The 72,089-nt window shown below is 39.8% G+C and overlaps 2 protein-coding genes and 1 pseudogene across 2 annotated transcripts; 2 read left to right on the top strand and 1 right to left on the bottom strand.

Annotated features, from left to right (window-relative positions):
• The first annotated feature begins 23,577 nt into the window (after nt 1–23,577).
• Nucleotides 23,578–26,063, top strand: LOC148021075 (uncharacterized). Its single transcript, XM_087698926.1, has 2 exons — nt 23,578–24,043; nt 25,314–26,063. The coding sequence occupies exons 1-2, from the start codon at nt 23,870–23,872 to the stop codon at nt 25,887–25,889; spliced, it is 750 nt and encodes a 249-aa protein (XP_087555052.1). The 5' UTR covers nt 23,578–23,869; the 3' UTR covers nt 25,890–26,063.
• Nucleotides 26,064–37,389: 11,326 nt separating this feature from the next.
• Nucleotides 37,390–53,147, top strand: LOC148021074 (uncharacterized; annotated as a pseudogene).
• A 4,685-nt stretch (nt 53,148–57,832) lies between these two features.
• On the bottom strand, nt 57,833–61,644 carry LOC148021073 (Regulator of chromosome condensation (RCC1) family protein). The gene is made up of 6 exons (XM_087698925.1): nt 61,026–61,644; nt 60,055–60,270; nt 59,858–59,968; nt 59,242–59,610; nt 58,476–58,583; nt 57,833–58,405 (listed from the first exon to the last, which is right to left on the bottom strand). Exons 1-6 carry the CDS (start codon nt 61,377–61,379, stop codon nt 58,091–58,093), a joined length of 1,473 nt encoding a protein of 490 aa, XP_087555051.1. The 5' UTR covers nt 61,380–61,644; the 3' UTR covers nt 57,833–58,090.
• Between the last annotated feature and the right edge of the window lie 10,445 nt (nt 61,645–72,089).

Here is a 72,089-nt window from a genome sequence, read left to right as displayed (position 1 = left end):
AGTAGAGGGGAGAGAAAGTGTTTGTAAAAAGTTCACTCAAAACATCAATAGTATTACTGTCAAAATAATGTTAGCATTGAAGCTCTTGTGTTGTCAATTGAAAGACTATATAGAGGTCACATAGTTGACCCATTAGACAACTATGTATGTAAAAGGGAAATTTTTCCTATAGGAAAAAGTATATGCATCGCTCTTTGTTGATTATTGCAACAACAATTGATTCTAATGTTTGAGTAGAAGATGGAATCTTTGCTCTACTATGTGTTGATTGTTGCAACAATAGCCATTCTAAAGTTAGAATAGACATAACATCCTATTGTAAAAATAGCAGAAAAGTGAAAATAGAGACATATGTATATATATATATATATATATTTGTATATGTATATGTGTGTGTGTGTGTGTGTGTATAGAGAGAGAGAGAGAGAGAGAGAGAGAGAGAGAGAGAGAGAGAGAGAGAGAGAGAGAGAGAGAGAGAGAGAGAGACCCTATGCAATCTTACCCAAAATTATCTTCGCAAGAAGAAAATAGAAATAGTTAGAGATAACATCAAGCTCTAAACCCTAAATAGTAGAAAAGAAAAACTATATATATATATATATATATATATATATATATATATATATATAGAGAGAGAGAGAGAGAGAGAGGATCACTTATGTCTCTTGCCCAAACTGGTCTCTATAAAAAGACAACAATAAAAGTTAGAATCAATATCAAGTTCTAAATGCTAAATAGTAAAAAAGAGAAATGGATGTGTGTGTGTGTGTGTGTGAGTGAGAGAGAGAGAGAGAGAGAGAGAGAGAGAGAGAGAGAGAGAGAGAGAGAGAGAGAGAGAGAGAGATGAGCACCTATGCCTCTTCGAAAAAATGATCTTTGCAAGAAGACATCAGAAAGAGTTAGAATCAACATCAAAACCTACTAAAAAAAAGCATAAAAGAGAAAATATACAGGGAGATGGGCACCTATATTTTTTTCAAATTCTGTAGTTGTATTTTAAAAAGATTATAGAGGTAAGTGGAAGGATCAAAACCTTGATTACCCTCATTATAGAGCTTTAATGGCCACAAAAATTAACCACAATGGAGAAGAGAGGGAAAGGAGTTTGACGCTCAATTTTTGGGTTAAAGTGATTTCATGGAAGAGAAAAAAAAAGAAAAGTGGCCAAAAAAGAGGGGGGGAGTATGAGAATACAGATACTCAAAATTTGTGCACTATTCATTCTCCATTTTTTCAATCCTCCACTACCCTTTTTTTAAATAAAAGACCCAAGATTTGGAGAGAGGATTCACTTTCATCGATGTCAACATCCTGCCTTCATATTGGACAATCCAAAAGGCCCACCTCATAAAGTATATAATTTTTAAGAGCCCATGTTTGAGTCTATTTTTTTCCTATTATGTTAGTGGTTACAGCCCCCTCAAGATTTGTGTCTAGTGGATGACACACTCCAACTGCTTCCATTGCTTTGCCTTTGATAATCTTATACTCCTTTTTATTCATTTACAATATTCATTCATTTTAGAGTTCTCTTTCTTCTCTTATTTCTATTTTTTGTTTTTGTGTTTTTTACTATATTCTCATGTAAGTTATTATGTTTTAGTCATGTTTGTACATTTATGTTTTCTTAGCACAAACCTTAGCATCACTTTACATCTCTCCCTCAACTTGCAAGTTCTCTCCCTCAAGCTTCCTCTCCCTCTAGCCTCTCTCTCTCAAGCTTCCCTCTCCCTTGACTTTCATTGATCAATTCAACTCAAGGATCCAAACTTATATGAATGTGAACATATTGTGCATGACCCCATTTGTGTTGCATTAGGAGAGCCATGACACACAAGGCTTGATTAATGTTCTAGGTAGTCCAAAACTCTTGCTCCAAGTGTGCAATGAAAAACTTAATTTCCATTGTATCTTGATCTCTATATTTCATTGCAAGTGTACAAATAGAGTTAGCATAATAATTAGATACATATAATATAAATAAGCTTAGATGCATGCTTATGTAAAATGTAAATGAACATATTGTAGAAATTACATAGTGTACCAGATAGAAACTAAGCAAGGATTAGAGAATACATAGAAAATATGAGAAGAATAGAAACTACTTTAATTTCAAACAAATTGATACAAAGATAGCTCTATCCACCTGTGTACTTCCATTGTGAAGCTTAGATGGCGATGTTATAATATCAAGCTCCCGTTACTCTTTAGTCAATCTATCTTTATGTGTGTCACTGACATTAGCTGGATACAGCTGTACATGTGTGTGACATTCAATAAGTCGGTGTAGTTAGTGACTTAACCATAGTTAGCCTTGGTCATACCTATGTGTGTAAGTCTCTTTCAGTTACTATGATGGAAGAATAATGGAAAAAGAACAACAATGAGCTGAGGCTCATCTTCTGCTCCACTCTGTCTCTCTCCCTCTCTTCCAACATGGTATCAGGGCTTGAACACTTGAAGCCTGAAGGCTTGGCAGTGTGGCCATTTGACATGAAGACATTAGATCTGAAGAAAACGTCATCAAAGGAGACTGTGCATGTAGCCTATTTTTTTGCAGAAGCTATATCTTGCTACATAAATGGTTTTTGGAGAAACAACCCCCTAATCCTGGCTATTTTGACATGGTCTACAACTTTACATAAGAAAGTGTTTTCAAATTTATCACAGATTTTAAGATATTTAGCATAGACCTGTGCAGACTGGCTGTTTATTGTAGTAAATAGTAGGTGATTCCAAGGCACTGGTGGCTTTCATCCTAACAATGTATATGCCCTTATTATCATGCATTTGAGCATGATAGTGGAGTGTTAAATGCTCACTTTTGGAGCTTATTTGTAGGATGGAAGTAGTGAACTAGTTGCTGTCCTGAATTTGGAAACAATATACCTATAGGGTTGAAGTATCTGTTACGCTTATTTGCTACTGACAAATGCTTGGATCATACCACTTGAGTGGTAGATGCTTTTTGGGATATTGTGAGTGCTGAAAGTCCAAAGTTTGGACTAATTTGTTACTGGTTATGCCAGGGTATTGACTGGTTATTGTCTGCAGGAAGGATACCTATCATCTTCACTTGACATACATGTAATATATGCTGACCGGTTGGACATGTATCAACTCCTACATAGAGTGGCAACAACTGAATGAGATGTTTTGGGGATATTTTGAGGTCTAAATACTCTTGTTTAAATAGAGAAAATACTATTGGTTATAGTAGTGGGCTGCCTATATTTGGTACTGCTACTTGCATACAATACAAACATTGATACTTGTATGGATATAGTTTGTTGTTGGGATGTTTTGCCACTACCATAGAATGTTTTGAACTGATTTGAGCTTGGTTTATGCTCAATTGACTGTGTTTTTTCATTGTTGGAATATAGTTTATTGCAAGTAGGTTGTCAAGAAAACTGTCATGAATAGTAGGAAACTGGTCCTAAATTGTAGGAAAATGAGTCAGATACTTACAGGTTCTATACATCACTGAATATCTAAGCTCCAACTATGGAAAATACTCAAGGCATTGACAATATCACTCAAATTGTGGGAGAAAAGCTGGACAACAAAAGTTTTGCTTTATGGAAGTTATGTATGAAGAATTTTTTGGTTGGCAGAGGTTATTAGGACTTATATATAGGTGATGAGGCTGAACCTAAAATGTATGAAAGGAATCCAACAAATGATCAGAAAAGGGCTCATAAGCTATGGATTGAGAGAGCATGCAAGGTGTTATAGTGGTTTTCCTTATGTATATCAGATGCTGTGGTTATATAGATTACTAGTTGCAGTTCCCCAAAGGATGCATGGGACATACTCATGAAGAATTATGGAAATGTAACACATACAGGAAAGATTCAGCTAAAGCAATAGTTCATTAACATGTCTAGGAATGGCAGAAGCATTCAGGCCTACACTATAGAGATCAAGAACATAGCGGATCAACTAGCCACCATTGGATCTTTAGTGTCTGAGGATGATATGATTGGAGTGACATTGAATGGACTTAGCAAAGAGTATAAAGCATTTGATACGTCTATTTCTGTGAGAGCTGAATCCCCTAATTGAGATGAGCTAATTGCTTTGCTGCTGCATGAGGAAGTTAAGCTTGGGCTGAATACAGGTTCTAGTATGTCTCAAAGCAAAAATATTGTTCTTTACTCTAGCTAGCGTGGTAGAGGCGGCAGAGGCCATGGCTCTTTTTGAGGGTCGAGAAGACACTCAAAATGCTTATGGATAGCATCAACAGAATGTCTGGCATGGCACAAATACACATGGCCAGCGTGGATCTAGCGGCTTTAGAGGTAGGGGGAGATCACCCCATGGTAGGGGTGGTGGTTCTAGTTCATGGCAATCAAATGATCAGTCAAATAGAGATAAGGACTGTCATTACTACAACAGATATGGACAAATTGGAAAGGATTGTTACAAGAGCAGGGAGATATGAAGGTAAAGGGCAAACAGCATGGGTACTATGCATCTTCTAGCGGTGCTCATGATGAGCAGGTTAACAAATTGTTTGCCATGCAGCATGTGTCTAAGAATGCATCTAGGCAGAACATAGATGAGAGATGGTACATTGATTCAGAGGCTTCAAATCATATGACACCTCATGGAGAATGGTTTGATGAGATGGTTGCAAGTTCACATGGTTATGTGTGTACTGGGGATGACACCCAACATGACATTCAACACACAGGAGTTATTCTGTTGTTGATGCCTGATGGCAAGAAAAAGATCCTGGATGATATACTACATGTACCTACAATAATCAAGAATATTTTGTCAGTTGGACAGAACAAAATCTACAAGTGAGATTTAATAGAGATGGATGCTTTGTTGAAGAATATGGTAGCGGCTGCAAATTGATTGCTAGAGGCTGAAGAGATGGCAGAAATTTTACTCTTGATGCGTCAATTCTAGAATTGAAAGCAGCCATGTTTGCACATGATGATGGTGCTATACGGGATGTTGAGATATGTTATAAGCGGATTGGCCATGTGAATGTACAAAAGTTGAAATCTATGCAATAGAAGGAGATTGTGTTTGGATTGCCTAAGTTCAAGTATCACAACTTTGGACATGTATGTGATGCATGTTAGTTTGGAAAGCAAGCACGGTTTCCATTTATGAGACATGTATGGAATAGCTCACGACCCTTGCAGTTGGTACATTCAGATGTATGGGGTCTGTCTCATAATGCTTTGTTTGGTGGTACTTGTTATTATGTATCCTTCATTGATGATTTCAGCAGGTATACTTGGCTTTACATACTGAAACATAAGGATGATGTGTTTGATGCATTCAAGGATTTCAAGAAGCATGCTGAAAATGAGTTGAGCTATAGAATTTCATGTCTTAGATCAGATGGAGGTGGAGAATATGTCTCTAATTACTTTGATAGGTACCTTGCTAAAAATGGGATCAAAAGACAGTTAACTTGCAGCTATACACCACAGCAAAATGGTAAAGCAGAAAGGAAAAATAGGGTTTTGATGGAATCGGCAAGAGCTATGCTAAATGAGAAGAGTTTTCCAAATGGTTATTAGACTAAAGCAGTAGTGATTGTTGTCTATGTGCTGAATAGAACCTCTACAACAGGGATTCATGATGTAATTCCATATGAGAGGTTGTATGGTCATAAGCCTGACATTTCACACTTGAAAGTATTTGGCAGCATTGTATATGTGCATGCTCCTAATGAAAAGAGGAAGAAATTGGATCCTAAAGCTGTCAAGAATGTGTTCCTTGGTTATGCACAAGACCGGAAAGCTTACAAGTGTTATGTACCATCTGCACATGAGATATTGATTAGTAGAGATGTTTTTGATGAGCTGGCATCGTGGTATGGTAATCCTGTTGTAGTGGCTACTAATGGATTAGCCATCACTAGACATGCTAAAAATACACCTACAATGAGTACATCTATGAGTGGTCATATAGGTGATGGGTCACCTACAATAAGCCCTTGGTCAAGACGCTTGCGGAGTCGTACTCCTACATCCACTGACATGGATATGTCAGTGAGTGGGAGATTGGATCAGGGAAAAGAAAAGATGCTTGAGGATGTGACAATTCCACTTACAGTAGGTTATGAGTCATCTAACAACAATAGTTTAGATTGTGAGTTGGGCATTCCGCCTATTATGACGCTTGGAGCAAGGCAGTCATTATGTACCGCCTCATGAGAGGCAAGCTTAGAGTGAGCCATAGTTATGGAGATCTGAGAGAGTCAGAAAACCAATTGACAAGTTTACATACACTGGTTATTTAGCCCACCATTATGCATATATGGCTAGTGTGACATATTACAAAGAACCTACAAGGTTTGATGATGCAGTTACAGATGATAACTGGTGTACTGCCATGGATGAGGAGTATGCAGCCCTGGCTAAAAATGAGACATGGGATTTGGTTGAGGAAGTATATATGGAGGAGCCTGAAGGCTGTGTTCACCCAGACTTTCCTACACATGTATGTAAGCTGAAAAAAGCTTTATATGGACTAAAATAGGCACTTAGAGCATGGAATGCTCCAATCAACAATTATTTACAGCAACATGGATTTAGATTGGGTGATGCAGATCATAGTCTGTTCACGAAGAAGACAAATCATGGATATGTGTTTCTAGTGGTTTATGTAGATGATCTTATCATCATTGGAGATGATGAAGAGGGCATGCTGAAATTAAATCATGTGTACAGACTAAATTTAGGGTCAAAGACCTTGGTGAACTAAAGTATTTTCTTGGGATTGAGGTAGTCTCTACGCCTTAAGGTATATGGCTGCTATAGAAGTAGTATGCTCATGACATGCTACAGAACTATGGTATGGCTGAATGCAAGCCCATGGAAACACCTCTTGATCAGAATGTCAAGCTGTAGATTGATGTTGGGAATGACATAGAGAATGTGACCATGTATCGACAGATGGTGGGCAGCTTGATATACTTGACTATTACCTAACCTAACTTATGTTATGCAGTGGGGTTGATTAGTCAGTTTATGCAAAAACCTCGCAAACCACATTTAGATGCAATCAGGAGGATCATGAGATATGTAAAGGGTACTACAGATCATGGGTTGTTTTATGCATATGGAAAATCCCTTGACTTAATAGGGTTTACTGAATTGGGCTAGATGTGCCTCTGACAGGAGGTCAACCAGTGGTTATGCATTTGGATTGGGCAATAGTATGACTAGTTGGCAGAGTAAGAAACAGCCTATTGTTGCATTGTTAAGTACAAAAGCTGAGTATAGAGGAGCTGCCTTAGCAGCTTGAGAAGCAATTTGGTTGATGAAATTGGTGAAAGACTTGGGAATACAATTGGAAAGAAGAGTGAGATTGCATTGTGAGAACCTCAGCAGTGTTATGTTGGCTAGCAATCCTGTCTACCATGCTAGGTCTAGACATATTGAGGTTCATTACCATTTCATGAGAGAAATGGTTCTTATAGGGCAGATTGACTTGATTCATGTGAAGATTGAAGACCAGGTAGGAGACATATTTACCAAGTCACTTGGTAAAGAAACGTTCATATACTTCAGATAGCTACTTCAAGTTTATCAGATGATTTGAGCTTGAGAGGGAGTGTTAGAATATCAAGCTCCCATTACTCTTCAGTCAGTCTATCTTTATGTGTGTGATCAACATTAGCTGGATATAGTGTACATGTGTGTGATATTCAATAAGTCAGTGTAGTCAATGACTTAACCATAGTTAGTCTTGGTTAGTTATACCTATGTGTGTAAGTCTCTTTCAGTTAGTATGATGGAAGAATAATGGAAAAAGAACAACAATGAGTTGAGGCTCATCTTCTGCTCCACTCTGTCTCTCTCCCTCTCTTCCAATAGGTGATCCAGATAGATGATAGGCAAAGAGCTTAAGGCTAGCTGAAAGAATTCTGACTTGGTGAAAGATAGATTGGCGATAGCTTTGGAGGGATCTTCCTTTTATAGCCCATGAAGGTAGTCTAGTAGTCGGCCTATCCAAGACCATATTATGAATCTTTCCTAGTCGGCCAAGGAATATTCCATGGATTATTTAACTTCCACATCCTGGAACTCGATGCATTGGGCCTTGAGTTGCTACCGGCATAACAACTCTATCTTACCCAAAGGATAGATCCTTAAAGATCACCTTTTTGCCATCCGGTCACATAGACCTTATCTGAAATACAAGTTAGGAGACCCAACTAATGCCCATGCTCACACATGGCTTCTCCTCATAATGGGGGACTTACAACTTAGAGCACCATGGATTGGAGGGTGGAGCATTGAGCATATCTAACACCCCCCCTTTGCAGGTGAACTACATCCTCAGCCCAACATTGAGTATTTGAAGATAAACTCAAGGTAGATCCTTCATGTGAGATTTGATGAAGATATATGATCCACTTTCCTATATTGGACATCAACTATCCCATCCTCGATCAAGTCATGTATAGTGGTACTAGATTTGAATGTGTTTGGTGCATACATGAAAATTTGGATTTTCAGAAATCGCAATGCAACTTTGATTGCCACATCATAGCACTATTGGATCTTCATCATGTACTCCCATATGCTATAGGACGTCCTTAACCATACTACTTCACATACAATAAAAACAAGTTGCCTTGTACTGTGCTTTGGTAGAAGACAATGCCACAATTGGTTGCTTCTTACTAATCCAAGAGAAGATTCTTGAGTCTAAAGAGGAATAGTATCTATAAAACAACTTCCTAGAATCACTCACTTGTGCAATCTAAGTTACAATTCCCCATAAGAGAACTTTTAGAATTGTATGTGATACCACAGTCAAGAGTTCCCTTCAAGTATTTTAGCATCTATATTCTAGCTTTCCAATGACTTTCTCATGTTTTATTTGAGAATTTGCTCAAAATACCAACAACAAAATTGATATATGACATAGTGTTATACAATTAGATGAGCCTGCCAACCAATCAAATGTACCTCTCAATGTTTGCTAGTGCTAATGTATCCTCAATAGATAATTTCACATTGACCTCCATAGGTGTAGCTATCTTTGTACACTCAGTCATGCCAAATGCTTTTAAGATTTTCCATGCATACTTCATTTGAGAGATGAAGATTTTGCCAAAGACTTCAATCCCCAAACAATAGTGCAACAAGTCCAAGTTTGTCATTTCAAATTTAGAGCTCAAAGCCTTTCGAGTCTAATGAATCATAACTTCATAGTCACATGTAATAAGAAGATCATCCACAAATAGGACAATCACTACAGAGTTTTCACCATTATCTTAAACATACAAGTTAATATCATAGGCACATCTTTGAAATTCAATGTTGAAAAGAATTTATCTATCCATTGGTACCATGCTCTAGGGGCTTATTTCATCCAGTACAAAGCCTTCTTCATCATACAAACTTTTTCTCAAAATGGGGGACCTCAAACTTCAGTGCATGAGTCACATACACCTCCTCCTTGACATGTTCATTCAAGAACATTGATTTAACATCGATTTGGTAAATTAGTCACTTCTTATGAGTGGCCGCTACAAGACTTGTGTGAATAATGGTCATTCTAGTAGTTGGAGCAAATGATTCTTAAAAATCAAATCCTTCAACCCATGAAAATCCATGTGTAACTAATCTGGCTTTGTGCTTTTATAAGTTATCCATTAGCCTTGTACTTTACCTTCCAAACCTACTTGGTGTCAATAATCTTCCTCTTTTATGGCCAATCCACTAGCTCCCAAGTATAATTCTTCATATGTTATCATAGTTACCTTGCATAGCTGCTCTCCATGCTAGATTGGTAAGTGTTTCTTTCAAGTCTATTAGCTCCTTTACTTCTCTCATAATCTTAGCCATCAAGGCCATATTGATTATATGAGCAAAAGCCTCCCTTCGCCTCTCTATTCTCAGACCTCCTTGGTCGATCTGCCTTTTCCTCAATTGTGGTAGATATAGGATTACTGTGCTCATAGAGCTTCTTTACCCATGGCATGATTGCAAATTGGTAAAAAAATTTCTCATCATTCGAATATGATGCTCCCTTCTCCTTGAGGGTAGGGACAACTCTTGGGATAAGTTCATAGTGTACTACTTTGTTGGATGATAACTTGTGGAAGAAATTATATTCTCCTTCTCCACTATATGTGGGTGCTCCTTGAATACCATATCATGGCTCACTATGATATTCTTTGCCTATTGGTCATACAATTTGTAAGCCTTTTGCTCATCACTATAACCTAAAAGGATAAGTTTTATGCTTTTTGGATTTAACTTGTTTCTCTTATCCTTTGGAACATGTACATAACATTCATATCCAAAATTCTTAAATGTGAGACAAATGGTTTCTCAATTAGAGTTACACAAAGCCTCATAAGGAGTTTTTCCCTTTAGAGCCTTTATGTAACTCCAATTGAGATCCAGGCAATGCACCTTATAGAGCATGCAAGATATCACATGAGTTCAAAAGAAATGGTATTTTATTGAGTAAAATTTACATTATTATATTTAGAAAATCATTTTTTATTACAATTTTAAAAAATTTGTAAGTCTAGCAAAGTAAAAGGGATCATTTTATGGCCTTATAGCATGCAATAAAATGGCATTTCTTAATATCATTATATAGATGAGTTCTAAATCTACCCCTCAAGGATTGAGAATGTAGGCTACAATATTAACAACTTCTATCCAAAATTGGTTATGCAATTCCTTGCCCTTAAGTATGTACCTTGTCATTTCCACAATGGTGTAATTCAATGTTCAACAACACCATTTTGTTGAGGTGTCATCAATTGATGCTTAATTTCTTTACTCTTGCAAAACTCTTCAAACTCCTTTGATTTGAACTCACCACCACCACCATCTGCTCTAAAATTCTTCACACTTTTCCATGTTTTATTCTCAACAAATATAACCATGCTTCAAACTTACCAAAATCTTGAGCCTTATCATGAAGGAAGTACACCCATATCTTCCTAATGTAGTCATTGACAATTGATATAAAATAAGAAGATCCTCCCAAGGATTGTATATGCATTTTATTATACAAGTTAGCATGCACTAACTCTAGAGGAGCCTTCACTCTATTCTTTCTTTTTTGTGGAAATGCATTTCTCTAGAGGAGCCTTCACTCTATTCTTTCTTTTTTGTGGAAATGCCTTTCTCTATTGCTTGCCCATCATACAAGCTTCACATGGTTCCTTTATTTCAAATTTTAGTATAGGTATGTGAGCAACCATAGCTTCCTTATGCATCTCATTGAACAATGCAAAACCAATGTGAGAAAATCTTCATGCCAAAGTTCACTTGGGTCCACACTAGTGGTGGCTGTATAATAGCACCTAGCTCATACAGGTTGCTCCTTCTTTCTGCTTTACTGACAACTTTGCCAGCACTGTCGATAATTTTTGCACTTGTCTTGGTGAGCCTCACTTTCATGACCAATATCAATTTTATAGAAGTAATTGATAGAAGATTTCTCTTAATCTCTAGAACATACAAAACATTTGAAATATTTTTGAGTTCACCACAGCAACAAAGGAAATAAAACCTATGCTCTCAATTGAACATGTTGCATCATTCCCAACTATCACAATGATGGATTCTTACAAAGGCTTCATAGAACTATATTGACCTTTTTTATTGATAATGTGATGGGAGGCGCCACTATCTAATACCCATGAGTCAATGCTAGATATATTGCACCAAGAAACAAACTTTCTCAATGGTCACCAGGAAAAACTTCAACTCTACATTACTCGTATTGGTTGTCTTCTTCCCTTTAGTTAACAGTGCCATTTTTATAATCTACCTTCTTGACACAATAGTCTACAATTACATGCCCTTTTTTCTTGCAATAGAAGCACTCTTCTTGAAACTTTTTCTTACCACCTTTCTTCTTTTTATCACGGATGGTAGAGGAACCACCTTTGCCTTTCACATTGGTAGAGAATGCAACATCTCCATAGTTACTACCTTCTCGGTCTTTATTTTGCAACTATTTCTTTCTTAGTAGTACACAAAATTCATCAAACATCAAAGCTTGGGGGTCTCACCTAAATGTTTAGGGTAGTTACCAATCCATCAAAATTTAGTGAACAAATCTAAACACCTCCAAGCTAGCTTATTACTTGTCTTTAATATCCTATCACCAACCATTTGATCACACAGATTCTTGATTTGAGTGATGAATGCTTTAGTTGTCTCTCCTTTAGCAAACTTCTCTATTGCTAGTTGATTCTCCAACTTTTGAATTCTTATTTGATTTCACATTTTGTATCGACTTCTAAGTATGTTCTTAGCCTCTAATGCCTTAGTTGTATGCTTAATCAAGGTCCAAACATCAACTTGTAATTAAGACACAAATGCATCTGTATTCCTTTGTTTTCAAGCTCATAGAAGAATTGCATTTGGAGAAATTATAACACTCAAATTTGATGGGTCAAGGATGGGTTGTGGTTTTGGTTCAGTCCCTAGCATTGTCTCTATAAGCTCATAAGAATCAAGAATAGTTGTAAGTTTAAACTTCCACAAAGTGTAGTTTGTACCATCTAACTTGCCTTTGTTAAAGGTTGGTGGATGAATCCTTAGTGTTTGAATTGTCGGTATAGTAGCAACACCACCTAATGTGCCAACACTACTACATGATGTAGCAGATGACATTTCTCCTTTTTGCTATTGAAGCCCTTGCCTCTTGCGTACTCTTCACTCCTTAGAGCCCCTTGGGTTCTAATACCATACAGAAATTACATGATGTAGCTAATAGAATTTGAGCAAAGAATACAAAAATATAGCAAATATGAGAAGAATAGAAAATTCTTTAATTTTAAATGAATTTCTACAAAGATAGCTCTATCCACCTATGTTGCTTCGACTATAAAGCTTAGATTGTGATCTAGATAGATGATATGAGAAGAGCTTAAGGCAAGTTGGAAGAACTCTGACTGGGTAAAAGATAGATTGATGATAGCTTTGGAGGATTCTTCCTTTTATAGCCAAGGAAGGTAGTTTAGTTGGCATGTCTGACCATATTATGAACCATCCCTAGTCGCGGGCTAAGGAATATTCTAGGAAATATTTCTTTTATCATCAGGCCGAAGGCTCTACCCTCAAACTTCTCTCAAGGGGGGTTGTTAGCCCCTATGGAATCCCTTGCCAAGGGCTACTTCTATGGACCTTGGAACATAAAATAGGGGTGGCCCTAATAATTCCCACAACCCACAACTTGATACATTGTTCCTCAAGTTGCTACAAACATTACAACTCTATCTAACCCAAAGGCTAGATCCACAAAGGTCACCTTTTTGCCATTCAATCACCTAGACCTCATCTACATATGAGTCAGGGCCCACCAACCAATGTTCGTGCTCACATATGGCTTCTTCTCCAAATGGGGGATTACAACTTAGAGCACAATGGCTCATTGGGGGCACCTTACAAGGTGGGGCATTGAGAATATCTAATACATGTGGAATGTATAAGTTGAGAATGCTGTGCATCCATCAAAATAATCAAACCTCCTTTGAGTAGGATTATGTGGCCATCATGATCAATATGATATGTGACACCATATGTGCTCATATAGATGTGACAACCTAAAGAATAAAGAAACCAAATATGTAAAGAAAAAAGAGAAACCATTTCAAAACACATGCATAATTAAAATGAAATATACTTAACGAGCTAGAAGAGTGTACTTGGAAGGGTAGAGACTCCTACACCTTGGGATGGTGTTAGACACTAGTGGAGTAGACCGAGGAGGTCTAGTACAAGTGCTAGGAAAGAGTTGCATAGTCTCTACAACAACTTGTTTGTCAAAGACTAAGAAGTGTCACTCATCCCCCTATGCATGGGATATTATTCCATACAGATAAGAGAAAAAGTAATGTAAAGAGTACCTTTAAGTATAATGTACAATTTAGTTTGCATTTAAAAAAATCCAATATATTTTGAGAATTCATACCTCGGTCACTTAGTCCAAATGACATGACCCAGATTCTATGTGGCCTAAGTCGATGGAAGTAGGGTCCTATCACCATAGATAATAAGCGAGAAATGTTAATGCAACATATTTTTAAGCCCATACCCAATGTTGCTTTACAAAAAAAACCATTATATCCATGGATACATCTCTCAAGGTGCCCTCTCTTAGACAATCTGGCAATATCAAGGTAGATAGCCTCTAGTGCCTCATTCAAGAGCTCCATATAGCTCTATATGGGGGAGGCATAGCACTGATCTAGAAAAATGCCCCACATGAAGCATTTAAATAAGAAATATTAGGACTTTTATAATGTTTGATTCCAATTATACATGAATATTTTTAATTAAGGAGTATTAGGCCCTTCACACATTGTGCTTTTAGTTAAATTGTCTTTAAAAAAGAAGGGAAGAGGATTGAGTGAAGGAAAGGAAGAAAGCAAGTGGGGAGTAATTAATCTTTAAGGCATACATGTGGAATTGAATATACTAGGTTACTCACCACATGTTGAGGAGGAGTCCATGCAACATTATGCATGGAGTCTTGGATGTGAGATTTTGAGGAGATAAAGCTAAGTGAATGGGAAGGATGTCAAGATGTTTGATAATAGCATTGGTGAGAATGAAGCATTGAGTTCCATAGAAGATGAAGTGATAGGATCATTGATGAAGAAGCATAGTGAAGAGGACTTGAATAAGAATAACAAGGAATCCAAAGATGAATGTCCTCAGGAGGAGATGACTATAAAGAAATTTGTTCATTCACAAGAGGACTACAAACTTAGGATTGGGGCCAATCCTTAGGTGGTTTTGGAGTGTCTAATGGAGTGTATACTAGGGAATATGGAGGGTAAGATTAAGGGATCATTGAAAGAAATTCATTCGTTCACAATGGGACTACAAACTTTAGGATGAAGGCAAATCCTCGGGTGCTTTTGGAGCTTCTATTGGAGTATAGGTCTTCCTTCTCACCCCTTAGTATCACAATGATTTTTAATAAAGGATCCCTCCTTTACAAGCCATAGATCGAGCTTAGAGAAGTTTCTTAGCTACTTGATAACTTTGCAATAGTAGTTATGGCATCAAAATGATAGAAGGATTACCTCATAGATTTTTTGACATAGGTACTTTATGGTGACACTCTACTGGCCCACTTACCCTAGTAGTGAAGTTCTACATCATGGCTACTTCATGTGTGCGTAATATTCTTAAAATTTTAATATTTCGGATGCTAGGGTCTTATCTACCCATCATCTATTGAAATCAAACATTATAAAAGGCCTAATAGAGCCTTACTTAGAAGTTTCTTGTGGGGCAAGTAGGGGAAGATAATATAGATGTCTCCAACAATTAACATTACAAAAGGCTTAATAGGGTCTTAATTGTTGGAAGTTTCAAGTGGGACAAGTAGGGGAAGGTAAGTTAGATGTCTCCAATTAGCATGGATTTCTTGTCAAGATTGTGGGAGAGAAGGAAGGAGTCTCACTTGTAGCTTTCTTGCTTGCACAATGGGGGAATACACACAAGAGTGGAGGCTGAAAACAGTTTTCCTCTTCTTAGTTGTGTAAGCCAAAAAAAGAACTCTAGTACAAAGAAATAGAAGAACCCTAGATATGGGTCTCAAACCAAACTCAACTAACTAAGGTGGCATACTAACTGAGCCACGAACTAGAGTAGATAAGGATAGCTATCATGTAGCTATTATTCAGGGGCGGTGTACCAACCGCATCTGCAACTGACAAGTCGGTGACATAAATACACAACGGTCACCCTGGCGTATCACGAGTGGAGCTCGATATCTCAACACTCCCCCTCGAGCTCAATCCCAACTCCTGCACACCAAGCAGGTCTCTGAACTTGCACAGCTTCTCTGCGCCCAATGCTTTCGTGAATATGTCAGCTACCTGATCCTCTGTGCTGACATAAACTAGATCAATAAGACCTAGTAAAACCCTCTCTCGCACATAGTGATAATGCACCTCAATGTGCTTTGTTCTAGCATGATAGACAGGGTTATTTGCCAAGTGTATACTACTCATGTTGTCACAATAAATGACAACTGGCCCATCTGTAGACTGATGCATATCATAAAGTAGCTTATGCAACCAAGCTACCTCACATGCAGCCATTGCTGCACCCCTGTACTCAGCCTCTGTGTTGGATAAGGCAACTGTAGGCTGTTTCTTGCTGCTCCAAGTGACTGCAGCACTCCCAAAAGAGAACACATATCCACTGGTAGATCGTATATCAGAAATACTACCAGCCCAATCAGCATCAGTGTATCCATGCAACTGTATCTGAACCCTAGTCTCATAAAATAGTCCATACTGCAATGTGGACTTCACATACCTGAGTATGCGTCTAGCCGCATCCAAATGTGGTTTCCTTGGAGCCTGCATAAACTGACTTACCAATCCAACAGCATAGCTCAAATCTGGCCTGGTAATAGTCATATAAATCAAACTTCCTACTATGCGTCTGTACATAGTAGGGTCTTCTAGAAGCTCACCTACATCTGTGCTCAGCTTCACATTCTGCTCCAAAGGAACTGAAATAGGCTTACAGCCTGTCATCCCATATTTGGACAGCATGTCCAATCCATACTGCCTCTGCAAGAGCTGTATCCCACTTGGTGATCTAATCACCTCAATGCCCAAGAAATAACGCAGCTCTCCCAAATCCTTCATCTCAAACTTCTGCTTCAATAGCATTTTCACATGAAGGATATCTTCATCACTGTCACCTGTCATAATCAAATCATCAACATAAATGACAAGTAGCATAATACCTTTCTCTGTTTTTCTCACATAAAGTGAGAAATCTGCCTTGGAAATCTGAAAGCCAATAGTGACAAGATACTGTCCTATCTTGTCAGACCATGCTCTAGGTGCTTGCTTCAAGCCATACAAGGCTTTCTTCAACCTACAAACCAACTCAGGATGAACAGCATGCACATAACCTGGTGGCTGCTCCATATAGACCTCTTCTTGCAAATCACCATGCAAGAAGGCATTATTTACATCCATCTGATGTAAAGACCATCCCTTTGATGCAGCCATAGCAATGACTGCTCTTACAGTTGCCATCCTTGCAACTGGACTGAATGTTTCTTCATAGTCAATGCCATATGTTTGTGCATACCCCTTGACTACTAATCTTGCCTTGTATCTGTTCACAAAACCATCTGCATTGTGCTTCACCTTATAAACCCACTTACAGCCAATTGCATTCTTACCTTTAGGCAAAGGTACTAACTCCCATGTAGCATTTTCTTCCAAGGCATCCATTTCTTCATCCATGGCTTTCTCCCATTTTTCTTTTCCCATGGCTTGCTCAAAAGAAGTGGGTTCTGGTTCCTGTATCACCTTGACCATATATGCATAGTGAATGGCTGTAAATCCATCGTATTTCAGCCTATCCACAGGATACCTAACTCTGGTAGACCTGCGCAAAGTGGGTTCACTCCCAGGTGCTCTCAAAACATCCATGGTCTTCCTTACTCCAGGTGTAACAATAGAAGGAATACCCAACTCATCATCAATGCTCTGTTCTGAGCCACTGGATTCACCATCCACATAAGAGTGACCTGCATTCACATCAAACATGGACTGATCAACCTTCTCTTTTCCTTTTCGTGATACCTGCATACCACTATCTGCATTGCTTTGAGAAGATTCTCCTGATCTCAATCTGCCTGTCCATGGCGAAGAATGTGAACCACTGCTAGAGGACGCTCCAAGTCCACTAATATTTTGTGACTTCTGCTGTGAATTCTGTGCAGCATTACCATTTTGTGCATCTACATCATCAATCACATTTACTGGTTTATACCAGCTACTCATCTCATCAAAAACAACATCTCTGCTCACTGTAAACTTACGAGTAGAAGGGTTATAGCATCTATACCCTTTTTGCTGCAGAGAGTAACCAATAAAGATGCACTTCTCAGCTTTTGGATCCAACTTGGATCTCAACTCATCTGGCACATGTACATAGGCAATGCAACCAAAAATTTTCAAATGAGAAATATCTGGTTTCCTACCAGTATACCTCTCCTCTGGAGTCATTCCATGTATTGCTGCAGTGGGAGTCCTGTTCATTATGTAGACTGCTGTAGCAACTGCTTCAGCCCAATAAAAATCTGGCAGGTCTTTTTCATTGAGCATGGCACGAGATACCTCTCCAATATGCCTGTTTTTCCTTTCTGCAATTCCATTTTGTTGTGGGGTATGACTGCATGAATATTGCTGCTTTATGCCATGCTCCTGCAAGAACCTTGCAAACTCATTTAAGAGGTACTCTCCCCCTCATCTGACCTTAGGCATTTTATTTGCAGGCCTGTTTCTTTTTCAACCATAGCTTTAAGAGTTTTGAAATGCCCAAAAACTTCACTTTTCTTTTTCATAAAATACATCCAAACTTTTCTGCTATAGTCATCAATAAAACTGACAAAATAATGACAGCCTCCAAGAGATGCAGCTTTAGTAGTCCACACATCAGAGTGGATTAATTCCAATGGCTTTTTACTCTCTTGAACATGTCTAGGAAATGGTTTCCTTGCCTGTTTTCCAAACTGACAGGCTTCACATACCTTATGCATTTCTGCAACCTTGAATGTTGGCAATCCTGCAACAATATTTTGGGCCTGCATTGATTTAAGTCGCTGTATATTAACATGACCAATGCGTTTATGCCAGATATCAATATCTGCAACTACACCGGTCCCATGTGCAAACATTGCTGCACTCAATTCAGACATGTCTGCATCCAATGTAAACATTCTGCCCTTCTTCTTTCCTTTTGCTGTCAAGCGACCTTTATTTTTCATATCCTCAACAAAGCATCCATGAGGATTAAATCTGACCTGCAAGCCCTGCTCAACCATTTGACCAACAGAAACCAGATTCTTGGTGATATTTGGGACATGAAATACATCGGACAGGTATTTCTTTTTCCCATCCTGCATAGACAAGGGAATTTTCCAATCTGCACAATAGGATGTGCAGTATCATCACCAGTCTTCACAAATCTTGGTTTTTCCATTTTTCTTGCATCCTCCATCCATTCTGCATGACCTGTCATGTAGTTTGATGCACCTGAGTCAACATACCATACATCATTGCTTTCTTCTGCACTTGTCACAAAATTGTTCATGTGCTGCACCATAAACAAGTGCTCATTTCTGTCATCACCCTGTCTACTAGAAGATGCATAATTCCCTTGTTGCAGTTTTCTATTCATGATGTCATTCTGCTTTTTATAGCAGTCTTTAGCCATATGACCCATTTTACCATAGTAGTAGCATTCAACATTACTGTTTGCATTTTGGCCTCTTTGCCATCCACCACGACCTCTTTGGCTCCCCCTGCCTCTAGAGTTACCACGTCCTCCTCCATAGGACTGGTTTTCTTGAGTTTGCTGCATATTCTGATTTCTACCACGGCCTCCAAATCGGCCTCCTCTACCTCTGCCTCTACCTCTTCCAGCATTTGAGTAGAAGACAACTTCTTTTGAAGTTCCTCCTGAAGAAGATGCACCACCATTTCTCTGCTCCTCAAAAATTAGAAGAGCAATCAACTCCTCAAAATCAGGAAATCTTTCATGAACTGAAATGGATGTCCGAAACTGTGCATAATCCTTTCCTAGACCATTCAAGGTCACAGAAACTAAATCATCATCTTCCACTGGCGAGCCAATGGAAGCAAGTGCATCTGCAATCTTCTTAACCTTCATGTGGTAGTCATTGATGCTCATATTTTCTCTTTGCACATTATGCAACTCTTGCTTGAGCTGCATTTTCCTGGCTTGCGTATTTGTGCTATACATTTTTGATAAAGTATCCCACGCCTCCTTTGGCGTACTTGCATCCTGAATATGCACAATCATAGAGTCTGAAATACTGATAGACAGCCAGTACATAACTTTCCTGGCTCTCTCATGCCATGCTTTGAATGCCTGCATTTGCTGTTGATTGGGAACATCAGGAAGAACTGGTTCTTCTTCATTTCCTGCAACAAATTCCCAATATCCTTTTCCCATAAGGAAATTCGTCATTCTAAACTTCCATGCCTGGAAGTTGTTCTTGTCAAGCTTTTCAGTGACAATCTGTGAAAGAGAATCAGACGCCATTACAGAATACTGCAAAAAATTCTGTCACTGCAAAAAACACAGCTTCACCCTCACAAGGGCAAATCTGCAAAACTGGCGAAAGTGGTATTTGACCACATAGTCACTTCCTAGTGACGATTTTGCATAAACAGGAATCAAGGAGGATTCTGTAACTCCCAATGTCTCTGCACATAAGCATACGATGCAATTTCTGTGGTAACTTTTCACCGACCTGTAGAACAGTGGTCGCACAGCATAAAACTGGGCCTTTTCCTGACTGCGTGCGGAAAACTTCCGCCTCCAAAACAGGCCCCGAAATGGCCTCAAATAAAAAAAAAAGGTCACCAAGGGCTAAAGCCATCTCCCGCAGCATATACTGCCCTCTTGCTTCACCGCGAAGGGCGTCTCAACCTGAGACAATGCACTCTTGCAATTTCCGGCTGTGCTACCTGCAGAGATCTGCTCCCAAAACAGAAAATGAAAGCAACACTGCTCCTCTTACCAGAACACCGCGAGCTTGGCTTGCTTTCTTGAGCTCCTTACCACGAACAAGGCTCTGATACCATGTCAAGATTGTGGGAGAGAAGGAAGGAGTCTCACTTGTAGCTTTCTTGCTTGCACAATGGGGGAATACACACAAGAGTGGAGGCTGAAAATAGTTTTCCTCTTCTTAGTTGTGTAAGCCAAAAAAAGAACTCTAGTACAAAGAAATAGAAGAACCCTAGATATGGGTCTCAAACCAAACTCAACTAACTAAGGTGGCATACTAACTGAGCCACGAACTAGAGTAGATAAGGATAGCTATCATGTAGCTATTATTCAGGGGCGGTGTACCAACCGCATCTGCAACTGACAAGTCGGTGACATAAATACACAACGGTCACCCTGGCGTATCACGAGTGGAGCTCAATATCTCAACATTTCTTGGAAATGCTTGAGTGATGGGCTACAACTAATAATGGTTAGCTAGCATGTAGTACCATACAAGAGGCATGGACTAATGAGTTTCCACACAAACCAATAACCACCGTCTTTTCTATACATTTCAATATGACAAATGCATATAGGTACACAAGTATGATTGGAATATGGCTCAGCCCTTGGGGTCAAATCATATGTGGTCCTAATCTTACAAGAAAATATAAATTGCATACTTTTAAATTACAATAAAAATGCATCATATATTGAGCTTCAAAGTAATATTAATGGCAAACTTCAAAGTGAAGATCCATGAATCATAAAAGAGTTCAGACTCTAAATTCCAAGTCTAATTTGTAAGCTAAATTTTAAAACATTGGAAACAATTCTAATACATATATGAATTGTGATAGATCAAAGTGGCATGAATCTACTACTAAACCAAGGTCTAAGACATCAAGATATACAAATATCAAATTAAATTGTGTAGGAAAAGAGAAAGGCATGCAGCAAAAGCCAAAGCAATAGTTTTATTAAGTTGAAACAAGTGGTTCACTTCTAGGGATATTTTGGAGGAAAAGTTTGGCGATGAATGGATTTTGAAGACTCTTGAGTAGGACCACATGCACTAGCTAAACAATGCCTTGTTCGAGTAAAACAAGATGCAATATGGCTCACTTTGATTATTTGTGGATGTTAAGTGTTGAAACTTACATGAGGTGATTCACCTCTTAAAGAAATAATAAAATTTTGGGGGTTATTCTCAAGAACAAACCCAAGACTAGAGTTCAACACAATCTAGAGGATCAAATAGCACCCTAACTAGGTGATGAGACATGTACTCGTAAGCTCAAGTTATCATTTCTATGACTATTCCACTTGTATGAAGGTCCAAAAAACCTCTTCCAAGGGCCAACATTTAAAATTCACCAACTTAAATCTAAAGCAAGCAAAGCATAATATGATCAAATAGACTGTAACACTATACTAGATGCTTGATGTAAGCTCCGAAACACTATGTAAGAGGTGAAATTTGGGCAGAAAGAGTTGATCACACATGATTTTACCTTATGGATGTGCATGTAAGCCTGTCTACGTCTCAAGAATCAAAATCTATGTGCTAGAATGCCTTTGGAATACAATATAAATTCTAACACTATCCTTTACTTTTCAGAGTAAGACAATAACATCAAATACATTGGAAATTAAGATTCACGATTAGAAGTCTTTGCCATTTGTACTCAAGAAAACCTTTTACATAATGTTTAACTTCAAGCAATGCTTATATATATATTTCACAATCATTAGTGGTGTATGTAGGTCTAACAAGCATTCCCAAGTATATCCAACCAACCAATAACAATAGCATATGAGAAAAATCCATAAAAAGTATGCAACCAAATCACTCATATTATTTCTTTTATAAGCATATGATAAGATTTCAAGCTAGGGAGTGGATATAATTTTGATCCAATTACTCAATATCCTATTAAGAGAACCAACTCCAGCACATGCCTACTTGATGAATAAGCAGTTTATGAAGGCTGTATATTTAAAAGTTGTAGCCTTTTGGTTTGTCTTTTATATATTCAATCTGGAATGCATTTTATACATGTGAATGTATTGGTAGAGCTCAAGTAAATGATTTTACATGCATAGAATGAGAACATTTCTTTCCTTATATTTTTGGGTTTTTCTATTCTATGTATACAATCACCCAAATGCATGTAGGGCGACTAACCTTTGCTTTCTTGTTGCTTGTTGCAATTTGGATGAATCTTGATGTGTAGTAATGATCCAAGGATCTTGCAAGCTTACTCTTGATGCTCTAGTCACCCTATAGCTCCTTCCTCAATTTTGCTAACAAAGATGATGATGACGACAATGACGATGATGATGATGAAATGCACCGTATGTAGCTCACAATAAAATGTTATAACTGAAAGCTTTGCTTATGGGAAAACTTAAAAAAGGTTGCATAAGCAACATTTTCTAGTTTGTATACACTGTTATATATGTCACAAAAGCCAGCATTTATGTGTGATTACTTTTGCATCATCTATGTGAATTTGTTTAATTGTGTCGCTTATGCAGTACTTTTGATTTTGATTGCAATGCAAAAGCCCCTAATCTCTTGTAGTGAAACACGTCCAAAATGTCACAAACTCGAAATGCATCCAATTCTTGCAAAACTCAAAAAGAACCTTTGCATGCCCTACATGTCTCTTGCACATATCTTCCACAGAGGAACAAGTTGCATATGATTAACAACCCATGAAGCACACATGTTCGAAATCCATGAAAGTGATTGCACAAGTACTTGAATATCTTGAACTTGTCAATGATGATATCTTCTTGGATAACCCAGCCCATATTTGTTAGATTAAAAAGTTATATAGCTTATCCATTTGAATAATCCAAAGCAATCTCAGCCAATGAATAGCTGCAAACAAATTGAATGGTTGCTTTCTTGATAGTTATGACTTGCTCACTTAAGGGTAAGAACGCCTTTAGGCTGGGGGTCATGTCACTCATAATAAAACAAAAGAAAAAAGATGGTAATAAAGAAAGAGGGGGTGGCCGACAGTGTCTATACCAACTCAGGGCTAAAGGCGTGACTTTGCAGCATATCGCCATTGCCATCTCGATTACTCACTGTCAGTGTGCACTCCCTCGATAGAACTGCTGTAAAACACACACACACTGTCTCTCTCTCTCAGTAGTAGACGCTAGCTATGGCCGTCTCGATTACTCACTGTCAGTGTGCACTCCCTCGATAGAACTGCTGTAAAACACACACACACACACACACACTCTCTCTCTCTCTCTCTCTCTCTCTCTCTCTCTCTCTCTCTCTCTCAGCCTCAGCTCAGTAGTAGACGCTAGCTATGGCCGAGGCCGTGCCTGCAGCTGCCATCGACGCCATCCTAGTCCCCTCTGCCGTCCTCATGCTGCTCGGCTACCATGCTTTCCTCTTCTTCAAGGTCAAGCGCTCGCCCTGCCAGACAGCCATGGGTGTGAACCACAAGGCCAGAAGGCTATGGGTGAAAGAGATGCTCCGTGTAAGCCATCCATCCTATCATCATACACTCTTTCACTACTACACGAGCCTTGAGCACTAAATCTTATCTCTCCTATCCATCATAGAGTTATCATTCTTGTCATACGGTTAATTACGATCACCATTAGCGCTTAGTTTACTTGACTACTTTGTAATATGTTATTGTTATCATTATTATTATTATTATTAAAGCATGATCAATTCAATTGTGATATTTGTGATTGGGCTTCATCCCATCTCTCCACCTCTACTAGATGAAGACACTATAGAGTTGCTTAATCACACATTTTTGAACTTGAGACCTGCCATTACTTGTACACCCATGCTATTGACTAGACTATCACTAGTCGGTTATTTTGTAAGATGTTAGCCCTCAATTGGGGTACATAGGTGGTTGTTTCATGTGTGCTTTGCAAAAAGGGATTCCTAAACTAACATTTACATGAAGCCTTCATATAGGATAAGGGCCAACTTTAAATTGGGTGCCAAACAATAAACACCTTGGAGCTAGTCATGTGACCCCAAAACAAAAAGGAATATGCTAAGAATCTTGCTTTGGTGTCACTCATTGATTTGTTAAAATGTATCATATTATTGGCTCACAAGTGTACCGATGTCTTGAGAAACCCCCTAAAATTGTGTTTTTAAAACTATATATAAGGTTTTAAAAGTTATTAAATTTGATGTCAAACTCGTCAATTTCTCTTGATGTCCTCTATATGTTTATGTGTTTAGACTTTTTATAAAAAAAGCAAAAGGTGAAATCCCCCCAAAAATACATCTCTCCATTAGGTGTTCTATAGTTGACCCCCTTGTCTTATAAAGGGACTTATGAAGTCAGAGATTTCTATACACAAAGGGTCCATGTGTCATGTTTCCTTACTCTTTCCCCCTTCCCAAACCTCTAAACGAGTATTACTATGCAATACTATGTCAATTGATAATAAGATTGATAGATCAAGATTGCCCAATATTACAATACTTTGGATTCTAATGATTGCCGTGAACAATGGTTATTTCAAATATATGGTAGGTAGTGTTATTTTCCTTCTTACTATTAATGATAATTTGCCTTTGAAATAGGGGATAACTAGTGATACTTACTTCTCTCTAGTACTTGTGAAATAATATGATAAACTCTTTTTCCAATAAGGATTTCTCACCAAATGAGGATTTTCAAGGGGTGACCTATTTGCACTTATATTTACATATTATTTATAAGTTTATGGCATTCATCACACTCGCTTACTGATGCCTTGGTTTTGGTGCAGGACGATTGTAATAATAGTGTCTTGGCTATCCAAACTATACGTAATAGCATCATGGAGTCCACCTTGATGGCCACCACAAGTGTGCTCTTAATAGCAGGGTTGGCTAGCTACTTCACCTTGGCTAACACTCTGAACCAGCAACCCTTAGTGGTGGTTGGTGTTGGAAACACGAGTGTATTAGGGATTGTTAAATCCCTTTCTGTTCTAATATGCTTCTTATTTGCATTTCTATGCCATATCCAAAGCATAAGGTTCCTCAACCATGTGAATTACATGTTCAACATCCCCCTCAACACCCCTCTAGATACCACCAATCATTTCATCACCGAAGGCTATATTGTTAATTTGCTAGAGCATGGAACCATCCTTAAATCAGTTGGCTCACGTACCTTGTATGTGGGTTTTCCTTTATTACTTTGGCTTTTGGGCTCCATAGCCATGTTCTTATGCTCACTCATACTACTACAATGTCTTTGTTATGTTGACTTTGTGGAAGTAGATGCTAGTGCAGGAGACCACATGAATGGAAGAAAGAAGGTTGATGACAACATTGAGCACATAGATGATCGTTCATAGAAATGGAATTATCTAAATCACAATCCACTTCATATATAGAGAAAACTACATGGAATTCTCTCTTTATGTTGGATGTCTATTTGAGTGTAAACATCTGTGACCGATATAAGTGTTGTTTGTGTCATAAACGAAAGCTATGTACATGAATACATGCTCATCCTTTGTTTATGTCTACTAGCATGAAAATATAATAACTTTTGAGGAGAATAAGTATCACATCAAGGTTGAATTGATTCACTAAGGTTTCCATTGAGAAGGGAAATAAAATTTTATGTATAAAATAGATAGCATGACCGAACCTTCTTAGCACATATATAGCATGTGTTAACAAAATTGCTTTGTCACTCTCTTTTAAGGACATGACGTGGTAGATATACACATGAAAAATAAACTATATTCATATCATGGACATTATAAACTACAAAACTCAGTAGTTACAGTCATTCAATTAGAGGCAATGGTATATGATTGACTACATGTGTGTGTGTACATGAACAATGTGCATTTGTATATAGGCACACACACACATGCACGCATGCACGCACGCATGCATGCATACATGGACACATACGGTCACCCCCCTCTCTCTGTCATAGTGTTAGGTGGTATGTTTCATGGATACACATTGATTTATGTGCATGTGTGTGTGTGGGTGAGTGTGTTGTGTGCATGGGTGATGTATTAGGGGTAGTATGATAACTATGTTCCTTTTGACATTTCTTGCCTAACTATTAGATACTAATCTCTTGACCCAAGACCCCAAAGTAGAACTCAATCAAATAGTTTTTTGATTTGTAAGTAGAGTGCATATGTGTGTAATCTAAAAGGAAAATGGCGATTACACTTCTCTCTCACCTCTTATAGTCATCAATGAGTGCCCTTGATTGGTGTTTGCAAATTTCATTTGTTACACGATCATGGGTAAAGAGCACAAAATAGAGACATGGAATCAATACAACTAGTGTCAACATTGGTGGTGTAGTCATTCCATTATGTTGCAAAAATTACACAACACAACATATAGAACTTGAACAAGGAATAGACAATAACATAGAAAAATAGGAAATTTTCTAAAATTGCAAATAGACGTATAAAAATATGGCTCTATTCAATCATGCGAATTATTTTGTTACATGATCATAGGTAAAGACCATAAAATAGAAACATGGAATCAATACAACAAGTTCTTTTGTACTCTTTGCCAACCTTGGTGGTATAGTCATTCCATTATGTTGTAGAGATTACACAACACAACATATAAAACCTGAGCAAGGAATAAAGTGTACATAGAAAAATATGAAATAATTGAGATTTCTATAATTGCAAATAGACATATACAAATATGGCTCTATTTAGTCATACTTCCACTATGAAGCTTAGATGGAAATATAAAAAATCTAGGTGGAGAATTTAAGGATAGTTAAAAGAACTCTAACTAGATAAAAGATAGATGATCATGGTTTTGAGGGGGTCTTCCTTTTATAACCCACAAAGGTAGTCAAGTTGGCCTAATCCACATACCTATTAACCTTCATTGTTGGTCACGAAATATTCCAAGGGATATTCCTTTTACCATTGGGTGAGAGGTGCTCTTCTGAAACCCCTTTATCATTGGGTGAGGGGTGTTTCTTTGAGACCCCTCCTAGGGGAGGCACTACCCCTATTCAGCACTAGCCTCAATGGGTGCACCTCCAAAAATCTAAGCATACCATGTGTTTGAAGAGTACATAATTCTTGCTACATAGCCATTGATTTATGTATATGAATTGAAAAATACATGTATAGAAATGATTCGTACAATGACATGACTTATGATGGTTAAGAACTGAATAATTAGAAAAGATACATATGCATTGTAAAATGATTTGACATATATAGTAGTATGACCTATAACGTAGATCCTTATGATTAATACAACAACACTTTCTGGTTAATTTCAAAGAACAGCCTTTTAAAAATCAAACTAAAGCTCTTTTAGAAGGTAAACTCAATGAAATGTATTTGAACTGGAAACACAATGACATGACTTATGATGGTTAAGAAATGAATAATTAGCAAATAAACATATGCGCTATAAAATGACTTGACATATATAGGATTATGACCTACTATTGAATTGAAAATACAGCTAATGCATATGAGCTAAAAATACTAAACATATAGAATATTCATACAATTGACATGATTTATGATGGTTAAGAGCTTCAATCATCATGAGATACATATGAATTACTAAAGGACTTGATTTAATATAGATACATGAACTACTATTTGACATGTATGTGACCTAACAGGTAAAATTATATGTATTGTATATAATTGTATGAATTGACATAAATAGCCATATGAAATTATACAAAAATATACTAATTTCTATAAGACTTGTTGCATGCACTTGCTATTTACATTTGCTATATGACTTGGCATATGTAGCCATATGCAATGCTATACAAGCTATAGTTTGAAGAAATATTCCTAGTTTATAGATAGGAGATGATACCTACGATACATGAGCACTGACATACATAGCTACATGACTAGTACAAACAGAAATATGACCATGTATATGCAATGCTATATGGATTACTATATAAATCAACCACTATTCTAAGCCATGACTTACACATATATAATAATTATTGAAAAATACATTTCTTCTTGATACACAACTCATGATAACTATATTGCATATGAGTTAGAGGCCACTTGTGCTTAGCCGTCTACATTTACTTGTACTTACCCACTTGCATACATGTATGTTGTAGGTGAAGGCCACTTGTCATTATCACTTTAATATTTATTCAAGACAATAGAATAAGGGAAGACAACACACCACACATTGTGACTATTAGAGTTCCCACATTCTCTCTCTCTCTCTCTCTCTCTCCATATCTCTTGCTTCTTTTTGTGCTTCCACTCTTGCTCCACCTTTTGATGGTATCAAAGTAGGCATTCAAGGAGCTTCATTGATATTGCATTCAACTTGAGAAGAGAGCTTGACTTATAACTTTCATGGCAACCCCATATCAGCCTATTTGAGGTATACATTGGCTTTCCTACCTTCAATACATGTTCCAGTTGGTTAAGGATCTTTCCAAGGCTTAGCTAAGCCTTGTTGAGTGCTTATTAAGTTGAGAAGTAGCCATAGCTATAGAAGTCATGGACAATTATGGTAGCTTGACAACACTTTTGGATTTTGGCCATAACAAAAGGCAAGAAGAGAATGACAAATCTAAGTAATCACATAGGTGATTCCACACAATATTTAGTTCTATATTTCACATAACTTAATGTCTATATATTGAATGCCTACATGCTATTCGGGTATGCTATATGGTTATGTTGATGCTTGGTACTATTGTTTATGCTTAGATATGGTTGTGTTAAGCTCTACATCTTGGATAGGTTGTGTTTGGGTAGTTGCTATTTGCTTTAGTGATTTCCTCTTGCGGGCTTGAAGACTTATTAAAGGTATATGCTCGCAAATATATACATGATATATCTTGGGCACATGGATGCTATGAAATCTATGCATGAGCTTCCTTTGCTAGTTTGGATACTTTAAATTTGCTCCAATGAAAGTACTTAGTTTTTTTAACACATAGCTTAGTTCTTTTGAGTTAGTGGGAGACTTACTTATGCTCTCTTGGTTTATGCATATACTATCATTGTAGAGTTTATGATTGTGGGCTTTGATTTGATACATTTTACCACTTATTGTTAGTGGGTTGTTAGTGGTGGATGCATGCTTGGCATGCATTGTGGTATGCATATATGTAATTGACACCTTGGATATTTTGATATGGTACTCTCAGTGGTTTCTAATACACTGCTAGTTGCATTCTACATCTTGATTGCCACCTGGATCTTCTTGGTAGTGAGAGCTTATTCTTTTTCATGTTTATATGCTACTTATTACAAGTTTATGGACAACCATGTTGAAAATCAGTTTTGAGTAATTCTTTTGAGAGCACATGCTTGTATTGACCACTCTAGTGCTTCTTGCTTATCGATAGCAATCTATTGGCTCAATCATTCTCTTTCTATACTCTTTTTGGATTGGGTTTTGGTATAATAGCCCATGCTCTCTTTATTTGGCAAACATAATGATAAGTGCTTCAAATGCTTCCAATGATAGTGCTATCTTCAACATAGAGAAGTTGGATGGTAATAACTCCCAATATTGGAAGATTCAGATTTGGCAGGTATTGGTGTAGAAGAAGCAAGTCAAAGCCATTGAAATTAGAGGACCAAAAGCTAGAACTTTATGGTGTAGAGGAATGGGAAGAGCTTGATGAGCTATGTAAGTCTACCATCATTTTATCATTGTCAAAAGTACATATACTTTAATGTGATTAAGACGAGGGGTGATACTTATGCATTATGGAAAATTATTTGTGATCTCTATGATAAGTAGAGTCTTGCAACTTAATTATATTACTCATGGATCTTTGCATGAAGGAAGGGAGTTCAATGTCTTCTCATCATTCCATTTTAAGTCAGCTTACTTCGTAGGGCCTTAAATTTGAGGAGAATGTCAAGTATCTTTTTTTTCTTGTCATACTACCTTGAATCTTGGGATACATTCCATACTACTATGAGTGCAAACTCTCCTCAAGATAGCTTTGAGCTCAAGGATGTAGAGGTTGCTTTTCTTTTACTAAGAATATAAACAAAAAGAATATTGATACAACCCATACTTCCCATGCAATCACTGTGAGAGGCACACAAGATGGTAATGGGAATAATAATCATGGTAGAGACTCACTATTGAACAAGGCAAGTCTAAGTCTCATGGGAAATCAAGAAGCAAGTCATGTGGTTCTAAATCCTGTCTTACTTGTCATTATTGTGGGAAATAGGGTCACATACGGCCGATATGCCATAAGATGTCCAATGATAGGTGCAAAAAATGAAAAGGAAAAGAGCAAGATAATGGCAAATATTTGAATGATTGTAGCATGTTTCCTAAGTCTAGTGTTAAGATAGAATAGATAAATGCATTGGAGTACAACTTAGATTACTACACACTTGTTTCTTTATCACTTGATGCTACTCAATTGACTTATGCTCTATCTTCTTACTCTTAGTATTAGCTTCTTGATTCAAGAGCTTCATTTCATTTTACCCTCCTACAATATCATTGGTTTTATACATACTGTATTGTCACAAGTTTGGTTAGGCTAGCAGATGACATTGCATTAGATATTGTCACAAGTTTGGTTAGGCTAGCAGATGACATTGCATTAGATATTATTAATACAATTGACGTGAGATTGCAATTTGGTACTAGTGCTCCATTTGTAGAGTTGATTTCCATCTCACATGTATCACCATATTCAAGAAAGATGCATTTGATGGACTTTGGATCTAGCTTATTGTATTTGTCTTTGGGAATATGGTAGAAATCCTCACATCCAAAGACACGCAAGTGTGCAAGGGAAGTTTACTAGGACATACCTCCTTTGCATCTTGACCATTTAGAGTAATCTATGGGGATTTGTTAATGAAATGGATGGTAGTAGTAAGTATTTCAACCCAAAAATATTGTTGTAAGCCTACTTGACTAAGCATACTACAAACTCTTTTTTTAATAATCCTATTCATGCACTCTGCAATACCATTCCAAGGTGGGGTGTATAGGGCAGTCAAATGAGGCTTAATACCTCTCTCATGACAAAAGTGCTCAAATGCCTTAAATACATATTCACTCCCATTGTCATATTGTAGGTATTCTAGCCTATGCCCAACAATTATAGCAAGAAAGTGTCAAAATATAGCTAATACCTCTTATTTCTGCTTAATAGGATAGACCCAAAATTTAAGTGAATAATCATCAATAAACATCATAAAGTACTTAGCACCACCTAATGAGTGACATGATATGGGACCACAAATATCTAAATGAATAAGACCCAAAGGCTCACCCATGTGTAGAGCCAAAATTTTTATGAGAGTTATGAGTTTGCCTACCATATAGTGTCATATGCCCAAGACAAGGATCCCAAAGAGATACATGAGGAAGATCATTCACAGCTAAGGCATGATCAATATATATGGATACAAGTAAAGGATAGAGGTTGTCAACCTTGGCATCTTGAGAGAAAACAAGACTACCATGAGTAATCTTCCATGCAGAATCACCAAAAGAGACATGGTACATATCATTATCCAAGTGTCCCTAGTGGAGATAAGGCTTTTTGTCAAGCTTGAGACATGACATATATCATGAAGCAAGTTCAAAAATACCCTTGGTCACTCCAAGCTAGCATATAAGTCCAGATTGGTTACTAAGGGTTTTAAACTAGCATATAAGGCCAATATATAAGACTGGATTGGTTGCTAAAGGTTTTAAGCAAGAGAAGGGAGATGGTTTTAATGAGATGTTGTATCTTATGATGGTTTGAATGACTACCCTATGCTTGGCATTGGCCTTGGTTGTATAAATGGATCTAGACTTAATATATCAAATAGATGTGAAAATGAATTTTCTTCGTGGGGACTTGCATGAGGATATCTATATGTAGTAGCCTAAGGATTTTGAGGAAAAGGCAAGGAACACCTAGTGTGTAAGTTGAGGAAGAGTCTTTATGTACTTAGGTAGAAATATAGGGAATAGTATTATAAGTTTGATACCGTTGTACATTCACATGGTTATTCCCATAGTGATATTGATCTGTGTATTTACATAAATAAGGCTTGTGATGGTAGCCTTATCATTTTTGTGCTATATGATGATAACATGCTAATTATTAGAAATGCTCTTGATGAGTTAGATGCTTTGAAGACTCAACTCAAGAATATATTTGAGATGAAGAACATGGGCTATGTCTCTCACATGTTTGACTTGTCACAAAAGGAGTACATTCATAAAGTCCTTGAGTAGTTAATTATGCAAGAAGGTGGTAAGCCTATTAGCTGCCCATTACCTTCTCATGTGAAGGTTAGTCAAGGATTATCCCTAGTCAAATGATGAGAGGGATGAGATGGCGAGAATCCTATATGCATCTATGGTGGATAGCTTGATGTATGGCATGATAGCCACTAGACCTGACATAGCATTTATAGTGGGAGTTATGACTTGTTATATGGTGACACTCAAGGGGTTCATTATATGTATATCCTCTACATTACGTGCATCAAGGCCTATTTATAAATATCCTTATTTGTGATTTTTTCTTGAATAAAGTGCAACCATTTTCTATTCAGTCTATAAATAATCCATTTATATTAACCCTTCTATATGTAAAAAATGTATAAAATTTATATTTTAAAAATTTCTTATTTTGAAACCACATAATGCACACATATATTCATGAGTGACCCCCTTGATGAAAGGTGGCATAGGGATGTTTTGAAGAGTATCATGAGATACCTTTAGGATATTGTAGTTATGTGCATTTGTTATGGTGGCTAAGATACTGGAGTTATGGGCTATACATATTGTGGTTATGTAGGACATATAGAAAATAGGAAGTCCACCTCTGTCTATGTATTCACCTTTGCTAGAAGAGCTATTTCTTGGATGTCTAGGATGTAGAAATGCATGGCATTGTCTACTACTAAGGCCACGTGCATTACAACTATTGAGACTTACTGTAATGAGAAAGTCACTGCAAGGATATGAGGGTATAGCGATGCCCATTAGCGACAAGAAATAGCGGCGTCGCTATTAGCATCACATTTGCGACGCAAATAGTGATAGTACCCAGAGGAAAGAGAGAGCGAAAGGGAGAGCGAGAGGAAGAGCGAGAGGGAGAGTGAGCATCTTGCTGAGAGGGAGAAAAAGAGAGAAAGAAAGTTTCTCACCGCCACCGCCGCCACCACCACCATTCGCGAAGAAGAGGAGGAGGTGTATGAAGGGCGAAGAGGAGCCGCCGTCGTGAAGAGGAGCCACCAAACCCTTCTTCGAGCCTTTACGGTGAGTGCATTGTCCATTCTTGCTTTGCTTTTGTGTTTTCTATCTCTCTTTTACTTGTTTTTGGTATAATTCATGTGTATTGAGAGAGGGAGAGGAAATGAGAGAGAAAGAGAGGGAAAGGGAGAGAGAGGGAGAGAAAATGAGGTATAATTCGTGTGTATTGAGAGAGGGAGAGGAAATGAGAGAGAAAGAGAGGGAGAGGGAGAGGGAGGGAGAGAGAAAGAGAGGGAGAGAGAGAGGGGGAGGGAGAGAAAATGAGAGAGGGAGAGGGAGTTTTCTCTCTCTCTTTTACTTGTTTTTGGTATAATTCGTGTGTATTGAGAGAGGGAGAGGAAATGAGAGAGAAAGAGAGGGAGAGGAAATGAGAGAGGGAGGAAATGGGAAAGGAAGAGGGAGGGAGGAAGAGGGAGGGAGAGAGAAAGAGAGGGGGAGGGAGAGGAAATGAGAGAGGGAGAGGGAGAGGGAGGGAGAGAGAAAGAGAGGGGGAGGGAGAGGAAAAGAGAGAAAAAACATTAAACATAATAGGGAAAGAGAGAAAGAGAGGGTGAGGGTGAGGGTGAGGGAGGGAGAAGAAATGAGAGAGGGAGAGGAAGAGAGCAAAAGGAAATGAGAGAGGGAGAGGAGAGAGAAAAAATGAGAGACGGAAAGGAGAGAGAAAAGATGTTAAACATAATAGGGAAAGAGAGAAAGAGAGGGTGAGGGTGAGGGTGAGGGAGGGAGAGGAAGAGAGAAAAGGAAATGAGAGAGGGAGAGGAGAGAGAAAAAGAAATGAGAGAGGGAGAGGAGAGAGAAAAAACATTAAACATAATAGGGGAAGAGAGAAAGAGAGGGAGAAGGTGAGGGAGGGAGAAGAAATGAGAGAGGGAGAGGGAGAGGAGAGAGAAAAAACATTAAACATAATAAGGGAAGAGAGAAAGAGAGGGTGAGGGTGAGGGAGGGAGAAGAAATGAGAGAGGGAGAGGAAGAGAGCAAAAGGAAATGAGAGAAGGAGAAGAGAGAGAAAAAGAAATGAGAGAGAAAAAGAGAGAAAAAACATTAAACCTAATAGGGAAAGAGAGGGTGAGGGTGAGGGAGGGAGAAGAAATGAGAGAGGGAGAGAAAGAGAGAAAAGGAAATGAGAGAGGGAGAGGAGAGAGAAAAAAATGAGAGAGAGAGAAAGGAGAAAGAAAAAGAGAGAAAAAATTAAACCTAATAGGGAAAGAGAGAAAGAGAGGGAGAGGGTGAAGCAGGGAGAGTGAGTGAGAGAGGGAGAGGAAGAGAGAAAAGGAAATGAGAGAGGGAGAGGAGAGAGAAAAAACATTAAACATAATATGGAAAGAGAGAAAGAGAGGGAGAGAGTGAGGGAGGGAGAGGAAATGAGAGGGAGAGAAAGAGAGAAAAAAAAGAGAGAAAGAGAGAAAAAAAATGAGAGAGGGAGAGGAGAGAGAAAAAGAGAGAAAAAACATTAAACCTAATAAGAAAAGAGAGAGGGAGAGGGAGAGGGAGAGGGTGAGGGAGGGAGCGTATATGAGAGAGGGAGAGAAAGAGAGAAAAGGAAATGAGAGGGAGAGGAGAGAGAAAAAAATGAGAGAGAGAGAGGAGAGAGAAAAAGAGAGAAAAAACCCATATACCTAATAGGGAAAGAGAGAAAGAGAGGGAGAGGGTGAGGGAGGGAGAGGAAACAAGAGAGGGAGAGGGTGAGGGAGGGAGAGGAAACAAGAGAGGGAGAGAAAGAGAGAAAAGGAAATGAGAGAGGGGGAGGAGAGAGAAAAATGAGAGAGGGTGAGAGAGGGAGAGGAAACGAGAGAGGGAGAGAAAGAGAGAAAAGGAAATGAGAGAGGGGGAGGAGAGAGAAAAAAATGAGAGAGGGAGAGGGGAGAGAAAAAGAAAGAAAAAACATTAAACCTAATAGGAAAAGAGAGAAAGAGAGGGAGAGGGTGAGGCAGGGAGAGGAAATGAGAGAGGGAGAGGAAGAGAAAAAAGGAAATGAGAGAGGGAGAGGAGAGAGAAAATACACTAAACATAATAGGGAAAGAGAGAAAGAGAGGGAGAGGGTGAGGAGGGAGAGAAAGAGAAAAGGAAATGAGAGAGGGAGAGGAGAGAGAAAAAAATGAGAGAGAGAGAGGAGAGAGAAAAAGAGAGAAAAAACATTAAACCTGATAGGGAAAGAGAGAAAGAGAGGGTGAGGGTGAGGGAGGGAGAGGAAATGAGAGAGGCAGAGGAAGAGAGAAAAGGAAATTAATTGTTGTTGTTTGTAGTAGTAGTGGTGGTAGTTTTTTTTATTTTCTTGTTTATTGTTATTTAGTTTTCTTGTTTTTTTTTTGTAGTAGTAGTAGTTTTTTCTTATTTTCCTGTTTATTGTTATAGTAGTAATAGTAGTACTAGTTGTTGTTGTTGTTTTTTTTCTTCTTTTCTTGTTTATTATAGTGGTAGTGGTAGTGGTAGTCGTGGTCACGGTTGTGGTCATGGTCGTGGTCATCGTAATCGTAATCGTAGTAGTAGTCGTGGTCGTGGTCGTGGTCGTAGTCATAGTTGTAGTCATGGTTATGGTCGTGGTCATAGTCGTAGTCGCAGTCGTAGTTGTAGTCATGGTCGTGGTCATCGTAATCGTAGTCATGGTCGTGGTCATCATAGTCGTGGTCGTGGTCGTGGTTGTGGTCATATCGTAGTCGTAGTCGTGGTTGTGGTCGTGGTCATAGTCGTAGTCGTAGTCATGGTCGTGGTAGTTGTAGTTCTAGTCGTGGTCGTGGTCGTGGTCGTAGTCATGGTCGTGGTCTTCATCGTAGTCGTAGTCGTGATTGTTAAAGAAAATGAGAGAGGGGGAGGAAGAGAAAAAAGAAGAAGGAATGAGAGAGAGGGAATAAACATACAACATAATAAAGAAAGAGAAAAAGAGAGAGAGATGGAAGGAGAGGAGATAATGAATGGATAAAAAACAAAGAGAGAGTGGTGGCGAGGTCTAGTGCAACACCACGAGACGGGAAACACTCCGACATATATATGTTAATCTGTGTGGGTGGGGGGAGACTTTACATACGTTCATTTTTGCTGAGTTACAAGAGAAGAAATCCCTTCTCAAATAATTTAAGAAAGAAAAAAAGAATGATAACAAAAACAAATTGTTTGTCGTAACATAGACAAAATGGAAAACGATGAAGGTCTTGTTGTTCAAGAACGCGAGACGTATCTTAATCAACGTGTCACATGTCCTTGCTCTCAATGCAAGCTGGCAATTAGACGAAAACGTCAATTGTCTATAGAACAGTATGACGCTTCGGCGAGTTTCAATCTGAGATCATTGATCAGACGATCTTGGATTTTCAGCAAACAGTAAGAAAAGTTAATATCAATCATGCATTGTACTCGCAAGCTAATTGAGTACCATATACAAGAAGATTGGGTGTGGCTAGCAAATTTTCTATCCAGGGAGGTGACGTCTCATCCCAAGGAGGAGTGCACCCTTTGCGGCCAATTAGAAGAGTTTGTGGGCGTGCGATGGATGGAGTGCCTAAGCCAATCCACCACTTGGAAGGTACTATCCAATCTATACCATCAATATTAGAGGAGACAACCAGCCTTCCAGACCTACCTATAATCTTGGAGCCTGAGATGGAGGCAATGATCGATGCATTGATTCCCATGGATGTCGAGACTTTTGATCCGCTTAGAGAGGAAGCATCCATACCATTATATGATGGGTGCCAAGTATCTCACCTGAAGACACTGCTTACACTCCTAAGTGTGCAAGCAAAATACGGATGGAGCGATGCGAGTGTGACCGAGTTGTTCAGGTACCTTGTAAGCACGCTTTGTTGATTTCTTTTCGGCACTATCATTAAAAAAATTTGTGCTTTTTCAAGGTGTTTTATGATTTTTTTTAGGTTACTGAAATATTATATATTACCACCTGCAAATACCATGCTTGAGTCTTGTGATGATGCACGACATGTTTTACGAAAGCTTGGTATGGACTACAACAGCATCCATGCATGTATCAACGATTGCATACTGTTTTGAGGAGAATACGAGACTATGGAGACATGTCCAAAGTGTGGTGCTCACAGGTATCGACAGGACTTGCAAGGGCAAACCATCCCTCAAAGAGTGCTTAGACACTTTCCGCTTATCCCCCGCATAAACCATATATTTCGTATGTCAAGAATGGCGAGCTTGATAACATGGCATGCCCAAAATGGGTCCACAAAAGGAGTTCAACGAATATCAGCGGATTCACGTGCATGGAGCCACATTGACTCTACCTTCCCAGACTTTGCCCAAGAGCCAAGGAATCTTCAGCTCGGTCTTGCAATGGATGGCATGAACCCATTCGGTTTGTGCTCAACTTCTTACAGTGTGTGGCATATAGTCCTTGTCAACTACAATATCCCTCCATGGCTTTCTACGAAGAAAGGACATCTCATCCTTAGCTTACTCGTCCCCGACTGCTACAAAATCAAAAATATGGACGTGTATCTTTGTCCATTAGTTGATGAGCTTAAGATTTTGTGGGAGAAGGGGGTCACCATGCAAGATATGAGCAAGTGCGATGGTCGACGGTCCACCAATATTCGAGCCATTCTCATGTGGGCGATGCATGACTTTGCGGGATTCGGAGAGTGTTCAAGTAAATAGGCTTCCGTTCTCGTTGGTAATGTAATGTCTCTCCCTCCCCCCCCCCCTCATGACCCCTGTGCTCCCCCTAGCCTCCTCCATGGGAACAATCCCCCCTAATTTAAAAAAAATTTATCTCTCCCTCTCTCTCCCCCTGACGTGGCATGGCGGGGAGAGATAGAGGGGATGACGTGTGGGAGTTGGAGGGGCATGCAGCCTGCAGGTGGCAGCGGACAGCTGCGCCCCCTATAAAACCTCCCCCTCCTCCCACGCACAGAGGCAACGGATAGCTGCGCCCCTATAAAACCTCCTCCCTCACACAGAGGCAGCGGCCCCCCTCCAGCGTCCGCAAGCTGCTGAGCACCCCCTGCGTCGGCCGCAGCATAGCGATCCTCCCCCCCTTGTTCTGGGAAAAAGCGGCCCCTCCTCCAGCTCAAGCACAAAACCCTTTCCCCCTCTCCGGCTGCAGCAGGCGCCACCCCCACCTGGGCGTGACGTCAACACCCCCCGTGAGCAAAAAAGGAGGTGAAGAGAAGGAGAGGGAGAGGAGAAGAGGTAGAGGGAGAGAAGGAGAAGAAGAAGAAGAAGAGGAGAAGAGGGAGAGAGAGGAGGAGAAGAGAAGGAAGGGAAGGAGAAGAGAAGGAGGCGAAGGAGAAGAGAAGAAGTGAAGAAGAAGGAGAGAGGAAGGAGTGGGTGAGAGAAGTAGAGGGAGAGAAGTAGGAGAAGAGAAGGAGGAGAAGGAGAAGAGAAGAAGGAGTGGTAGAAAAAACAGGAAGTAGTGGGAAAAAAGAAAGGAGGGAGAGAGAGAAGAGAAGGAAGAGAGAGAAGAGGAGGAAGAGAGAGAGAAGAGGAGAAAGAGAGGGAGAGAAGGAGAAGGAAGAGAGAGAAAGAGAGGGAGAGAAGGAGAAGGAGAGAAGAGAAAGAAGGAAGAGAGAGAAAGAGAGGAAGAGAGGGAGAGAAGGAGAAGGAGAGAAGAAAAAGAAGGAGGAGAGAAGAGAAAGAAGGAAGAGAGAGAGGGAAGAGGAGGAGGAGAGAAGGAGAAGGAAAGAAGAAGGAGAGGGGGAGAGAAGAGAGAGAAGAGGGAGAGAAGGAGGAGAGAAGAAGAAGGAGAATAGAAAGAGAGAGAGTAGGAGAAGAGGGAAGAGAGAGAAGAGGAGAATAAGAAGAGAAGGAGAGAGAGTGGGAAGGAGAAGAAGAAGAAGAGTAAGGGAGAAAAAGAAGAGAGAGAGTAGGAGAATAAGAGGAAAGAAGAAGAAGTGGAGGAGAAAGAGAAAGAGTAGGGAGATAGTAGAAAAGAAGAGGAAGAGAGATGGAAAGAGAAAAAGAAGAAGAATAGGAAGGGAGATAGTGGGAGTAGAGAAATGAGAGATAAGGAAAAGAAGAGGAGAGAGAGAGAGAGAGTAGAGGAATAAGAGAAAAGGAGAAGAAGAGAAGGAGAGGGAGAGAAGAAGAGCATGAGAAGAAGAAGAACAGAGAGAGAGAGAGAGAAAGAAGGAGGAGAGGAGAAAAAGAAGAAGAAGAGAGTGAGAAGAGAGTAATCGCCACAAGTCACCCAAACCACTCTCTCGGGAACGAACCCCATCCAGCGGTCTTTCCCAATCGAACGTGTCAAACCCCGTTAAGGTCCGGACTGCCCAATCTCCGTGAGGCGAATGGCTCCTAAGAAAAATGTCGCCGGAAGCGTAGGCATCCAAGCCATCGGTAATGCTAGAGGGGCGAGCGGAGCGACCAATGCAGCACACATGAATCAAGCCCAGGTTCTAAGCATTAAAATTTAATTTTGGAATTATTTCTCATGGAAGGGATGAAAGGATTGATGTCGTGCATAGGGTTTTGTTTACTCTAAGAACTAAGTTGCATGCACGAAGCGGTAGAGTTTGGAACTCGCACAAGCTTTAGGCACAAAATGATAGCTTTTATACACATAAAATGATAAGGTTATCACCTTACTTCACATAAAATGATAGCTTTTTAACCAGTTCAGTGCATGAATAGTCATTTAGAATTCACGTTTCGCAATCATGGTTAAAAGAAACACATGAAATGTTAATTTTCGTTCATGAGATACACTTGCATCGTTAGACAAAACCCTAGACTTTCATAGACGCAAGTCACATGTGATCCGGTGCATTAGGAATAAGTATAATTGCCTGTGAATTGTTTTATCAATCTTGGTGTGGACTATCGCAAATGGATACGCTCCTAGCTTAGTTGAAGCTGGTGACCTAACCCTAAATGGATTGTTGACCCAAGTTATGCTTGGCGGTTTGAAAAGGTTGTAGATCCCTTAAGCAATTGTGTTGATATATCTAGTTAAATTCTGATTGTGCATGCAATGGGATTGTGATGCCTTGAAGCAAGAGATTGTGCATTCAATTGTTTGTTAATGTGATTTTGGATGTTAACCCAAGTGGGGTGCGATTGATGATTGCATGGCCGGGTCTGAGATGACTGATTGCCATGGAAACAAAAGGAATGTTTCCCCTAGTAATTGTTTTTAAGCTGGTTGCTCCAGCTGTGGTGGTTGATTTCCTAAAGGAATAATTAAGGAAGGATGGCGCTAGCTACCCCCTGCGAACTGCCAAACCCTAACCAAGGGGGTTGTGAATCCACGCTGGGAATGTGGACCGAACCCACCGCAAGAGGTCTCTCCGTGGAAATTACTTGGCATAGGAGGACGCTTGGGTGCCAGTGGGGGCTCTGGTCGTAAATCCCAATGCCTCCGGGCCTTACACAAGTGTTCTACGTGACTCGAGATAGAATGTCGAGGCCTTGATACTAGTTACAAGGCGAAATCTTGGTAGGATAAACCTTCAGGTTTTATTGCCGGGAGACGGAAGGATTTTTCTGCGGAGGCAGAAAGAAACACTTAATTCTCCTGTATGGGCAGGAGACAAACATTAATCTTAGGATAAGACAAGGAAGTGTTTGATCTTGTTTTATCTTATCTTCGTGTCAGTGCCCTAAATTATGTAAAGGAACCTATGACTAACGAGTTAATTAAGGAAGTTACTTTTATGTGTCAAACATAATGTGGTAGGTAATTAGATGACTAAAACAACCCCCAAGGAAAGCATGGTGGATGTGACCAATGGGTCTATCCTACGGAAGGGTGGTCTCGGTTAGCCGAGAGCTTTCCTCAAAAGAAATGTTAACGAGGAATGTTAGGAAGACCCAGTTACAAGGAACCCGGTCTTCAGGTCAATCCTAGTGGGAACGACCGGATAAGTACCGTTGCAGGGCAAACTCAAGAGACCCTAGTTAGCAAACCCCATGCCATTCCTTGGGAGTGTCGGGTGGCATCTTCTAGATATATCTCTCGATGGACTGCTAAGACGTGTCCCGCAATTTGACGAGCGGGCACGTTACATGTAATATTTATATTTTATCTTGTTCAAGTTTGTATTCACTGGATAGAGGTGTTGGAACAGGTCTAGTTACCTCAAGTTATCATGCATGTCCATTTTGCGGGCCACAGTTAGACTCCCGAAGGTCACGAACCATGAAGAAGATGGTATATCAAGGACACGCCACTTTCTTGCTAGAGGGTCATGAACTCAGGGAAGGTTTTCTTGGACGACCTCCAACACATATGAATGCCGCAAGTTGGTACGAGCTGAAAATGGTCCATGCGAAGTTACATCCAAATGGAATGCGACGGCTCTCAATTTTCTACGAGTTGCCATATTGGACCCACTTACAGATCAATCACTTATTGGATACCATGCATATTTCCAAGAATGTGGCGAGATTGCTATGGGACAACATCACAGGAAAGAGAGACACTATAGGGGCACGAATGGATTTGAAGGAGGTAGGCAAGATGGAGGCACTTTGGCCGCAGTCGAGTGCTGATGGTCGCGTGCAACTACCTCATGCTCCTAGGGTATTGTCCACTAAAGAAGAGCGCATTGTGAAGCTAGTCAAGTCTATCCGCACTCCAACTGGTATGATGCGTTCTCTCAAGTCTACATTTTCTAAAGACGACCAATTATCAGGGCTAAAATCCCATGACTGGCATAAGATATGTCAGGTTTGTACTACGAATGGATTGTAATTGGCGTGTGCATTTTGCTATTTGGAGTATAGCCATTGTTCATAATGCTTTCTCATTTCTGGCAGTTTGTACTACCGATTGCGATCGCAAGATGCCCTACTCCAGAAATACGCGGGGCCATTTACAAGTTGTCGACTTTGGTGCAATGGATCTCATAGAAGGAGCTTAAGACGTCCTCTATTGAATTCGCAAGGAGGGGAGCAGTGGAGATAGTCTGTCTCTTTGAGAAATACATACCTACCAGCATGCTCACGATACAAATTCACCTTCTTGTGCATCTTGTAGATGAAGTGGAGATTGCTAGACATGTCTATACACGATGGATGTTCTTCTTGGAGTGCTTCATGAAAACCCTGAAAGGCTTTGTGCGACAACAAGCTCGACCAGAAGGTAGCATGGCTAAAGGTTGGTTGGTGCCTGAGGCTCTAGTGCATATTTCACAATGGCTACCAACAGTGGATCTAGACAACAAAATGCTATGGTTGCTGAAGGACGATGATAGATTGAACGGAGATGTGGTGGTTGGAAATGGGGTAGAAAAAAGAATGGATACTGCAATGGAGGAGAAGGTGAATCGCTTTTGTATGTTGCATCATGCCTCTATGGAGACGTGGCTTGCCAGGTACCAGATCGCTAAGCAAGATCGAGAGAAAGCGTGATCTGAATTTCGACATAGTACGTGCCATCGACCGATTCGATATCCCCAGGGCATGGAGGAGATGCCACGGTTCATATCAACGCGATGGTTGCATGGAACTTTGATCGTAGCATCTCGCAAAGGGGTGGAGGTCTCAATGGAGGAGTGGGAATTCTTGAGGGGATGTAGTCCAAAGGTGATGACGTGTTTAGGATTTGTCGTATCTATATTTTATATGCGACAACTAATTTGAGTGTTTCAATGTACATTACAAAATATATAGTGTAGCTAGTCGCGCGGACGACATTTTCACGTGGAGCGTATTAACAAGATGCGCTCTACAATGGACTGTGGTATCATGGCAAGGTTCGAGAGCAGGAGAGGCGACGACGAGCAATGGATCCAAACACGATTATAGATGAGATGGAGTATTTTGGGAACTTGCAAAGTATTGTTACGGTGGATTACCATAGCTTCTCCATGATACTATTCGATGTGCAGTGGTTCAAAGTGGTACTTGAAGGAGCTAGAGCAATAGTTCGACAAGGTCCATCTGCATTTCTCGAAATAGATTTCGAAAAAAAATGGACCGATTTGCGTGACACCTTTGTGTTGCCGGCCCATTGTGAGCAGGTGCATGAATTCATTTGTTTGTTGATTGTATTACGACATGGTACATATCACAATAGTTTAATCTCTCTTGTACGTGTTTGTGAATAGGTAATCTTCTATCCAAACCCCCGACAACCTCGATAGTGGTATGTTATACCTTCAGCTCCCCGAAGTGCAAGAGTATATGATCAAAGTGATGTTCCGAGCATAGATGAGGACAAAATGCAAATAGAGGGGTCGATATTGCAAGGAGTGGAGGCCACCAAAATGTTGGAGCATGTAGAGAAGCCAACATCGGGTAACAATGATGGAAATACAGGAGTCCAAGAATTCTTTGAGAACAAGGTGGACTCATCCTTTTGTGGTGACATGTCTATCGACCTTCTAGTATATGTGGAGTTGTGTCAGGAGATTGACATGGGACCATAAGATACTTCATACTTGGAGCATCCACATACTCAATTCGTTGACTAATCGCTTATAAGGGTACATAAGATATGCATTTTAAGTGAGATCATTTTTTAAGGATTTATATTACCGTGCTTTGTATGATTTAAATTGATTATGCTAACATCATTTTTTGTATGTGCAGGTGACCTTTTCAGGATGAGTCGAGGGATGAGCGATGAGGAGTTGCAGGATATCTTCACGCACATGTCTCCAAATCAGATGGTGAGATTCAAAGACATGGCGGACTAGAAGCTGTCTTGGACATTGTCAGGCCACTCTACTAGATCTACTTTGGTGCAATCAGATGCTTCAGCTTTGAATAGATGAGGTCGACACTCTAGATTTGGGCTAGATGGAGGGAGTGCTTTAGGGTCAGGGGGATGTTGTAGAGATACGGAGGCAGTGAGCCCATGGTCGGCACGGGATACAGGTGCGACTCCTTGCTCTTGTGGTGGTTCCAGGGAGCGTGGCTCAAGTGGTTGCTGTGGAGGCACGGACGCAGTGTCTCCATCTCGTCGTTCTGTTGGAGTTGCATCACCTCCATGATTTATCACACCTGTGGGGACGTCTACTCCAATTACTCCGCTTTTGCTCAGCCATTTGCAGGTGGCACCCCTATGGCTGCTACACCGATAGATACTACCCTAGTCGGTACACTGGATGTACAGGGGTCTCCTGGATATGCCCAGGAGTGTGGACGCAGGTGGGAGAGGACCCATCTTAGACATACCCCAGAGGGATATGCCTATCTTGTCGATAATAGATCAGGAGCCATCATCATGAATGATGAGGGGAGGAGGGTGATGGCTCGCATGAGAGAGTTGTGCCAACAAGTTTTTCGGCACAACGTCTTAGATCATTGGAAAAACATACCGAAGGGGAGAAAGGACTACATAGTAGCATCCTTGCATGAGGAGTTTTCAGTTCCAGCCAGCAGATAGATTTTCTACGGGTTGGATGATGGACTGCATGCGTGCATATATGTTACACAGACGATCAGACGCACGCAAGGCACTCAAGAGTGGGGCTGCAAAGCCCAAGTGGCTAGATGCGGACGACTGGCACCGACTGAGAGAGGAGGCTATAGATTCTTCAGGACATTGGAATCAGCAGCGCGAGGCGGCAAGGGCACGACTAGAGACCAGAGGGGTCCATCATCTTGGGAGTGGCGGCCACAGGACATATCTGGAGAACTTTGTAAGTTTTTCTTTTATTTTGCTTGCTTTTTTTTTTGCAATATCCTTTGTACTGACAATCATGTTTCTAACAATTAGTATTTTGTTTTCTTTGCAACATTCCATTACAAATTGCGATCTGACCAGCCTTGAGGCTCGATATGCAGAGAGGCATGGTCTCACTGCATTGATCGATCGATTATATAGACGCGACGGCCCTGTAAGTTGCTCATCTTTCTTGTCCGTAGTTACCATGTTTAATTAGAATGCATTATTGTATGGTGGACTGATGTGTAGTTGTTTCTTTTTTTGTAGAGTCCGTTCGATGCTCCTTTGCGGCGGGATGAGCGTCGCAAAGCGTTGTTATCAGCGTCCTATTTGCATCGATATATGCGATGCTAATACCGATGCAAATAGTGACACTGATAACGACGCTAATACCGACTATTCTATGGCATTGCCAATAACGACGCTTTTTGTGACGACGGGGGAAAATTTTATTATTTACATTTTCGTCACTTTTAACGTCGGTATAAGGCCTATATATTGTAGTGAGTCACATGGGAACTAGGGGTTAGATACCAAGTCACATTGACTGGCGTATAAAAGGTATAAGAGACTCAATTTAGGGAATCCATGAATAATAAAGAATTGACCCTTCATCTTCTCCTTCAGCTACCATGGCTTTCTCCCTCTGCCTCTCTTCTTCTCTTCTTCCTCCTCTCTTTCTCTCTCTCTTACTCATTCTCTCTCTCTAGCCACTCTTCTTTATAATTGATATCAGAGCATCAAGCTTTGGTCATTTTTCTTTTTTCAATCAGGCTTTCTTTTCAAATCTTGAAACCCTAGTTACTCATGCACTTGGTACAAGTATAGCAAGGAGTAGTACAATTAGTGATAGCTTTCTTGAAGACAAGTAGGAGCTATGGTTGGAGTCCTTAACATATCTAGAGGTAAAATGGTTAATTTAATAGGTAATTTGTGAGATGCTCGCTAGTAGGCTCATTCCAAGTTACACCTCACTACAAGATATAGGCCTTATACTGACGTTAAAAACGACGAAAATGTAAATAAAGAAATTTATCCTCGTCGTCGCAAAAAGTGTCATTATTGGTGATGCCATAGAACAGTCATTATCAGCATCGCTATTTGTGTTGGTATCAGCATCGCATTTGATACTGACGCAAATAATGACACTGATAATGACGCTTTGCGATGCTAATAACGACGCCAATAATGACCCGTGCAAGTAAATTTGTGACGCTAATAGCGATAATAACAGGGAAGAAAAAATTTTATGGTGCTTTATTTGGGCCATACAAAATAGTTTATGCACTATGTATAATGCTCGTGTAAATAAAGACAAAGTGTACTTAAATCATAACATTGATACATGAAATAAATACATGATCGCATAATGAAAGCGACTGGTAGAATCATGGCAAGATATCACTACTACATAGAAAATGTGTACACATATCAGGCGACCAAGAAAGAAGGGTGTGTGAGCTCCAGGGATCCAAGAGCGAGCTATACATCCTCCCTATCCGAAAGCTCATCCCACTGCAAAGGAGCATCGAATGGACTCTGCAAATAAAGAAACAACTATACATCAGTCCACCATACAATAATGCATTCTAATTAAACATGGTAACTACGGACAAGAAAGATGAGTGACTTACAGGGCCACCGCATCTATACAATCGGTAGATCAATGTAGTGAGACCGTGCCTCTTTGCATATCGAGTCTCAAGGCCGATCGGATCACGATTTGTTATACTAAACCGCAAAGGATTCGCATAGGATGGTTAAATGGATACAATAAAATACTCCAAGTGCTAACTAGGGTTTAGCACGTTGAGGACTTGACCTAGTTTTGCACTTGTTGCCAAGTCGAAACCCCCATGCCCAAAGGTCCTACCCACATTCACGAAATGTAGGGACAATTGGACACTCTTGTGAGGAACGATCTAGGGTTTCTACCCTAAGGATCACTCGATCAAATGTTGAAACTTGGATTGAGATGAAACCCCTAGGACCAAACGTTGTCGGCCTAGTGCAATTGGGAATGGGTTGGATAAGAAGACACCCTAAACCCTGCTTCTTGTCTAATCATGATTTCGTGACCAAAAGATGCCGTTCGATGGGTGAAATGATCCCATGGAATAGATGCGACACTTGTGCAACAAGTTGCAACATCACATGATCTTGTGGTTTGATCACAAGAGAGTTGTCAATTCCTTGGAATGAGATTGGCAGATTCTTGCGCAAGTTTAACTTGCAAGAGTATGAGTAGCCGTCCTGCTATAGCACCTTTCTTGGGGGGAAATTTTTCCAAGATAAGGGAACTAGGTATTTGCTTGGAAGCAAAGGACCAATCAATAATTTGAAGCGACATGGTCGCCATGATTTACTATTAATAAAACCTAAGGTATTGGTTAAGTTGGGTTAATAGGGTACGGCTCTAACCCAAGGACAAAAGGGAGAATAGACAAACCCTTGGGGATCTTGCCAAGTCGCAATTGATCTCAGATCGAATGCTGGAAGCATTCGATGAGAAGGATTCACTCCTTAGCAGTTGGCCAAATAAACGACCACTGGAATTGATTGTGCTTGTAACAGTTTAGAAAGCACTGTTTGCAATGTTTGCTCAAGGAACTAAAGGATGGAAAGATATTTAATGCTTCAGGTTGAAGGCTTGAAGGGAGAGGCAGCTTCAGTTACCCCCGACTGTCTGCCTAACCCTAACCAAGGGGGTTGATAGCCGCACTGGGAACGTGGACCGAACCCGCTGCATGAGGTCTCTCCGTTGTTGGAGCAGGAGGACGCTTGGGTGCCAGCGGGGGCTCTGGCCGTAAATCCATCGCCTTCCAGGCCCTGCACAAGAGGCCAATGTGACTCAAAATTGGATCTCGAGGCCCGCATACTAGTCTACGGGCGGAGTCTTGGATTAGTAATCCCCGTGGATTATGGATAGCCTTCGGGCGGATTATGGATTAACCTGCTGGCTAGACTTTATGGATGTATTCCAAAGATAAATAAGATAACCTGTTGAAAAGGAACTTGTTTGACATTGTTTTTCTATGTCAAGTGCTAAGATTACGTGAAGGAACCAGTGTCTAATGGGCTAATTAAGGAAGTTGCTTGATGTATGTCCAACTAAATGTGGTAGGTAATTAGATAACTAAAGCAACCTTGAGGAAAGTGCAGTGGATGTGGCCATGGGTCCGTCCTACGGATGGGTGGTCCCGGTTGGCCAGGAACTTTTCTCAATCGTAATGGACAGCAAGGATATCTTCTCAAAGGAAATGAATAGCAAGGGCGCTGACCTAGAGTCTAAGTTACAATAATCCCGGTTTATGTTGTTTTAGGGGAACGGAATGGGACTATGCCTTATGGCAGAGAGGTCGAGCCTTGCATCCCTCTTGTTTCCCATTCTCCTTGAACCAAGTGCAGCATGAATCCGCTTCGTCCCTGGCATTTCTGCATAAAGTAGTTCGCTTGGGGTTCGACGCTAGTTGCCGTTTAGGGAAATGAACATTAGGGGAAACCCTGATTCAGGTCGGTGCTAAGTGGGAACGGCCGGAATACTTCAGCTACGTGTGGCAGACGTGGAAAGTCTTAGATCGCAAACCCCGTAACATTCCATGGGAGTGCCGGGCGGAGCTTTCTAGACTCTCTTTCTGATGGACTGCTAAGACGTGTCCTGGAAGGGAACAGGTGGACACGTTACACCTTGGACCTCACTCGCGTCATTCTGGCCCATTGGTCCGAAGTTCCTTTTTTTCTATTTTCTTGATTTTTTTTATTTGGTTCCTATTCTCCTAATTCTTTTACTAATCTTTGGTTCCTTTTTTCTTGAGCCCCTTTTTTAGGAGGTGATCAAGTGATGGCCCAAAGTTCCCTGCTCAACGTCGTTCTTCTTTCGGATGATGAGATTTCCTAGGAGCTTCCAAAGGACAAGCTTTTTGAAAAAAATTTACAAAGCAAGTGACGTCCTTAGAGCACACTGTGAGAGTGCGCAACGGAAAAAGAAACACGAACACAGAGGGAGAGAGAGAGAGAGAGAAAGCAGAAAATGAAGGAAGAAAAACTGCACTGACTGTAATGAATGTTGAATGCAAAACTGTGGACTGATCAGTCCCTATACACAGCCCGAAGCATCAGTGAGGGAACCCGATCAGGTTGATGATGACAGCAACACGGAAGATGGAGGAAGATGACGGAGTCAGAGTGTGCACCTGCCAAAGAAGGAGGAAAGATGATAATACAACTGACTGCCAAGTGGAAAATGGCTATAAATAGCCAAAAACCCCAAAAACTGGCTGACCTGAAATTTGAGGCCATAAATTTGTCCGACCAACATTTAATGCTAGTCTGACCAGCATTTAGTGATGGTAAAAATGCCAAGAATGCTCAGAAAAATCCCAGAAAGGGTGGACAATGTCCGGCAGGTGAAGCAAGCTGAAGAATGCAGAAACTGCCCCGGGAAATGCATATAAAATCCCCACTGAAATGCAATAAACTGAGTGCTCTAGAATGAGCTACCTCCTCCATCAAAACAAGTGATAGACAAATCAGAGCTCCTAAAGTCCTCGTCCGACTCAGACTGAGGCTCACAGGCAGGAGATGACAAGGCATGACAAACATGACTGCTAACACCCCCTCTCAGATCCTGGATGTGGTGGAAGGCCAAGGGAGAAACGGATCCTGGGGTGGCAAGAGGAATGCCAAGGTCGATGAAGTCCGTCGATGAAGATTGCGGATGAAGAAACTCCTCACGATACTAGGAAGCCCCCTCTAAAACAGTAGGGGCCAGGAAATCCACAGCCGCATCACCGAGATCGTCCCCCTCTGAAAGGGATGGGGGGTACGAGGGATCCACCAAAGGAGAGGGTGGGGGATGGGAAGGAACCTGTGGAAAAGAGGGTGCACAAGTGGGAACGGGTGTAGCAATAGACAACTGCCTCAGAGGTCCCTGCATAAGAGAAGGGGAATGGAGCCTATAAAGCCCGCTCTCCTACCAACCTATCGCAATAACAACCCCTGCAGAAGAATCCTCAATACAAACGGCCTACTCGGTGAAGACAACTTGGGTACCAAGCCTAGTAAGGCCATAGACTGAGAGGAGTGGAAATCCCAAGTCAGGAACATAAAGAGCCTGGAAAAGGGAGCTCGACGCGCGGTCCGAAAATAAAGGCAAAGTGCCAACACCACAAATAGGCACCGAAGCAATGTCACCAACAGTGACTGAACCCTCAGAAGGGCATAGATCCTGCAACAAATCACCTCACGGAGTCATATGACTAGAAGCTCCACTATCAACCAAGCAAGGCCTCTTAGAAGATGAGGCAACCACTGAAGAAGGCTCCTCCAAGTCAACAATATGAAGAAACACTGACTCATGGGTAACCGCTAGAGTAGAGGTAGAAGGCTCAGATGTTTTAGCTCCATCCTTCGGTCCTAGACGAAGGTGAGGGTACTTCTTCCAACATTTCTCCTCTGGATGTGTCCCCTTCCCACAGTATGGGCATTTAGGCTTAAATGCTTCTCCGAGTCGGAGTCAAGACCTAAAGAACTCTCCTGTTTTTTAGCCTGTGACTTCCCTTTCTTTTGTGTCCCCCCTCTCGAACCTGCAACAAAAGCTTTGATGGAGGTGGATCCACTGGCTACCTCTTTGGCGCGCTCATCATGCTCCAAAACAAGCAGGGCAAGGTCCTCCCATAGAAGCTTCTTACGGGTCCTCGATGTAAGAAGGCTAATGTAGAAGACATCAAAACGGGGAGATGGCAGCTGAGTCAAAAGAATCATGGCCATATCCTCGGAAGAGATCATCCTGTCAAGGGATGCAAGCTCATTCCTCATGTCCTCCAACCTGTTGATATGATCCTTCATAGAAGAAGAATCATCAACAACGACCATTCGTAATTTCTTCTCGAGAGTAATCCAATGGCCAAAAGTCTTCTAATTGTACAAAGAAGCAAGCTTTGTCCACACTTCCACTGCTTTCCGCAACCTACGCACATGCACTAGGATGGAATCTTGTAAGCTCATAAAGAGGAAAGATCGAGCTCATGAGTTGAGCCGATCCCATAAGGCCGCAGGATCCATCAATGATCCAATGGTGGGATCCTCCACTAGACGGGAAATAGGGTGGGCAACAAACTCCCAAAGATCGAAGGTATCAAGGATACACTCCACCTTAAACAACCAAAGCGAGTAGTTGGAACCATCAAGTCAGACTTCTTTGGGCAAAGAAGGGAGTATGGGCACCTGTATAGAGGGTGCCATGGAAGGCATATGAAGGCCAGTAGAACAAGCCTTCTGTGAAACATGGAGAGAACGGGAAATAGAGGGATCTCAGTCAAATGGGCTAGGTGACCTCCGGTCGTCGCGTGAACTAGCATGAAAGTCTCTCCGTCGCTCAGAGGAAGGAATAGAGACCTCATCCTCTGAATCAGCAAAGAAGTGGTGATAAGACATCTTCGTATATATCTGCAATCACCAAACAATCTGCAACCAACAGACAGTCAAGATGGAGCCGCCTATGTCAAAAAAGACCCAGAAGATGCTGTCGCCTGCAAGAGGAGAGAGAAAATGCTGCCGCTTGAAGAAAAAAACTATCGCCTATGCTCCAGATGATGACGCCTTCTCCTCTGCTGATGTTGACCACCTCATGTTGCTTGTGTTTGATGCAAACGTAGGCTGCAAACACCTAGAAAACTGTCGCCTACTCCTCCTAATGCTACAAAACAACAAAACACAGGTATGGAAGGCTGCGTTTCAGCCTGGACAGCACCGCCAAGGGCTAGAAAGGAGGGAAGAAATGCTGCACTTGATGGTGTCCTCCTCTGCAATGGAAGCTCTCCTCTATGCTCTCAGTTAGGCTCTGATACCATGTGAGAGTGCACAACGGAAGAAGAAACACAAACACAGGGGGGGGGAGAGAGAGAGAGAGAGAGCAGAAAATGAAGGAAGAAAATCTGCACTAACTGTAATGAATGCTGAATACAAAACTGTGGACTGATCAGTCCCTGCATACAGCCCGAAGCGTCAGTGAGGGCACCAGATCAGGATGATGATGACGGCAGTACTGAAGACGGAGGAAGATGACGGAGTCGGAGTGTGCACCAATGCACATAAAATCCCCACTGAAATGCAATAAACTGAGTGCTCTAGAATGAGCTACCTCCTCCGTCAAAACAAGTGATAGACAAATCAGAACTCCTAAAGTCCTCGTCTAACTCAGACTGAGGCTCACAGGCAGGAGATGACAAAGCATGACAAACATGACTGCTAACACACATGAGCTCTCTTGTATGTTTATGGCAGATTTTCCATTAAAGCAGGTGCTAGCATTCAATGCCTTTGAGGACTATGAACGTGACTTCAAAAGTCTAACTGCGGCGAGTGTTGTTGTGTTGGATGAAGTGACTTATGTCCATCCAAGGATTTCGTCATCAGATAGAGCAAGTGCAAGAAAGCTTAGAAGGGATTTGGAGAAGATCCCCTTGTGTGGCATAGTGTGCCTAGACAGTTGTCCCTTACATTTGAAGAAATTTGGATTTGTTCAGTATAAGTACGGGTTTTTGTGTTTTTTGCACCTTCAACTTCGAGATGACCCAGAAGCACAGGCTCCCGTCCACCTCTGAGGGCGTTCAGCCTAGCAAAGGATGAGGATTATAATGAAGAGATGCCCATTGACTTAGAGGAAGAGCGAGCCTTGGCACCTAGCTACCCTGTGGTGCTAGGATTCAATGTGGATGCCCTAGGGAAGGGTAAAGAGATGGAGGACGAGCCTCAAGGCATTCCTTGATCATGTATGTCGAGCTTCAAGATGGGCCTAGAAAATGAAGAGTTTATTCTTTTAGTGGACATTATGCAGCAACTAAATATGTGTGAGGACTACTATCTTACGGCATTAGCTAAATTCAGCGATGTCGATATTGGTTTCATTGCAGATGAAGAATATAAATATTTCTTGGCTGACTCAGAAGTCAAGGAGGGGGATTACAGGACACAAAAACAACTACTCACACATTTTTTGAGGAGGCTAAGACAAGAGAGCCAATTTCCCCCTGAGATAGAGATTGCTCAAGCTGCAAAGCATTTAGGAGTGTTGGACATGGGCAGGATCCAAGAGAGAGAAGCAATGCCAGACATTGGGGGGACAATCTTGCTATGGTCAAGAAGAATGCTAGAAAATGATGAGAATCATCTGGTAGTGCATGTTCCTTTTGTTCTTAGTGTTAAGTGGTTGCTATTGCTATGGCATTTTTCAATTTTGATATGTTTGATTTCCAGCTTCTCGCTTGCAAAGACGAGTTCATTAAAAGAGCCTGAGGAAGCAAGTCGGTAGGCAATGCATCCTCATCTTCCTCCAATTCAAAAGAGACCAGAAAGGATTCCGGGCTGGCCCACTATGTTGGATATTTCAATCATAAAAAGGTAACAAGTCATATGTACACATGTACATATACACAACTGAGAGACAAATATCTATATACATATTATTTGGCAATGTTTCCTTGCAAGCATCTTTTTCTTTTCTTGTTTCTTGACAAATCATAATATTTCACAAGGATTTCTCTCCAGACAATGTGGTGCAGCTACCTCTTTTTGCACTGAAGGTAGTTTTGAGGTATTTGGGTGGCCATCCTATGGCAACCAATGCCGAGAAGGTGATATTGGTAGTAGCAAAGAAATTTGCTTTGCAAGTTTTTGGTATAGGATATGGATGCCAGGCGCTTCGAATGCCATATTATTTGTCATATGTGGGTCAAGCTATTGTAGCGGGGATGACACAAGTTGAGGATCTACATCCATATGGGAAGAGAAGATTCATGAGGGAAAAGAAAACAAGGCTATGCAGAGGTGCACTGCCGCAACTTGATGAAGGCCCCTCCACAGTGATGTTGATGTCGGAGGTGGAAGATGAGAATGATCAAGAGCACTCCCCAAAGAGGATGAAGTTGTCATCAAGTCCACCTTCTCCCATGCTATGACTCTTAATTTGACGCTATAGCTATAATATGTATCGGTTTCCAAGATGTGCTACTGAATATGTATGGTCGAATGATATAATGTGAAAACACATTATTCTTTGATTGTTAAAGACTTTTGGACAGTGTATTGTGTTGTATCTTCTTTGATATCTTGTGGATTTAAGAAAATGTCTACATTACATTATCTTTGTATTCCTCAGAGGCAAGCACTGTTAGACACAAGAACCAATTCTTAACAAAAGGGTTGTGTGTTATAAAAGACCCATCCCTTAAGAAGGGTTGTGTGTTACAAGATACAGCTTGTTGTGTCAATTACATCATGTCGATTACACCATCTTTGCACTCAAAAATACACTAAAACAATAATGCAACTAATTGTAGAGAGGAAATTGATAGGAATGATCCATAAATTATCAAAGGCTTTGTGTGTTACAAAAGATCCATTTCATAACAAAAGGTGTGTTACAAAAGATCCCTTAACAGAAGGGTTGTGTGTTACAAGGTACATCTTGCAAGAGAAGCTCATGTTACAAGGTTGCATGTTACAAGAGTGGCTCAAGTTGATAGTACTAAGCTTTGGCCTAAACTCTACCTTGAAGGTCCTTGCACATAATCCGTGATTCCCTTCTTTTCAATACACACTTTCTATTGTGTACGAAGTAGAAGTCTTATGGTAGCATATTGGGTGCCTCATCGTTGATGTCTTTGCAAAGCTCGACCAAAGCACATTCCTCTCTTATGCTTATAATGGTCAATGGAGATAAGGCCTCATCTACCACCTCAATGTCTATAACATGGTTAGCTTGCAAGCTTGCAGCCTCCTGGTTCATTGGCACAAGCACTCCATTGAGATAGTGCTTCCGACAATACCAGAATGATAGTATAAAAGTCTGGGTTGTGATCATGTACTTTCCCCCACAACTGTGTCAAGGACAATGCGACAGTGTACATGTCCCACATGTTTCATGAACCATTGGCTCCGCAGTATCTTTGCCAGTAATTTGTTGTCCATTCACGTGCAAATTAGCATTGTCTGGTAATGTTAACATCAAACTCCCATAACAATTCCATAAAAATGTTGACAAGCAAAGATAGCATGATCTTCACTAATTTCATTGGAATGGTAGCCCGTAAAGATTGTTGCACATCTCTGTATATCTTGCTTCGTGTGCACTCTACTCCAAAGCAATCAGGAACTAGCCATGCTAATCTGTTCTTGTCTGCATCTAAAGGGAGTGCTTAGAGGTAACCTTTTGTGTGAGACTGGTCTTGAAGTTGGTAAAAATGATCATAAAAGAATAGGCCTTCATTTTCAAGGCTCCCCCCAATCCTTCCCTCATACTATAACTATCCAAAATGTCCATGAAGCACATGGATGACTCCTACAATGCACTCAATGGGATGCCACTCCTCATAGGATGAAGGATAAATGTCTGAAACAATGACACACGATATTCTCACACAGAATACAATAAACGTTTGAAGCAATAACAATAACGATACATAAAAACCAAGAGGGTAAGCCAAAGCCTGTGAGGTGGAAGCCTTGTCTCATATCCAGGTGCCATTACAATCGGATGGTGCATGTAGGCGTGTTGCACAAGCACCTCCTTCACAATTGTTTTGCCATGTGTAATTTTAAAGTCCACCGCACATCCCTTCCATGCCCATTTATAAACACTTCCCTCATGCTTGCGCTTTCCTCATCGTGGCTGCATGAGCACCCAATATCCCTTAGAGATGAGAACTTCTATCCATGTATTCCCATCAAGGGTAATGGGAACCAAGATAGAGAAGATAAAAGTTGAAAGTCTACGAGGCAAGGAAGTATCATTGTTTGCGACCACTACAGAATATCAAGAACTTAGATTATGAGGGTGGGAAGCCATTAGAGATTGACAACAAAGAAAGAATATAGAGAACTCTAGGAGGAAAAGGTTTTGGTAGCTAGGAGAAGGCGGGGATTTTTTGAAAAACCTCCCTCCCAAAACCTCCCCAAACCTACCTCCAGAATCTTTCCAAGTCTTCTTCTTGTCCATAGATAGTAACATTTAGAGGGTATTCTCCTTGAACAAAAAATGTTTTAGGGTATTTTTCTCTATTTTGTGAGTAATTTTTTAGAAAATCCGACGTAATGTTGACCTCCATCCTATTGGACGTGCTACTTCTCTCTCCTCTTATTTTTCCTCCTTTTGACCACTAAAATTCTCTAATATGCTATCTTTATCTTGAGGTAGGAAATCATTCTTTTGACAAAACAATGAGCATATATCAAAATAATTTGACTAAGGCCAAAATGATCGCCTTTGCATGTTCGACAAGGAATGATATGCTTTGCAACATAATCCTCATAAGATTCAAATTGCCTAAGAGAGTAGAACCACAAGTAGAAAATTGCCTAGGAGAGTCTAAGGTAGAACCACAAGTAGATACTAGATATTAACTAATTAATTAACTAATTACTACCAATATAAAAACTAGTAACTACTCATAGATACATGGAAAACAAATTAGCCTGATCAATTTAATCATTGGATGATTGAATTATTTATCTTGACACTAAAATAATTACTAAATTTTAATCTTTAGTAATATTTAAACATTAATTTAATAAGATAGATAATGCTTAAAAAAAGAATTAGAAAGCTACCACTTCGCAAAACTTGCACATATAATGGAGAAAACGTTTTTGGGAATTGGTAAAAGTCTATTCCAACCATTGTCAAAGAGAAGGCTATTAGAGAGCAAGGAGATGCTATTAATGTAATTCGCAACCACCAAAGGCCAGTCCTACAATAAGTAATGGCAGTTTGAAGCCCTCCAAGTGCACGTGACAGCAACCTAAGGTTCTTTTGATGCAACTGCCAATATACAGGAGGGGACATCCATACTCCCTTTTAGAAATTCATCCTGAGAGCAAATAGATAAGATTCACTCAACTCAAGTAGTCATACAAACATGGTCTTTGTGGCAAAAGCAAATTCCCCCTCTCCCGATTGTCAACCTGGAAAAGACAGCTTAAGCAAGCCTAGAAGGTGACAAAGTCTAACAAGTTCAATATCCTCTTGTGGAGAGTGACTATTAATAAGCTCCCTACCAGAGGGCAGCTGTATAAGAGGCCAACTTAAACAACTCTATCTCCATTGAAACAGCTCTATTTGTAGATCAGGAGGGGAAGGATGAGTCTACCTTGATGCTGCTTAACACTGAGAGCTGTGACTCTTAAGCACACTAGAAACCACTCTGCTGCAGGAAGACGCCGCACTCCTGATGATATCCCTGGCCTTAGATACCAACTGCTTGCCTTTTTGAGAAAGATATCAACTAGCCATTGGATTTACAAGTCGTTTTGCAAAAAGCTGTAGGCTTGTGTTTTGGCCTAGGGCCTTGATGCATTATCATATGCTGTATATCCTTTTACTTTACGGAAACATATCCATTCACATCGAAATATATACACGCACGTTATTTTTTATAAAAACGTCTGACATTTTAAGCAATATCAGTTCAATGTAGCAGTTACAAAGCCAAAATTCACAGATTTATAATTCAACAACAAAGTTACAAATTTGAATCTTCCATGAATGAGACTGAGTGTGATGCTATGACCTCATTCAGTTATCCAACTGAATCCATGATGCAATTGACCTCTTTCACACAAATTTCCACAGGTAAGGGTAACTAATAAAAGTCAGTAATATCATCACCCTCTCTCAGGCATTCAGTATGACATGGCCTCTTTGAAATTATACTATCATACAATGACCTCTGTCACATCAATTTCCACAGGTAAAGGACAACTCATAATGTTGCCCACTCCAAGCTGCCCTCTTTCATTGTCTCCACATCCTAGTGCAATCCCTTTGTTGGTTATGAACATAGTGTGGTATAAACCAGTACTAACTTGGGCTATGTGATAGCTGCTCAATGCTTCCACAACAGTTGGCCTGAAAATCTTGTCTGAATTTCCCTTGCCTGAAACACCTAAGCTCCCAAAACTCATCCACCCAAAAGCATATACGTCACCAGTATCACTGAGCACAAAAGTCTTCCTCTTCTTTGCACACACCTGCATGCCCTCGCTCATTAGACTTATGCAATAAGTACAAAACCTGCATGTAAATTATGTAAGTACAAACCTGAATTGCACGAACATGCTTGATATGCTCTACTAGTTCTGGAATAGATCTGTCCATCTCATCCCCTTGTCCAAGTGCTCCACAATAGCCTTTCCCCCATGTGTAAACCTGGCAAAAGCCGATGCAGAATTTTTAGTTATCAGCATTGTTAGGCACAAGTTGGACAACATAGAATACTGGTGTGGAAAATCAATCTTCCTACTTTATCAGTAGTGAAATCCTGGTAAGTAATAAAATCCTGGAAGGCTTTTAATAAATTAAAAAGAGATCAGATAGCAATTTGAGGAGAAAGACCATACTTCTAGGCTCTTACATGTCCAAATCCTTTTCAAATGACATGGTTATGAAGTCCCCCCTGACTAGCCATTCAGTTTGGGTTGGTGCATAACAGTACAGGCACCTATAACTGCTAGTGAAGGAAGAGTGGTGGATGAAGCACAATCACTTCAAAATAATTGTAGAGAAATTTTCAGAAAATGAGTATGGCTGACCCATAAAGTTTCAGTATCAGCATTACAACTGTGGTCTCTGCTAATAGACTTCACAGTCACTGTTGATATGAAACCCCATCGAAAGCTATACTTGGTTAAATTGTGACCATCTCAACACTCATAAACTAGGTGAATCGCCTCAGCACAACAAACATCTTTGAGAGTCTACTATCAGATATGAACAAGCTTGCTTGTGCTTATTGTTCCATGCAGCTGCATTGACCACAAAAAGGTAACAATGAAATTAAAAAGAAGATTGCAATGCAAGAAGAGACCTGGCCATTGGCGTCCACTGCCACAGAATGCTCATCTCCAGCTGCAACATGAAGTATGTAGCATTCCCGATTTTGAAATTCCCTGATGAGGCGTGGCTGGAACTCAGCAGAAACTTCGCCATGGCCAAGAGATAAATTCGAACCATAACCCCAGGAATACACTGCACCATCTTGGGTTACAGCAAGGCTGTGATTGTTACCAGCAGATACTTCAACAAACAATGGTAAGTCACTGGGGCTACTGATTTTTGTAGGTATGTGTCTCTCTACTACATCCCCATGCCCTAATTGGCCAAAGAGATTTACTCCACACGTGTAGACATGCCCCGAGCTTGTGAGCACAACAGTGAATTTGAATCCAGTTGCAGCCTACAGGCAGTTGCACAGCATTGATGAGCCATCAAAAACATTCCTTCTATTATTAAATTCATGAAATTCAGAACAGAAAAGTGGCATATTCAGAAAAGCTCTCATAGGAAGTGGCTCTACTATGGACAAATAACTAGGAGACTACATTCAAAAAGATCTCTGATGTATTGATTGTCCCCAGATTGCAGACAACACATTCATAAAGCTAATAAAAGCCAAAGTGTACACAAAGGTCATATTATTCAACCTGCTTGCAAGGTATTCCTGTCAATGCTTCAACGAGCACAGGTTTGGTAAGGGTCTGTTCATTTTCTCCTGTGCCACAACAGCCAGAAGAGTTGTCTCCAAATGTGAACAGCTGTGAGAGACAATACATTGATTTGATACTATGTGGCCTCTGGATAAAATTGCATTGGAAGAGGTATTACTGCAATATAAGGTTACCTCCCCACTCTTTGTAACGAAAGCTGTGTGCAAATGAGAACTTGCAACTTGAGCAATCGACACACCTAGTGGCAAATGCATAGGCAGGAACCTTCTCTGTACGCCAGAACCATCTGACTGATGCTCTGACAAGACAGGGTGATTGTGGCCACAGAAATATAGCTTGTTGCCTCCAAAACAGAGTAAGGTATGATATTTTCCAGCGGCAACTTGAATCTGTTAAAAGTAACCAAAAAAAGAGAGTCATTGGATGGAGAAAGTGATCTTCATTTTATGCTGTAATGCATCTATGCGAATTAGCTTCAAAGAGAACGAGCATGAGAGTTAAGAAGGACAACAGGAATACATGCACACATATCCACTACATTAGTACAGAATCTATATGCACACACGTTCACACAGATAGTTTAGTACATTCTGTATAACCCCCAAGTGTGATTGCATTGTCCATAGAACACTTTTTGGAGAGCTGATACAAAAACCTTCAACTTGCCAATGGGGTTGTAGCCCAAGTGATCTGAGTGTACGGGTGTGTACATTTGGTGCCTGAGTCCAAACCTTGGATGCATCCTTGCGGCATCTTTCAAAGTTCAAGTCTTCTCCAAAATATTAAACCTTCAACCCAAATATTGGCAGGTTTGAATGACATTTCAGCAAGACATAAGTGAGTATGGACTTGGTCTTATCAGTTCTAAAACCTTCTCTTTAAAATGTCAAGGTGTTTCTTTTTTCAGTTCTGCTACTTTGCTTGACCCTAAACCTCAGCTTTCCGTGATCACTGTGTGATTGTACTACATGGATGATCAGTTTCGCAGACCTTACCTAGCTAGGTGTGTGGTCCCTCCCTCGTAGAAGCTTGTGATGTTGTCATAATTTCGCAGTGTGGGAATTATACCGGGAATTTGTTTAAAACTTCTTGCGATAATAGCCCAAAGAAAAAGAAAGAAAAAAAAGCATGAGTGGCATCCTACCTTCCCATTTGGAGTTTGAACAGAGCCATGAGCCTGCTCTGTTGATTGCAAGAATCTCAGCAGAAGCTTCCAGCTACCAAGGCATCGCCAGAGGAGTCGCGCCTGTTGTCGGGCGGGCATAGCTGAGAAAATGGGATGCGCGCGGCACAGGTCAAGGGCTGCGATCTCTGGTACGGACTTGAATCGCAGGGGCAGGAAGCCATGGGGCGCCCTGAAGGCATAGCAGCAAGCCTCCACATGTGCCAAATCCGCTGCCAGAAGGTTGCTCCTCCTCAGGATCTTGTGCAGCAGGTGGGGGGGGAGTTCTTGGAACGGGGATGAAGAAGAAGGGCAGCTGCTGTCTTCGTCCATCATACACAGACTCTCTCTCTCTCTCTCTCTCTCTCTCTCTCTCTCTCTCTGTGTTTGACGCAGGTTAATTGAATTCAGTCTTTAGATCGAATCCTTCGATTGGATGAACCACAGATCCCGTCTACATAACCAATCTCTCTCTCTCTCTCTCTCTCTCTCTCTCTCTCTCTCTATCCATCCTGAACGTGCCATACAATGGCAAATGCTGCATGCATCAGTCAACCTAAACGTGCTACTCAAGGCGCCTTCATTTTTCCAATGCCCTTCTCGAGCGTAGCCATGTGGGAATGCCTTTCTTAACATTGAAAAAATTATTACATAACAAAATTCTTAAAACTCACTAAACTAAATGAACAATCCATGTTTTAAGGCTTCAAATATATCATAATTGGAAGCAAAGAGGAGATTCTTTGTTATATCGCAAGATAAGTTTCATAGACCATCATCAAAAACGAGAAGATAGAAAGCTCTTTCTTATAGTTGTCATCACATTGGGATTGCAATGCTCTTTCAAGCCATCCCACACAAGATACATGGCATCCCAATCCACTAAACGAGAATTTCTCTCAACATTATAAGATAGAAACCTCAACATATTCAATGTCTCTAAACACGAGCGGTTTCTCTAAAGAGACTTAATTCTATTCATTTGAGACAGTCCCCTCTGACAATCCACTATACTTGCAGCAATCACTAGACATGCACACTAAAATTTCTTCATTTCTCTATATAATTGCTCCCAATGCTCATCAACTCCACATATTGTCCATGCCTCATGCATACTCATGCCTAGACAAGTTCCTTTCAATCTAATCAAGAAATCCTCATACTGCAAATTACGTGCATTCATATCAACTAAGCCCCCAAATTTCTCTAAAAGAATAGGCATCCATGTCCTTCCCATAGCAAACATTGCCTTGTGCTCTATAGGGTAGGCTTTTGGACTAAATACTTTTACTGCTTCAAAGATTTTTACATATTTGAATTGCAAATACAAGGATAATATAATATTGCCAACAAATTGTCTACCCATAGATATACAACTCTCCCAAGAGTTTAGATTGGTAGTTGCATCCTTATCTCCAAGAGCTCGAGTCTAAAGAACATGGACTTCTTGTCCATGTGTATCACATACATATCAAAGATATCCATCGTTAGCTTTCTCAACAAAGAGTGTAAATTGTTATGCACTAATACCATAATATATCTCCAAGAAACCTTGTCCCCCTTGTCACCACAAGTTCAGTTCCAATGGAAGTTACACCAACATTCTTTATTTGTGGTGCACAGATCGGATGCTGTATGCTCGCATAGTGAGCGCCTTAAGGTCTCCAAGAACAAAAGAACTCTACTTTTTGCACAAAACTCAAGGTAGAAAGCATGCACAACATGAACAAGAGACCAATTGGGTGCAATCTCCCCCCATGCCTTATGTGAGCGCTCCACAAAGCATGTATTTTATGTATTAATCATCTTCAAGCTCAAATAATAGCCCAAATTACAAAATAGCACGCTTTTGGCTTTTGAGTTTGCTTTAGCACAAAATAGAAATAAAGCTAATGGGCGGGCGCCCAAAGAGTCAGGCATACCCAATACAATGTTCAAATACAAATATCATAATCGTGCGCCCATGCGCATACAAAATAATAAATAAATATCCAACGCCTTAATAAATAGGCGTGACAAAATATAGGCGCCATGCCTAAGGTATGTGCCCATCAAAATATAAGTGATAACTCGAATACACGCTATCCTCCAATGCTTTCCTCCGCTAATGCTACTATCTCTACACATCAACTGAAGGATTCACAATCGTTAGTAAAATAATATAATTAAACCGACAAAAGTGAATACCTAGCAGTCTTCAGCTACATAAATAAATCAACTCGTTAGAAATCAATCCTAACCTTAATTTATCACGAGTGCGCACTCTAAACTCATAAATATTTATTAAGTTAATATGTATTTTGCGGAATCACCCACTATAGAATCGCCCATGTACACACTAAATTAATGAAACGCCCGAAAAGGATAGGCATCCCCATCAACTTCTCGCACAAAGAATCCACTTTGTGTATGAGCCCCGATAATAAAATTTTATGGAATCCACCGTAAAACCTCACGGAATCCACCATGGCACGGAATCCACCGTGTAATATGCCTCCTGGCATCATACCCCTGGGGTGGGATAGCAATTGTCCTCAATTGCTATTAGCTCAATGTGGAGCTAACAGAGTGGGGAAAGCATTTAGATCTCTAGCGTGCATCCATTGGGCCTCTTCAACAGGATGGTTTTTAAACTTGACCAAATATCTAGAATATCTACGGCCAGTTCTAGTGATCATAAAGTCAGTATCTATGATAGCTTCAGGCTCAAATATCTCAGTCTCTTCATCTAGCAAAGGTGGGTTTTCATAAACAGGGTGTACAGGTAATTGGCCTCTAAAGGGTCGTAATAAACTAATGTGAAAGGTGTTGTGAATTTTCTAGTGTGCTGGTAATTCTAACTTGAATGCATTGTCGTTGATTTTGTGAATGATCTTAAATGGTCCATAGAATCTAGGTGCTAATTTCAAAACTGGGTGTTTATCTACACTTTGTAATCTACGTTTTTCTATTCTCAACCAAACATAATCATCAACTTTGAAATTCATGGCCTGTCTTTTCTTATTGGCTTGTTTTGTATATGATTGCTGGGCTTTGGCAATCATGTTTTTAACCTCATCAAAAATAGTAGCGTGCATGTTTTCAATATCATCAGCACTCTGAATTCTATTTGATAAAGATGTAACAAGTGTAGACAATCTATAACCATAAATCACTTCAAACGGTGCTTTCTTTGTAGCTGTGTGTGGTGTATTGTTATATGCAAACTGTAGTAAATGCAAATGTGTGTCCCATGTCTGTGGTTTAGAAATAGTATAAGCACGTAAAAGATCTAAAATAGTACTGTTAGTGGCTTCTGTTTGTCCATTAGTTTCAGGATGAAATGCAGATGAGAAATCAATCTTTGTTCCTAGGTTAGCAAACAAAGTAATCCAAAAATTATTACAAAATCTAGAATCACGGTCAGAAATAATAACTTTTGATAATCCATGATTAGTGAAAACAGTTTTCAAAAGCAATTGTGATGCCTGAGATGCTGTTAAAGTTTTCTTACATGGAATGAAATATGCTTGTTTACTAAACCTGTCTATAATAGTCCAAATCATATGATGGTTAGCTTTAGTATTAGGTAAACTAGTAATAAAATCCATAGAAATATGTTCCCATGGTCTTGATGGAATAGATAAAGGCATAAGTAATCCATACTGTTTACCATGATGTCTCTTAACTCTTTGACAAATCAAACATTCAGAAACAAAGTTAGATACATCAGTGTCCATATGTGGCCAATAAAAATCTTCAGTCAATGTACGTAAAGTAGATATGATACCTCTATGACCTTGATATGGAGGACAATGAATCTCATTCAAAACAAAGGATCTAAATGGGACTGTAACACATAATCTCTTTTCATAAAACATGAATCCATCATTATAAGACAGTGAATCAATAGGAATCCACTTATTTTCAACTAATTTATTCCAATCAACTTGAAAAGTAATGTCCTGATGATAAGTATCTTTCATAGGAATTAGAGAATCAAATGATATAACAGAGATATTATGAATGGTCGGTCTTCTACTTAATGCATCGGCCACTACATTTTCTTTACCTGGTTGATATTGGATAAGGGGATGAAAACTCTGAATAAAAGCTGCCCATTTGATATGTCGGTCAGATATTTGGGATTGACTAAGGAGATGTCTAGTACTTTGTTGATCAGTCTTAATCATAAACTCAAAACCCATTAAGTAATGTTTCCATTGTCTTAAAGCTTGTACAACAGCTAACAATTCTTTATCATATGTGGAATATTGAAGTTCGGATGGTTTGAGTTTACAGCTAGAATAGGCTATGGGATGATTATCTTGCATAAGTACAGCTCCTATTCCAGATCCGCTAGTATCTGTGACTACAAAAAAGAATGGTCTATTAAAATCAGGTAGTTGTAATACAGGAGCATGGGTTAATGCATGTTTCAATAAATCAAAAGATTTCTGTTGATTATCAGACCAATGATAAGCACAATACCTTTCTTTAAAAGTTTAGTCAAAGGTAAAGCAAGTAATGAAAAATTTCGCACAAACTTCCTGTAAAAACTAGCAAGACCTAGAAAAGAATGTAACTTATGTACATTTTTTGGTATAGGCCAGTTCAATATTGCTTCTATCTTCTTAGGGTCAACCTTAATACCTTCTGATGACACAATATGACCTAGATATTCAATTTCTGTTTGAAAGAACTCACTCTTTTCCGAATTAGCATACAATTGATTATCTTTCAACAACTTGAAAACCAGAGACAGATGTTCATAATGCTCTTTCTCATTTTTACTGAATACCAAGATATCATCAAAGAATACTATAACACAATGCTGATATTTCAAAAATATGTGATTTATCATTCTACTAAATGTAGCAGGTGCGTTAGTCAATCCAAAAGGCATCACTAGAAATTCATAATGACCAAATTGTGTTCTAAATGCAGTCTTGAATATGTCAGATCTATCTAATCTCACCTGATGATAACCGGATTTAAGATCTATTTTACTAAATATGGCAGAACCTTGTAGTTTATCCATAAGATCATCTACCCTAGGAATTGGATATCTATTCTTTACAGTAATCTTATTTAGGGCACGATAATCAATGCACATACGATAAGTATTATTATTATTCTTTACCAACAAGACAGGTGCGCCAAATGGAGAACTACTAGGTCTAATTAATCCTCTGTTTAATAATTCCTCAACTTGATTTTGAATTTCTTTCTGCTCTATCTAGTTATGCCTATATGGTGCTTTACAAGGTGGTTGTGTACCAGGAATTAAATCTATTTTGTGGTCTTTAGGACATGAAGGAGGTAGTCCAGATGGTAAATCTTCAGCAAAACAATCTTTAAATTGTGCAAGGAATTCGTTATGCCTAGGGTGCATATGTTTTTCTTTAGCTTGAAGTTCATTCACCCAAATTAGATAAGGTTTACTACTTTCATACCTAAGATAATATCACTGGATTGTAATGGTACAACTAGAAAAATCCTTCTTTCAGTGTATTCACCAATTTGAATTTCTAAATCATGCACCTCTTGTGTTCCATTATACCTTGTGCCTAAGAATGCTGCTTTAATGCGATAATGCGTAGGAACAGTTTGTAATTGGAATTATTTCACTAACTTTGCAGAAATAAAATCATGTGTACTACCATCATCGTGCAGAATAATCTTTTCTTTTCCATGCACTAAACATTTCATTGTCAATAAAGAATGTGGAGTAGACATACCTGGTAAAGTATCCGAAGGAGTAGTAACATCATCCTCATCTTCCGTAAAGTCAGGCATTTCTTCATGTTCTTCATCTTCCATTGCTCCAAGATAATTGATATGGACAGGTGGCTTCTTCGATTGCGAATTGGCTGCTAGATGTCCAGGTTGATGGCATTTGTAACACACTATAGGTTTGACTTTAGATACATTGTTTGCAATGGCAGGAAGTCTAGGAATATTAGGATTTGGCTTTGAAGATGGCTTAGGGTTTTGATTGGTATTTGATGGCAAAGCAGGTGGTTTTGTCCAAGTTTTACGGAAAGATGATGAAGGAAATCGACTTTGGTTGAATCTTCTAAAATTTGAATTGAATTCCTTAGAACCATAGTTACCATTTGCTTGAAATTGTTGTGGACGCTTGTCTCTTCCTCGAAGCTTGTCTTTAGTGTCATGAGCTAAAGAAATTGCATCTTCAAGAGTTGCAGGCTTGAACATATTGGCTTCAACGTAGTAATGCCCAAGTAATCCAGACATATACTTGCGCTTGTGAGTCGCTTCAGGTACGTCTTCAAGCATGCGTAGTTGGAGTAAGGCATTCCAAAAGTGTTCGGTGTACTAGGAAATAGGCTCATGATCTCTTTGTTGAAGAAGGTCCCATTGCTTTATGGATTTTTCATGGAATTGTGGAGGAAGAAAATTCTGCATAAACTTCTTCTTGAAATTCTCCCAGGTAGTGGGACAATCTATGCTCTTACGAACCACGGTCCACCAAAGAGATGCTCTATCCACTAAATGGTTAGTGACACACTTGATTTTATTCTTTTTCAGCATATGTCTCTTCATGAAAGTAATCATCAAACTGACTGATGAATGCAAGAACAGTCTTTCCATCTCGAGTTCCATTGAAAGTATGGAATTTAAAATTTCTTTTACTTATCTTTGTTTCTTTGCAGATGGATTGAGCTTCAAGAGTCGCATCGATGGTTCGTCGGATAAGATCTTCGGGTTGTGGTCCATCTTTGTCAGTAGTCGATCTTTGTAAATTGGCCAATTGAACTTGCAAGGCTTGCTAGGCTCTTCGTTCTTCGTCCAACTGGATCATAATTAAATCCAACTTTTGTTCCATCGTAGGTTCAGGAAGATCGCCTTCAGCCATTAAATCATCCATATATTGTTCCGTCATCTTGTAAAAATCCGAAAGACCTCACACTCTCAAAATCCAATTAGCGGGATGAGCGTAGCTCAAAGTCGGGTGTACAAGGCTTATAGATTTTTGTTTGGCTTTCACGGTCTTCGACTTTTGCGGTTGCGGGATTTGAAATCTTCGTAAAATCTGCGTATGTCCTTCTGCGTGTGCTGAAACTGGTTCAGCAAGTCTGCGTATGCGAACAGAGTCTTCCAGGGAATAACTTTGCTGTTCAATGCTTCTGCGCAGGAACAGTCTTTATGGGAGTCTTTGGCATAAGTCAGTTCTGACTTCTCGAAACTTGCTGGACTTGCAGAGTAAGTAAGTTTATACTTGGGAAGTAAGAAAGCTTTAGTAGACTTGATTTACTAAGAAGCTTTAAGCTTCTTAGACTGTCGTGGATTTTTAGGACATATTCATGTCCTCGGCGGATTCGTCGCCGCCCAGAAGATAGTGATGCCGCCCGTCGCCGAATTTAAAAAATTGAAGCTTTATAAGCTTCTTATTAAGCTTTCCAAGCTTTAGTTAAAGCTTAAGACTTTTAGATATGGTGAAGCTTACTATTTTTCTCTGTGGAAAAACGTCTTGAAGAAGAAGATGTTGACGTGGTCCTCCGCCGTTTCAGGCCGGTCATTCGCGATCAGAGGCTGTAAACAGAGGTTCTTGACCGCCAAGAATCCACCCATATCGACCGTTCGCGATGAGACTGACCGTAGAGCTCGATCGTTCCAAGAGCTCCGTCTTCGCACAAGATGGGTAGCGATTGGAAGCTCTCGATCTCAGCTTCGCTCTGATACCACTGGTGCACAGATCGGATGTTGTATGCTCGCTTAGTGAGCGCCTTAAGGTCCCCAAGAACAAAAGAACTCTACTTTTTGCACAAAACTCAAGGTAGAAAGCATGCACGACATGAACAAGAGACCAATTGGGTGCAATCTCCCCCCATGCCTTGTGTGAGCACTCCACAAAGCATGTGTTTTATGTATTAATCATCTTCAAGCTCAAATAATAGCCCAAATTATAAAATAGCACGCTTTTGGCTTTTGAGTTTGCTTTAGCACAAAATAGAAATAAAGCTAATGGGCGGGTGCCCAAAGAGTCAGGTATACCCAATACAATGTCCAAATACAAATATCATAATCGTGCGCCCATGCGCATACAAAATAATAAATAAATATCCAACGCCTTAATAAATAGGCATGATAAAATATAGGCACCATGCCTAAGGCATGCGCCCATCAAAATATAAGTGATAACTCGAATACACGCTATCCTCCAACGCTTTCCTCCACCACCCACTGCTACTATCTCTACACATCAACTGAAGCATTCACAATCGTTAGTAAAATAATACAATTAAACCAACAAAAGTGAATACCTAGCAGTCTTCAGCTACATAAATAAATCAACTGGTTAGAAATCAATCCTAACCTTAATTTATCACGAGTGCGCACTCTAAACTCATAAACGTTTATTAAGTTAATATGTATTTTGCGGAATCACCCATATACACACTAAATTAATGAAACGCCCGAAAAGGATAGGCATCCCCATCAACTTCTCGCACAAAGAATCCACTTTGTGTATGAGCCCCGATAATAAAAGTTTACGGAATCCACCGTAAAACCTCACGGAATCCACCGTGGCACAGAATCCACCGTGTAATATGCCTCCTGGCATCAATTTGGAACTTCAAGTTGAGTATATTTAAATAAGGAAATACTTATGCAACTATGTGTAAAAAAGAATCATATTTTGAAATATGTAAGGAAGTCATATAATTCATGACTTTCTAACTTCAAAAGATGTAATAGAGCAAGCATAAGTTTCATAAATCTTAGTGCAATATCACCCCATGCGAGATAAATATCATGCATTCACAAAACCTCGTGCACTGGAAAAACTGAAATGCATTGGCAAGCTCTTTTAGCTTCTTATGGTATATATAAGAGCTTTTGATCCACTTCTATGGTTTTTAAAATAATCTTTTCCAAAATTCTAAATATAGAAAGTGGCTCTAATGCATCCTTGGTAGCTAGTGCCTCTATGCATGTGCAATGCAATGCACACTCACCAAATGGGAAACTTCCTTTGCAAATTGAGTCACAAGGCCATTTTGAGAACCAATCATTATAGGACATCCATCACTCGCAAAGCCAACAAGTTTTTTCATATGCAACTCAAGATCCAAGAGATATGATGTAAGACCTATATATGCATCCATCAACTGTCTCCAACAATCTCATAAATCGATTGCAAATCGATCCTTTTCCTCTTTCTGTGAGATACGTGATGCATACTATCATCCTATAATCACATGATATGTTCATGCTTTCATCAACCATTACTAGAAAATATTGACTTTCCTTCATTTCAGCACTAATCTTATTATAGTACACCTTACACTAAGCTGCGAGAAAAAGCTTAGTAGTGTATGCACCATAAGAAATCACTATAGGTGCATTTTGCATATAGTAAAAGACTAATTCCTTAACATCTACCTTAAAGTTAGAAATAGGCTTTTCCCTCAAATCAATTGCATGTATCTTTTGAAGAAGTACGCTATCTTTTTTTCCTCTTTCACTGTATACCACACTTGCACATCCTTTTCAAGTGGCAATATGGTCCTTTTTTTCTTTTCATACCACATTTGCTTTGCCTTTTTATGTTCTTTTGATTGTTTCTAGCCTTCTAGACTAAGTCTTTGTACATTCTTGCTACTTGTAGTGCAAAAATAATTTTCCAATTTAAAATATGTACACCAAAGACATTGTACCCTTTGTTGGTCCTCATCATCATAAGATGAATAGCTCCATTCATAATCTACATTTCAATGCTCCTTATAAGTTTGAACACCCTTTTTCTTTTTGGGGGACTTCTCATTAGTTCTTTTCCCACTTAAGAGGAGAAGCCAACCCCACATTACTCGAAGGTAATCTAGACTCACCTTTATGAGTCACATTTTGGAATGGCATATTTAGATCCAAACTCATTGGCATATTTGCATCAAATGCATCAATACATGTCATACCATCATTGCTGACATTTTGCAAAGAGGTTGTATCATTCCATACATGATTGTTCCATGCATCATTAAATATAACCTCACACATAGCATTGTGCAACATTTCCAAGTGCATATCCGTATCTATGACATAGTCCCATTCACCATCTACAGCACCTCTTGAACTAATGTAAAGTTGCAATAGTATATACTTTGTGTGACTTGAGTTGCAGACTGCTAACTTCTTGATGCTCACTCCAAGTTTTAGTGTTTAACCTTCAACTCTATGACTCAATTGACAAACAAGGGAAGAATCTGTGTCTTACAATGTACAAACCCCTATTCAACCTACTCCAAAAATTACAAAACATTTCTCAAATCTAAGATAGATAAGACAGAAATAGATATATATAGCTAAAGAGATCTCAAAGTCCACACCACCTTGAAACTTTGGAGTCTTGACAAAGATGATAGACACTTATTGCCCAATCATGCTCATTACTAATCAATTGAACCACACTAACATTTTATCTAGCTTACTCGGTGAGTCAACAAGTCTCAATGCTTGTTTATCACCTTTGTGTAGCTCCTATCACCTACTCCTGGTTGCCTCACATCTCCAATGACTTATGAGCTATGAGTCATCAAATTGCAGATTCTAGAATCTATGGTATACACAGTAGGTTGTATTAAGGTTTATTTTTGCTTATAGTAAACTATAGTTACTAGTACGAATACGTACTAACTAGTAGTAGTTGACAACTTGCAAGTTTCAAGTTGGGAGGTTGCATAGTCACACTACATGCACTAACAATAGTTGCCAAATGGCAACTAGCTTCACTATCAATTCACTAGCTAGCTTTGACATTTGCTATTATTTCATGAGCAAATGTACTATCACAGAGAGTAGCTCCCTTGATTCTTGAGTCTTTAGTAAAGTTAGGGTACAAGTTTCAAAGCAATTAATTTGACAAAGCACAAATTTTCTGAAATTGTAGGGCTTGGATAGTGGGCAGTTGGGCAATGCCCCAATGGGCCTTGGGTACTTGCCACTATTTACTTTGGTGTCTAGAATCTAGAAGTATTATATTTTAATAATGATAATAAGAATAAATTTTAAAGCAAAAATTTACCTTTCACAAGAAATGATTTT

This window comes from Lygodium microphyllum, chromosome 18 (assembly GCF_053477565.2).
Source record: "Lygodium microphyllum isolate KBCC chromosome 18, Lygodium_microphyllum_v1.1.10, whole genome shotgun sequence".
Taxonomy (NCBI): domain Eukaryota; kingdom Viridiplantae; phylum Streptophyta; class Polypodiopsida; order Schizaeales; family Lygodiaceae; genus Lygodium; species Lygodium microphyllum.
This window is presented reverse-complemented; position numbering and strand designations above follow the sequence as displayed.

Excerpts from the sequence above, each read along its gene's own strand:
- LOC148021075 (XM_087698926.1), top strand. The coding sequence starts at position 23,870 with ATGGCCGAGGCCGTGCCTGCAGCTGCCATCGACGCCATCCTAGTCCCC. Across the intron at positions 24,044-25,313 it reads GGGTGAAAGAGATGCTCCGT|GACGATTGTAATAATAGTGT; the intron begins GTAAGCCATCCA and ends GTTTTGGTGCAG.
- LOC148021073 (XM_087698925.1), bottom strand. The coding sequence starts at position 61,379 with ATGATGGACGAAGACAGCAGCTGCCCTTCTTCTTCATCCCCGTTCCAA. Across the intron at positions 59,969-60,054 it reads TCGTTACAAAGAGTGGGGAG|CTGTTCACATTTGGAGACAA; the intron begins GTAACCTTATAT and ends TGTCTCTCACAG. Across the intron at positions 58,584-59,241 it reads CAGTGGACGCCAATGGCCAG|GTTTACACATGGGGGAAAGG; the intron begins GTCTCTTCTTGC and ends GGCTTTTGCCAG.